The 72,089-nt window shown below is 46.5% G+C and overlaps 2 protein-coding genes across 5 annotated transcripts in view; both read left to right on the top strand.

Moving 5' to 3' along the window:
• LOC307088896 (serine/threonine-protein kinase OSR1-like) overlaps positions 1-10,355 on the top strand; it is a 64,362-nt gene extending 54,007 nt beyond the window's left edge. For 2 of the 3 annotated variants that reach the window (XM_079754952.1, XM_079754953.1), the window contains 5 exons: positions 4,262-4,317; positions 6,017-6,069; positions 6,178-6,246; positions 6,425-6,489; positions 8,001-10,355. In XM_079754952.1, the coding sequence (XP_079611078.1) occupies positions 4,262-4,317; positions 6,017-6,069; positions 6,178-6,246; positions 6,425-6,489; positions 8,001-8,075 (318 nt within the window). In that variant the 3' untranslated portion in view covers positions 8,076-10,355. The remainder of the gene's footprint in view (positions 1-4,261; positions 4,318-6,016; positions 6,070-6,177; positions 6,247-6,424; positions 6,490-8,000) is intronic. The other variant, XR_013812590.1, reaches the window with a different exon arrangement.
• A 31,151-nt stretch (positions 10,356-41,506) lies between these two features.
• LOC307088605 (uncharacterized protein) lies at positions 41,507-65,790 on the top strand. Of its 2 annotated transcripts, XM_079754545.1 has the most exons (19): positions 41,507-41,643; positions 47,883-47,948; positions 48,070-48,135; positions 48,463-48,528; positions 48,757-48,884; positions 52,633-52,729; positions 52,899-53,021; positions 53,099-53,212; positions 53,412-53,478; positions 53,630-53,855; positions 58,181-58,330; positions 59,361-59,510; positions 59,704-59,775; positions 61,030-61,080; positions 61,314-61,456; positions 61,688-61,788; positions 61,871-62,028; positions 62,614-62,916; positions 64,187-65,790. In XM_079754545.1, the coding sequence occupies exons 6-19, from the start codon at positions 52,647-52,649 to the stop codon at positions 64,762-64,764; spliced, it is 2,319 nt and encodes a 772-aa protein (XP_079610671.1). In that variant the 5' UTR covers positions 41,507-41,643; positions 47,883-47,948; positions 48,070-48,135; positions 48,463-48,528; positions 48,757-48,884; positions 52,633-52,646; the 3' UTR covers positions 64,765-65,790. The 2 variants fall into 2 exon arrangements, with proteins under 2 accessions (XP_079610671.1, XP_079610672.1); XM_079754546.1 differs by lacking the exons at positions 47,883-47,948; positions 48,070-48,135; positions 48,463-48,528; positions 48,757-48,884.
• Positions 65,791-72,089: the final 6,299 nt, after the last annotated feature.

Here is a 72,089-nt window from a genome sequence, read left to right as displayed (position 1 = left end):
AACCCTACCCCTACCCCTTACCCCTCCCCCTCAACCCTACCCCTACCCCTTACCCCTACCCCTCAACCCTACCCCTACCCCTTACCCCTACCCCTCAACCCTACCCCTACCCCTTACCCCTACCCCTCAACCCTACCCCTACCCCTTACCCCTACCCCTCAACCCTACCCCTACCCCTTACCCCTCCCCCTCAACCCTACCCCTACCCCTTACCCCTCCCCCTCAACCCTACCCCTACCCCTTACCCCTACCCCTCAACCCTACCCCTACCCCTTACCCCTACCCCTCAACCCTACCCCTACCCCTTACCCCTCCCCCTCAACCCTACCCCTACCCCTTACCCCTACCCCTCAACCCTACCCCTACCCCTTACCCCTCCCCCTCAACCCTACCCCTACCCCTTACCCCTACCCCTCAACCCTACCCCTACCCCTACCCCTACCCCTCAACCCTACCCCTACCCCTTACCCCTACCCCTCAACCCTACCCCTACCCCTTACCCCTACCCCTCAACCCTACCCCTACCCCTTACCCCTACCCCTTACCCCTACCCCTCCACCCTACCCCTACGAAATGGGACGACAACCCTTCAAGACCCAGTTACAGTGCGTCATTAGTAGTTATTGACGGGGTTTTGATCTTTATTTTAATTTTATTTTTTTTAGCTTTTGATACATTATCTGTTTCTTGAATTTTACTGTATAGTTTGAATGTCTTAGGATTGCAACCTTACCCACTTGAAAAAGCACAGTATGATTAGATAAGAATATCATTCATGCTCACAATCTGTTACAAACTGCAGACACTTTATTTTGGATCAAACATTATACAAGATCAACATAATGGGCCCTATCTTGCATCCGGCGCAATTGACTTTCTACGCTGACGCATGTGTCGTTGCTAGTTTGCAACTGGCGCAGAGCGTTCTTTTCCCTCCACCGCCACGCGTCGGTAAATTAGGGAATGATCTTGCGCCCCAAGGGGCGGTTCGGTGAAAGGAGGAGGCGTGTTCTGGCGCAAACGTTCCCTGGTGCTATTTTGCAGTTTCAGGAACCACTTGCGCCACAAACCAGGAAATACCTGGTTTAAAGTGAGTGGCGCGTTGTTCAGATGCTATTTTAAGGGCGCATGCATAATGTTGCTTGTGCACCTCGCACATACACTTTGCTTCTCTCATCTACCTAGCCACACATTCTTGGTAAATTATTTGGGAAAGAACAGCTTATACAGCGGTAATAAGTTGTACTTTTAAATCAATGCATCTGCTAACACATATTTCACATACTCATTTCATTCCATTTCCATACGAATTCGGAAAATGAAACTGAAGGAAGCGAGTGGATCCATGTGTGTGTTTGTGTATGTTTGCGCGTGCGTCCTTGGCACGCCCTGCGACTCGCGAGCAGGGAACAACCAGAGTTGTGAGTGCGCGAATAGCAGCTATATGTGCGAAAAAGTTGAAACGATTTTATGTGCAGTGAATCTGAAATCAAATGTGTGGAAGTCCTTTGGGTCTTGCCTCTGACAAAAGCTTCGCAATTTTTTTAACTGTGTAGGACAGCGATCAAGTCATTTACATTTACATTTAGGGCATTTAGCAGACGCTTTTATCCAAAGCGACTTACAATAAGTAGATTTGTCATAGGAAGTGAAACAACATGTGGCTGTCGGTACAGTAAAGATGTTCATAGAGCCAAGTGCAAGTACTAACAATCGCTAGGCTAACCCATTCCCCGTGTACAGCAATGCTAGCAGCTACTGCAGATGTTACACAATTAAGTACTATGAATAAGTGCAATGTAGATTAAGTGTGTACAATAAGTGCATACATTAAGTGCCAGGACGTACAACATACAATGGTGGCCGGAAGGGGCTGAGTAGCTATGCAGAGTCGAGGTGAACTCTGAACAGGTGAGTTTTGAGTCTTTTGCGGAAGCTGGTGAGCGACTCTGCGGTCCTGACATCGGCAGGGAGCTCGTTCCACCACTGAGGTCCCAAAACAGAGAAAAGTTGTGACTTTGTTGATCGACCTTTGCTTGCTCTTAGCGATGGCGGTACCAGACGTCCAGTTGAGGTAGTTGAGCGGAGGGATTGAGCTGGGGTGTGTGGCTTTACCAATACTTGGAGGTAGGCAGGTGCAGTTCCATCGACTGCCTTGTATGCCAGAACCATCATCTTGAATCTGAGGCGAGCTATTACAGGGAGCCAGTGGAGGTCTCGGAAGAGGGGGGTCACATGGGAGAACTTCGGTAGGTTGCACACGAGGCGCACTGCCGCATTCTGGATGCGCTGCAAAGGTTTAATCGCAGAGGCAGGGAGTCCAGCCAGGAGCGAGTTGCAGTAGTCGAGGCGGGAGATGACCAGTGATTGGACTAGAAGCTGAGCTGCTTCCCTTGTGAGGAAAGGCTGGATCCTGCAGATGTTGTAAAGTGCAAATCTGCAGGATCGGGCCACCGCAGTGATGTTTGCGGTGCAGCATAAATGATTGTCCAGTACCACACCGAGGTTTCTTGCAGTTGGAGAGCCCAGGGATCTGGTATATAGGGAGAACAGACGAGGCCCCATTACCGAGCCTTGAGGGACACCAGTTTCAAGCATGCAAGGTTTGGACAAGGAGCCATTCCATGTTACCTGATAAGTGCGATTCGTCAGGTAGGATGTAAACCAGGAAAGGGCAGATTCAGCAATGCCAAGTTCAGCGAGAGTGGCAAGGAGGATCTGGTGGTTCACCATGTCAAATGCTGCGGACAGGTAGAGGAGAATGAGAACCGATGAGAGGTCTATAAATAAACAAATAAATAGACATGTAGTTCTAAATTTATAATTTTTTTCCCCATGCCATACAGAAATAAATATAAAAACCTAAGATTCCATGGGCCCTATACCATATATATATATATTTGAAAGTAGCCAATGTCTTTTATAGAAGGCTTATTTTAATTAATAGAAAATGTATGTATATTAACTATCTATCAGATTGATTCATATCTCATCAAATCGCACCGGATCGTTAGAACATTGAATCGAATCGCATTGAATCGTTCAATATTAAAATGTATCGTCCCTGAATCATATCGTAGCACATGTATCTAGATACGTATCAGATCGTCCTATAAAGGAGAGATGCGCAACCCTAATAAATATCATACAAACAAGAACGAGTGATATAATGGAACTAATATTACACATTACAAAAAGGCATCAACCATCACATTTTAAGAATAACTTGGTCGGTTTTAAACCATCATTGGATGGTTAATCTTTCTGTTTCCTGGGGGTTTGGGGGCTTAGGGCTACCAATGCAGAGGAGGGGCTTGAGGTGGTGGAGGGATGGGCTCTGTGATGGCAGCGGCCTCAATGATCTCCTGAAAGAAAACATAACAAATAAGAAGGAATTGTATGGCATAACTGGGTTATATGGCCACATGTTATGTACAATATATAATAACTGATAGATATTTCTTGCAAAATAAATGAAAAAATACACTGGTTTATAAAAAGAAACAACATCACATTCATCAACCATTCTCCAGGCTAATAAGCATTTTTAAAACAAATGATTGCATTACTTGGCAGGGGATTAAAGCTTATCTTCAACCTGGGGTCCCTAAAACATGGAACATATGGATATCATACGACATGAGCCCGGCAGCTGCCCGACCGCGGGCTGCCTGACCGGGCAAGGCCGGCCTGCCGCGGAGCCCCCGGCGTGATTATTAACATAGAAAACACTGACATTTGTGCTTTTCAATCCTGTCGCATCTTTTCGCCCGCCATCTTTTTCTTTCAAGGTATTGTGGGAGAAAGTCACAACTGGAGCATTCTCAGTTTCCTTGAGTGTGCCCATCGAAAATCTCAATTTTCGAAGGGGGGACGTAAGCCCTCCCCCTTACCCCTTACCCCTTACCCTTCCTTTAAATGGGTTTCGGACACGGCTCCACGGCGCGTGAACACGCCACAGCGAGGGGTAGGGCTGAGATTTTGCTATGAGCAATGAAATCAGATTCAGCCTTAGTCTATTGATTTAGAGACAATATGAAGACGTTTTTGTGACATTAAGCTAAAGTGCTAAAGAGTGCAGCTCTTTAGAGCATAACTTGAACTCAGAGTTCAGAGTTTGGGCATGTCAGTTCAACACAAAATAATGAAGCTGATAAAGTTGTTATATAATGAAGTTATACATTGAAGTTGATAGCTTTGTATTTAAAATGAGGTCTTACTGATGCATAGTTCCATTGATGTTGTGTTTGTGTGTTGGCAGATCCTAACATCAACAAGTGATCCTAAGGCCCCCATCAGCCTGGTGTTACGGTTAAGGTGGGGAAACCAACGGTTCATGTCCCTTAATAAAGAAGCACTAAGAAAGATTTGGAGGGCGTTCTTCTAACAAACATGAGTTTGAAAATAAATCCCCCAGCAGCAAGTGGGCAGAGAAAGGCACCCAAGAACTCCACTTTATAGAGAATTCTCCTGATTGGTAGCTACAAAACAAAAACTGATTGGTCGTTCTTTGGCCTGCTACACAGGCTACTACACATTCTTAGTTTTGAATTCAAGAGGTTTTGTTGCAGAAGATTGTGTTTACAGATAGCTGTCAGAATGTTATTCTTTGATCATTTTGACACAAATATTACTTACTGTTCCTTTAAAGTATTGTTTGTTCAGACTAAGAGCCGAGGAATTATGTCTTGCATTAGGTTTATCAGGGCTCCAGATTGTGACCAAATGGTCACATTTTGCGACAAATTTTGAGAGTGTGCGACTGAATTTTACATCTGGTCGCTCATGTGCGACCAGTAATTTTATTTATTTTTTTACACGTTAATCGTGGAAGCGGTGCGTCAATGAATCCTGAATCTGTAGCAGACCAATGAGTGAGAAGGAGAGGGAATGGCCGCTGTTAGTGGCTAATGTGTGAAGGGGGAGGGTCCTAGATGTGCGTGCGTAAACATCTGTGAGGAGGAGAAAGATTTCACAACCTGCTACGTGCGTTTGAACAATGACCTAGCGAACTATTGACTCGTTCTTCAGACATGCGGCTAGTGTGCCAGTGCCAGAGTCCTGCACGGGTATTATTTTGCAAACCCATACCCGCCCTTACCCGCAATACTAAAAACCACATCTGACCCGTGTTCCGACTGTAGCGCGAATTACATTACGCAACCGACCAGACTCGCTATAAATTGATATCGACGCCCGACCCGCACCCGAAGGAAAATTAGACACATTAGATGGAACGCGGGGTATTGCACTATCTGGTGTTTGGCGTGGTACTTTAGATTGCTTTGCAAACAAAGCCCATCATCCACTGTTGATGGTTTTAGTTAGAATCCTCCATCCTGAATAACATATCCAGCACCGGAGAGGTCTAAAAGAGCACTGTTCAGGCGTCCGACCCGCACCCGACGCAGAACATTATTTTTCACCCGTTTCATCCAAAGTAACCGCTGGTATCCGGACCTGGTCAGGACTCTGCTTCAGGTGCCATAAAGGGCTTTTCACACAGGAGACGTTTGTCGCGCCTCCTGCGTTCTCAATGGAGATGCCAGCGGGCAGAGAGGAGGTGCAGCGTCCTGTCAAGCGGCACGACAAGCGGGCGCACTCCCGCGAAACTGTCGCTTCCGTGCTCGTCGAACGCATGCATGCACACGTGGAAACAGTTGGTATAGATGAGACTCACAATAAAATGTTACGCTGAATTTGAAACCGCACATTGTAATTTATGCATCTATTATCAAAATATGTATTAGTAATACAGTGAAAATTTGGAGAAATGTGAATATTTGGTTTGCATGTTGATTCACGCTGCCCCTACAATGTTCAGTTAGGGGCCACAGTACTCCAAGTGTAAATAGTTAATCTAGCTAATAAAAGAGAGTTGTGTTTGTCTTCCATTTACAGTAATTTGTGAGGTGTTTAATATTTCAAAATTTTTGCTGCAAATAATTGGATACTAGAGTGAGCGATCAGATCACTCTATATCAAGGTTCTTATTTTTCCATTTCCTTCATTGCAGAAATTTAAAGAAGGAACTAAATGACATCCGCTTTGAATTCATGCCAGGACGAGGTCAGTAAGATGAAGTGATTCCTAAAAGCCAAACCCTGATTCAGACTCCTGGCAGCAGCACATGGGCCCCTCTCCATTGAGTTCTCTCCCTCTCTTCCCTGTCCTCAGACACGGCTGATGGCGTCTCTCAGGAGTTGGTCTCCGCAGGCCTTGTTGACGGCAGGGATTTAGTTATAGGTTAGTAGCCCTGCTCTACGGACAGAGGACATGCTTGTTGACCCCTGCTGTGTCTGACCACCTAATATGGGGAATTAGACCCTTTTGTTGAATGCCTTCCCAGAGATCTGCACTGGCTTCATTTCTATAGTGAGCTGAGAAGGACAAGTCAGTCAATATGTGTTCTTTGTCTTTTCAGTTGCTGCTAATTTGCAGAAAATAGTGGATGAGCCTCAGTCGAACCGAAATGTGACCTTCAAACTGGTAAGTGGCTGTGGTCCCTTGCTCTAGGGCATCACCCCATAACAAAGTAGTGGTCAACAGTGTTGGGAATGGTGTCGTTACAAGGTTACTGGAACCAGTCGTGTGTGTGTGTGTGTGTGTGTGCGGGTGTGTGTGATTTGTATTTTACCAAACAAAAATACAGTTGGTTATGGTAACGCCTGGCAAAAAAAACAATTAATTATCAGATCTTAAAACGGTACCTTAGTTATTTAAATAATTTCAGCCAACCCTGGTGTTGAGAGTAGAGGATGAGTTAAAGGACGTGGAGTTTAAGGGAGGATTAGTTTAAAGGAGGATGAGTCTCTTCCGTCCTCCAGAATGGTCCGGACCACACTAAGCAGTCCAAGGCTGCGTGTGTCCGTGGTTAATGCCTGTGTTCTGTCTCTCCTCTCCACCTTCCAGGCCTCTGGGTGGAGGCCAGTGTGTCCTTGGTTAATGCCTGTGTTCTGTCTCTCCTCTCCACCTTCCAGGCCTCTGGGTGGAGGCCAGTGTGTCAATGGTTAATGCCTGTGTTCTGTCTCTCCTCTTCACCTTCCAGGCCTCTGGGTGGAGGCCAGTGTGTCCTTGGTTAATGCCTGTGTTCTGTCTCTCCTCTCCACCTTCCAGGCCTCTGGGTGGAGGCCAGTGTGTCCGTGGTTAATGCCTGTGTTCTGTCTCTCCTCTCCACCTTCCAGGCCTCTGGGTGGAGGCCAGTGTGTCCGTGGTTAATGCCTGTGTTCTGTCTCTCCTCTCCACCTTCCAGGCCTCTGGGTGGAGGCCAGTGTGTCCTTGGTTAATGCCTGTGTTCTGTCTCTCCTCTCCACCTTCCAGGCCTCTCGGTGGAGGCCAGTGTGTCCGTGGTTAATGCCTGTGTTCTGTCTCTCCCCTCCACCTTCCAGGCCTCTGGGTGGAGGCCAGTGTGTCCTTGGTTAATGCCTGTGTTCTGTCTCTCCTCTCCACCTTCCAGGCCTCTGGGTGGAGGCCAGTGTGTCCGTGGTTAATGCCTGTGTTCTGTCTCTCCTCTCCACCTTCCAGGCCTCTGGGTGGAGGCCAGTGTGTCCTTGGTTAATGCCTGTGTTCTGTCTCTCCTCTCCACCTTCCATGCCTCTGTGTGGAGGCCAGTGTGTCCGTGGTTAATGCCTGTGTTCTGTCTCTCCTCTCCACCTTCCAGGCCTCTCAGTGGAGGCCAGTGTGTCCTTGGTTAATGCCTGTGTTCTGTCTCTCCTCTCCACCTTCCAGGCCTCTGGGTGGAGGCCAGTGTGTCCGTGGTTAATGCCTGTGTTCTGTCTCTCCTCTCCACCTTCCAGGCCTCTGGTTGGAGGCCAGTGTGTCCTTGGTTAATGCCTGTGTTCTGTCTCTCCTCTCCACCTTCCAGGCCTCTGGGTGGAGGCCAGTGTGTCCGTGGTTAATGCCTGTGCTCTGTCTCTCCTCTCCACCTTCCAGGCCTCTGGGTGGAGGCCAGTGTGTCCGTGGTTAATGCCTGTGTTCTGTCTCTCCTCTCCACCTTCCAGGCCTCTGGGGTTGATGCCAGTGAAATACCAGACGACGTCAAGCTGATGGGCTTCGCTCAGCTCAGTATTAGTTAAACAAATAGGAAAATGGGACTTGCCTAAAAGAAATGTTAAAATGATACAAAAAAATAAATCATATGCATTTTTGTTTAATTCTTTGGCCGTAAAGAAACCACTACTGCCAAAGAAGAGAGGCAGCATGCCTGCCAGCAGGGGGCAGGACACCGCAGCGGACTGTAACAGTAACACGGTTTACAGTATATATGTAGGATGAAGGATCTGACGTCTTTAACGTCCATGCTCTCTGCTCTCCCGCTCTTACTCTGTGTCATGTGCTGCATCTTCCCCATCTGAAGCCCTTAAACCTGGTCCCTGTAACAAGGCCTTATCTTCATCACATCTGAAGCCCTTAAACCTGCTCCCTGTAACAAGGCCTTATCTTCATCTCAGCTGCTGAACGGGTCCCTCGCCTCCCCACAAAACCACATGAAAGTGGTTTATATTGCTGATGTTTTAGTTTATTTGTTCTTTTTTCTATTTTCTTTTGGTTGGAGGGGGACTCAATCAGAAGCCAGCCTGATGTGGAACCGTTACAGGCATCGTCACGTCACGCAACAGTCAACTGATAAATAAAGACTCACTAAAACCTTCACATAAGCCAAAACAACTTCACTACAGCATTGCTTTACCCCTTAACCCGTCATGGCTGTATTGGCATGTCACCTGCTGCCAGAGCTGCTGAAGTGGAGCCAAGGAGCGCTAGTCCGGCTGGATCCAGTCAATGTGGGTTTAAACGTTGTAGTTTTATCCGCGCCAAGTGGACGAGTGATTGTTCAGTTCCAAAAGTGAAACCGTCAGGGATGATGTAATGTAAGAATAATATTTACTTTTATTTTGGTTTTCTTTTCCGATTGGTGGTATCCTTGTGGTGCATATAAAACCTATAACTAATTGATCTAATGTCATCTCTGAAGGCCTACATCAGAACTCTTTTTCCTTCCTTTGTGTTCTGTTTTAATGGAGGGTAGCACTCCGGCCTTGTGTACCAAATCACTGTTAGGACTTTCCATAAAAGTGAATATATTAAAGTTTGTAAATTAATGTTTTTCACCAACATCACTGGAAGCCACAAGTGTTGTATGAGCAAATATGTGTACTGTATGTCTGTTGGTGTATAACGCGATTTCTCTGTTTGGAATCAGATTCTCAAAGACTTTAAAGTGCATATTTGCTTATTTGGAAGAACAATTCGTACTTAACTTAACTTCTAGTACGTAAATAAGACCATATGGCTTTGATTCTTTTTTATATGGGTGGTTTCATTTCTTGATATTTCATTTTTTCTTCTCTTCTGTCCTATGAGGAGATTTGGGATTGTAGCGGGGGAAAGGAGAACGACAGGAAAGGAAATGTAATGTTTACTTATTCTGTTTTTGCAATCCACACCGTTGGTATGATTCAAATGTGGCTTATTCACGCAGGTTTGAAGTCCTATGCTTGAACACGTTACGGTGGGATTCAGCCATTGTCGGGCAACAATACAAGCCCTGTCCAGGTCACTTTCTTTAGTCCTGAGCTAAGTCAATAAAGAGTTCTCACACTCGTTTAAGATTTCAAAATGGCTGCTTATTATAACACATGCCCTGTGTCACGAGTTTGTGGGTCACTTCATCTTAAAGATGTCTTTTAGTACACAGAACCATGTCACCAAGATGTGCGTTAATATAACCCACTGGCATTGACCTCCATAGGAAATATGTATTACCTATTGGTAATATTATAGTTAAAAGTATGACCTATTGATCTGTGTCTTAAGACCAACTGAAATTTGTGAGGACTGAAAGAAGATGCTGAGTATCTCAGACCCCAGCCTTCTGCCATGTTTCATTTCTTGGTGTTGAGACCTCCCTCTCCAGGTGATTTTTGTCTCTTTAAGAGGTGGGGTCAAATGGCAGGTTTTCTCCTAACGTACAGCAAGGAGCAGAGTATCTAGCTAATATTAAAGGTTCAAACGCGCAGCATTGATGCCATTGCCTGTAGAACGGGCTGTTAAGGTATGGATTTGTCAAACCAGTGTTGGCCAGACTAACCCTGAGGAATCCTTGACACTTCACCCCCCTCTCAAACATAACCTGCTGGGTCTTTATCTCATGCTGCTCAAACTGAGGACACTCAAACACGGGTTTCTTCTTTTTTTTTTTCTTGTGTTCAACTCAGTAGTATCACCACACTGATGTATTTACATTATCCACTCATTTTCAGTTTTCCATGCTTGGTTCTTATAGATTATTTGAGAGTTGACTGCATGTTTGATTCATTATTTCAATCAATAAAGAATGAACATATCCAAACAGATTTCTTTGACTGGTTGTCATTGACTCAAACACTCAATATTTGTTACGGTTACAATGTTGTTGGGGTGTGTCAAAATGCAAGCTTGTTAAAAGGAGTTCAGTAAAATATGTTTTTCTCTAATTGTAATAAATTATTGACCAAACATTTATTCTATTAAAGCCACAATGTTTACGATTAAACTAAAGCAGACATGTCGCTGCATGTGGATTTTCTGCGTGGGGTTGCCCTAACTCGTGTGGGCAGTGTACTTTGAGCATGGCAACAAGCTAATGCCCCCCGCCGCCGAAGAGGTCCTTTCCTTTTCGAAGATCTGCTTATGCGTGGTTTCTATATGTGAACCAACTTTGACGCCCTGAGTTGTTCGTCTTCGGATTGGTTGAAGTCAGTGTTTTTTCACCATTGACTTCCATTATAAAAAATAGGTCGGTGAGCAACTTCAACATTGTTCATTTCAAATTGACACGGATGTAATTTTGTTAGCTATCAAAACAAAACTTTCCATAATATCTAAGGTGGAGGTCCTTCATGGGAACACAAAAGTAACAATGGTGTCTCATTTGGATAATCGTACTTTCTCATAAATCAACCATAACTCAGCCATTCTTAACATGATCACAACCAAAATTAAAGCTGCAAGCAGCAAACTTTCAGACCTTTTTTGTTTGCATAAGGTTGACAACACTGGAATAGCCTCAACTTGGATCTGGCGATGGGAGAACAAACTTCCCTGACTGTACGTCAAAAGGCTGAGGAGTTATGAGTCTTTAAAGTTTTCAATTGATCGCTTTAGCGCCCCATATGGTCCTATTTTAATAAACTTTAGCCTGGTTAACCTTGACCTATGCTTCTTTAAGTTTCAAGTTTCGAATTTAGTTTGTATTCATACATTGCCAAAATGGTAAACATATACAATTGAGACCATTTAGACATCCGCAATGATCCTCTGGCATGTATGAATGGGTCCCCCAAAGTAAGCTGTTGAAAGCTTTTGAGAGGGGGCCCTCCCACCCACCAAGTTTGTTGATGATTGTCTCAAGTTAACCCTGCCTTTAGTCACCTATCATTGATTGGGCTAATTTGGATGTTCAGCCGCCATTTTTTTTACAGGTTCTGGGTTTCCTAGGAACATTTTCTCAACATGAGGAGAGACAAATGTCTACAGGATTTCCTGACTGTAGGAAAGGGTCGGAAAATATGGCCGTCCAAAGTCTGTATTTTCAGTAAATTGTTAAAGCTCCCCCAATTGCTTGATCTGGATACAATTTGGAGGGGTTGCATTTTTACTTAATTGTTAAAGCGCTCCCTATTGTCTGATCTGGATACAATTTGGAGAGGTTCATCTTGACCCATGTGCCTTTGATAAGACCAAATTTGATAAATATTGGATGAAGTAAACCTCAGCTTTTAGCGTTAAGTGAAATTTGGAAAATGTTTTTATCTTAATTGGGCTGTTACAACGTTGGTCCCAAACAGCCACTAAATTGGTCCCGCTCAAATCAAACATCCCGTCTATGAACTTTGGTGATTTTAGTTACAGGCAACGCCCATTTCGATGCCACACCCTAAACAAAAATATGTTGCCTTCATCTTGTTCAGAATTATATCCTGAACTGAATTATATCCTCGAGATCATAGAAGTCCATTTTGATGTTGATGCAAGCATTCAAGCCTTTGGGCACTATCTTGCATCCGGCGCAATTGACTTTCTCACTGGCGCATGTGTCTTTGCTAGTCTGGAACTGGCACAGAGCGTTCTTTTCCCTCCTTAAAAAGAATGAATGAATGCGGGCGCGTGTGTGTATGTGTAAAATAATTAATGAATGCGGGCGCGCGTGTGTGCGTCCATCTGTTTAAACACACGCAAACTAAACACGTAACGCATAATACAGTCCATGGCAATTTATATTAACGGGGGGACACATGCATATTAGGAACACAAGTCAATAACGATAATGCATACAATACTGATAAGATAATGTATTGCGTATATCATTAAATAGAACCACAGTTACCACATATCATACGTGTGTTAAGTTGTCTTTGCCGAAATTTATTTGAGGACTATTTGAGTTTTTCTGAAGTTGTGGAAGAAAACCTTATTCCATGTGTGAATTAGGCCATATTATTTGGCCATAAACTGAGCCATTTGAAGTTTGAAATTCATGTGCATCTGTCTCATCGGAGACTGCAGACGCGCTGTCAAAATATCAACTCGTCAGATCAAATGCGCTCATGGCTCTTAAAGGGGATGGGAGATGGCACTCTCATTGGTTTATTGCACGTTACGCCCAAACCACACCTACGGGTAATTAGGCTACTTTAGATCAACCCTTTTCAGATTTGCACCGGGCGCAAGGGTCATTTTTGCGCCGGTAAAATAGCGACACCGCCATAGAACCGCCGAGTTCCAGAGTTAACCTTACTTATACTTATACTTATTATCTAAGTGAACTGCGAAATAGACTAATGTCATTGACTACAGAGGGATGTCTTCATGTCTTGAGTGTTTGTCGGTCAACTCCGGACCCTTTTAGGTGTTAAATAACAATGGAACAAGGTCTGGAGCCTGACCCTCCCCCCTGCTGGTACATTTCTCTCCACTTATATTACGGTAGAAAATAATGAAGGTTTAAAAGGATATTTTCCAACATTTGGCAAATATCCTTTTAAACCTTCATTATTTTCTACCGTAATGGCAATCCTCCTGCTGGCTAGTGATATCTAGCTAAGCCCAGGGCCTCTCCTTATCGCAGTGGCGATCTACTGCCCTCTTCGGGTGCATTGGATTTACGCCCTGCTCTGACGGTGCCTCTGTTGACTTGTGGAAGTGCCCACAGGGGACACCTGTTGTGGCGGGGGAACAGTGGTGGCGAATGGAGTTCTCTGGCTGCTCCCTCCTGGCTAGGGAGCGGCGTTCTAGATGAGGCGCGTTCCCCTGATGCCGAGGAGCAGTGCGCTCTCCCTGTTCTGATACTACAACGACCGCAGCTGTCAAGGATTCGCCTCCAGTGCAGTATGGACGCTCCTATCCACCAACACCTGGTAGCTGTGAGTTCCAAACTTTGACTGCTCCACCCTCACCAGAGAATAAGCCCAATCGAACTGTGAATCCCGTCACACAGACCCCTCTCAACCAGCAACATAAACCTGGCGATCAGAGAACATCGAAGAACAAACTTCTTTAAAACTCTCAATCACGCAAAATTGATCTGGGATCCACGATCCAAACCCAAAGGATTACTCGGCGGCAAGGGCGTAGGAACCCGGGGGGACGGAGGGGACGTGTCCCCTCCAATATTGGAGACAGGCGCATTTGTCCCACCTAAAAATTATACCGGGGGGAGAAAAATATTTTATTTTATTTTGAAAGCGCAACACAGCGTCTTGTCACCGCTTCTCATTCTAAAAAACTGGATGCAATTAAAGAATTGATTTGATATTTATCAGTTCATTACTGCCATTCAAAATGTGTTTTCCTTTACATTTACAAATGTATCTTTTTAGTAGAATAAAATATATTTGTGAAGTTTTTCAGTGTAGTTAATTTATGACATATTTCTGTTCAAACCATTAACGGATCTGTCAGGTTTCCGATATGTGTCCCCCCCGATGTTAAACTCATTCCTACGCCCCTGCTCGGCGGACATTTAAATATATGAGGCATTGTCTCTAAAAGCAATCAGCTAGAACACTTAGGGCCCTATCTTGCACCCAGCGCAATTTAATTTCTACACCGATGCATGTATCGTTGCTAGTTTGCACCCGCCGCAAACTCGCACCACTACACTTGTCGGAGAAAAGCAGAGGCGTGTTCCGGCACAAATTATACATGGTGCTATCTTACTGATAGATTTTGCAATTGCGCCACTGACCAAAAAAGTGCACTAGTGGATAGCGCAGTTGGTGTTGCAATTTTGATGTGCCTAGGCAGGTCGGAAATGTTACGTAAGCTTACACACGTAGGCTATACACAGCACAAACATGCAAACAATTAGCCTAATTTATATATTATGATGTCAAAGGTTGTTCATATGTGTAAAACTGCATAGAAATAGCATGTGGATTATGGAAACTTTTTTTTCCATAGGGGCTGCAGGAAGGAACACTGTAGTTGGCTATGCCATGCGTTAAAATAATGATAATAACAGTAATTAACTTGAGCAAAGTATGTCCCAGCCTTCCAAAACAAAATCTTTTTTTAGGGTAAATGATAATGTTGGTTGAATTGTTTGGGAAAGAACAGCTGATACAGAGGTAATAAATTGTACTTTTAAATCAATGCATTTGAAAAAAAAGTACAGCAAACACAGATTTTCTTGACACAAACATTGTGTACAAGCCCATAACTTTAAGGGTTGATGAGTATAAAATCGTGAGAAAACATAGTTTTACCACGAATGAGTGTTTAAAAGAATGAATGGGTGATACGGGTGATGCTTGGTGCTGGTTTGTGCGGCCATGTGTTTAATCACACGCAAACTAAACACGTAACGCATAATACTTATACAACTCTTTTGTAAGACTAGTAACACATTTGCAGTGAAAAGAACAGGAATACGAACTCTTCTAGTTTGTATGTGTGCAAAATGCTTGCCAGAGCGAGAGAATCACTTTTTGACCAACAATGTGATTCTGACCTTAATAGTTGATTGTGCTCAAAACGAATGTACTTCACTTCCAAATGTTGGTTGCTGAAACGAATGGGTTTTACTTCCAAATGGTGGTATATGGCTTCAATAACCCTTTTGTATGCCTGGTAACACGTTTGCATTGAAAGGAACAGATATATCAACTTTCCTATTTTTTATATGTTCAAAATGCTTTTCACAGAGAGAGAATCACTTTTTGACCAACAATGTGATTCTGACCATAAAATCATTGATTGTGCTCAAAACTAATGGACTTCACTTCCAAATGGTGGTTGCTGAAACTAATGGACTACACTTCCAAATGGTGGTGTATGGCTTAAATAACCCTTTTCTAAGCCTGGTAACAAGTTTTCATTAAAAGGAACAGATATATTAACTTTCCTAATTTGTATATGTGCAAAATGCTTTTCACAGAGAGAGAATCACTTTTTGACCTACAATGTGATTCTGACCTTAAAATGTCGATTTTGCTCAAAACGGATATATTTCACTTCCAAATGTTGTTTGTTCAAAACTAATGGACTTCACTTCCAAATGGTGGTATATGGCTTATACAACCCTTTTGTAAGCCCAGTAACACGTTTGCAGTGAAAGGAACAGAAATATAAACTCTTCTAGTTTTTATGTGTGCAAAATGCCTTTCAGAGGGAGTGAATCACTTATTGACCAACGATGTGATTCTGAGCTTAAAATGTTGATCGTGCTCAAAATTAATGGACTTCACTTCCAAATGGTGGTTGCTGAAACTAATGGACTTCACTTCCAAATGGTGGTTGCTGAAACTAATGGACTACACTTCCAAATGGTGGTGTATGGCTTAAATAACCCTTTTCTAAGCCTGGTAACAAGTTTTCATTAAAAGGAACAGATATATTAACTTTCCTAATTTGTATATGTGCAAAATGCTTTTCACAGAGAGAGAATCACTTTTTGACCTACAATGTGATTCTGACCTTAAAATGTCGATTTTGCTCAAAACGGATATATTTCACTTCCAAATGTTGTTTGTTCAAAACTAATGGACTTCACTTCCAAATGGTGGTATATGGCTTATACAACCCTTTTGTAAGCCCAGTAACACGTTTGCAGTGAAAGGAACAGAAATATAAACTCTTCTAGTTTTTATGTGTGCAAAATGCCTTTCAGAGGGAGTGAATCACTTATTGACCAACGATGTGATTCTGAGCTTAAAATGTTGATCGTGCTCAAAATTAATGGACTTCACTTCCAAATGGTGGTTGCTGAAACTAATGGACTTCACTTCCAAATGGAGGTGTATGGCTTAAATAACCCTTTTGTAAGCCTAGTAACATGTTTGCATTGAAAGGAAAATATATTAAACTTTTCTAGTTGCTATGCGTGCAAAATGCATTTCAGAGCGAGAGAATCACTTATTGACCAACAATGTGATTCTGACCTTAACATGTTGATTGTGCTCAAAACAAATGGACTTTACTTCCAAACTAAAGGCTTAAATAACCCTTTTGTAAGCCTGGTAACAAGTTTTCATTCAAAGGAACAGATATATTAACTTTCCTAATTTGTATATGTGCAAAATGCTTTTCACAGAGAGAGAATCACTTTTTGACCAACAATGTGATTCTGACCTTAAAATGTTGATTTTGCTCAAAACTAATATATTTGACTTCCAAATGGTGGTTGCTGAAAACTAATGGACTTCAATTCCAAATGGTGCTGCAGCACCATTTGGAATTGAAGTCCATTAGTGTTACTAGGCTTACAAAAGGTTTGAATAAGCCATACATGTATGGCTTATTCAAACCTTTTGTAAGCCTAGTAACACGTTTGCAGTAAAAGGAACAGACATATAAACTCTTCTAGTTTTTATGTGTGCAAAATGCTTTCAAGAGCGAGAGAATCACTTTTTGACCAACAATGTGATTGTGACCTTAAAAGTTGATTGTGCTCAACGCAAATGCACTTCACTTCCAAATGGTGGTTGCTGAAACTAATGGACTTCACTTCCAAATGGTGGTGTATGGCTTAAATAACTCTTTTGTAAGTCTTGTAACTAGTTTTCATTCAAAGGAACAGATATATCAACTTTCCTAATTTGTATATGTGCAAAATGCTTTTCAGAGGGAGGGAATCACTTTTTGACCAATAATGTGATTCTGACCTTAAAATGTTGATTTTGCTCAAAACTAATATATTTGACTTCCAAATGGTGGTTGCTGAAAACTAATGGACTTCAATTCCAAATGGTGCTGTATGGCTTATGCAAACCTTTGTAAGCCTAGTAACAAGTTTGCATTGAAAGGAAAAAATATTAAACTGTTCTGATTTTTATGTGTGCAAAATGCTTTTCAGAGGGAGACAATCACTTATTGAACAACAATGTGATTCTGACCTTAAAATGTTGATTGTGTTCAAAAGTAATGGACTTCACTTCCAAATGGTGGTTAATGAAACTAATGGACTTCACTTCCAAATGGTGGTATATGGCTTACACAACCCTTTTCTAAGCCTAGGAACACGTTTTCATTAAAAGGAACAGATATATCAACTTTTCTCATTTTTATGCATGCAAAATGCTTTTCAGTGCGAGAGAATCACTTTTTGACCCACAATGGGATTCTGACCTTAAAAGTTTGATAGTTCTCAAAACTAATATATTTCACTTTCCGAATGGTGGTTGCTAAAAACTAATGGACTTTACTTCCAAATGATGGTATATGGCTTATACAACCCTTTTGTAAGCTTAGTAACACGTTTGCATTGAAAGGAATAGATATATCAACTTTTCTCATTTTTATGTGTGCAAAATGCTTTTCAGTGCGAGAGAATCACTTTTTGACCAACAATGTGATTCTGACCTGAAAAGTTTGATTGTTCTCGAAACAAATATATTTCACTTCCAAATGGTGGTTGCTGAAAACTAATGGACTTCACTTCCAAATGGTGGTATATGGCTTATACAACCCTTTTGTAAGCCTAGTAACACGTTTGCATTTAAAGGAACAGATATATCAACTTTCCTAATTTGTATATGTGCAAAATGCTTTTCACAGAGAGAGAATCACTTTTTGACCAACAATGTGATTCTGACCTTACAATGTTGATATTGTTAAAAACTAATGGACTTCACTTCCAAATGGTGGTTGCTGAAACTAATGGACTTCACTTCCAAATGGTGGTATATGGCTTATACAACCCTTTTGTAAGCCTAGTAACACGTTTGCATTGAAAGGAACAGATATATCAACTTTTTAATTTTTATGTGTGCAACATGCTTTTCAGAGCGAGAGAATAACTTTTTGACCAACAATGTGATTCTGACCTTAAAAGTTTGATTGTTCTCAAAACTAATATATTTCACTTCTAAATGGTGGTTGCTGAAAACTAGAGAGAGAGAGAATCACTTTTTTGACCAACAATGTGATTCTGACCTTAAAATGTTGATATTGCTCAAAAGTAATGGACTTCACTTCCAAATGGTGGTTAATGAAACTAATGGACTTCACTTCCAAATGGTGGTATATGGCTTACACAACCCTTTTCTAAGCCTAGGAACACGTTTTCATTAAAAGGAACAGATATATCAACTTTTCTCATTTTTATGCATGCAAAATGCTTTTCAGTGCGAGAGAATCACTTTTTGACCCACAATGGGATTCTGACCTTAAAAGTTTGATAGTTCTCAAAACTAATATATTTCACTTTCCGAATGGTGGTTGCTAAAAACTAATGGACTTTACTTCCAAATGATGGTATATGGCTTATACAACCCTTTTGTAAGCTTAGTAACACGTTTGCATTGAAAGGAATAGATATATCAACTTTTCTCATTTTTATGTGTGCAAAATGCTTTTCAGTGCGAGAGAATCACTTTTTGACCAACAATGTGATTCTGACCTGAAAAGTTTGATTGTTCTCGAAACAAATATATTTCACTTCCAAATGGTGGTTGCTGAAAACTAATGGACTTCACTTCCAAATGGTGGTATATGGCTTATACAACCCTTTTGTAAGCCTAGTAACACGTTTGCATTTAAAGGAACAGATATATCAACTTTCCTAATTTGTATATGTGCAAAATGCTTTTCACAGAGAGAGAATCACTTTTTGACCAACAATGTGATTCTGACCTTACAATGTTGATATTGTTAAAAACTAATGGACTTCACTTCCAAATGGTGGTTGCTGAAACTAATGGACTTCACTTCCAAATGGTGGTATATGGCTTATACAACCCTTTTGTAAGCCTAGTAACACGTTTGCATTGAAAGGAACAGATATATCAACTTTTTAATTTTTATGTGTGCAACATGCTTTTCAGAGCGAGAGAATAACTTTTTGACCAACAATGTGATTCTGACCTTAAAAGTTTGATTGTTCTCAAAACTAATATATTTCACTTCTAAATGGTGGTTGCTGAAAACTAGAGAGAGAGAGAATCACTTTTTTGACCAACAATGTGATTCTGACCTTAAAATGTTGATATTGCTCAAAACGAATGGACTTCACTTCCAAATGGTGGTACATGGCTTATGTTACGTATTTTAAGCACATAAGCTGCCCCCACATAGCCACAAGGAAGCAGGATCGAACACACAAACTGCATTACCTCCACATAGCCCCAAGGAACGGGATCAAACACATAAACTGTAATTACTATACGTAGCCACAAGGGGAGCAGGACCAACATATAAGCTGCAATAAATACTCCAGCCACAGATGGCAGCACCTTTAGACAGGTGAGGAAGCCGGAGCCAATACGTCACATAGGCCACGCCTACTTCACATATGCCACGCCTACTTGATACAAACGGGGAGTGGGAGTCAGATGAGGTCAGAGACATATGGCAGATAGAGATGGATTTATTGATTCGTTTCCGCGAACCAGTTTGCGTGATTGAGTTCGCCAAGGGGAGTCGTTCGCGAATCGTTCGTTCGTTCGTTCGTTCAGTCGAGTTTCCGGTAGCGGTGAATCGAATCATACACGGTTCTCTGAGTCAGTCAGACTCAGCCCCTCGTTCGTTAGTTCGTTCGTTCGTTCAGTCGAGTTTCCGGTTCAGTCGAGTTTCCGGTAGAATCATGGAATGAACGGCTCAGACTCAGCGCCTCCCTCGTTCTCATTCTCATACGTCAACATTACAACTTTAACCAAACGCAGCGGGATGGGGGGTGTAGTTGATTATTGGATGTTTGACATATCAGCAAAATAATAGACTTGATTTAGCAATGATGGTGGGTGTCCCGGGTGTTTTAGGCTCCCATAAACAGAACCCCGTGCAGCCAAAGACTAAATCTAGCTGCCAAAATTAACACTGCCTTCAAAACGAGAGCTGGTTAATTGTGAAAAATGCATTAAACTGTCATCAGACAACGCAGTTATACGCTATTGTAATGACCTCGCCGGTGACAAACCAGGTCACTGAAAACCCGTAACCAACGGCAAAAAGCCACACTAACAACAACCGGTTACCCGGGCAACCCCCCAACCCGGTCCCTTCAACGTGCAAGCCCCCACCCTCCTGTTCTCCCAAGGCCCTCCCCCAGCTGACCTGATGATTCGCCCCCCACACTGATTGACAAGAACAACATCCAATGCATGCACAGAGAACAACTGGCATAACGGACAACGAAATACAATGCAACACATAACACACAAACTCTTTGAATGTCCCAGGGTCGCTACACTATAGACTCTAGAGTTTCTGGTATAAAGGCTGGGACGAATTTCAAATGATAAATATGTACACTTTATGTTGAAAGTATACTGTCGCGATTTCCATTGAAACGAATTGCGCGGTGAGTAGTCTTCACAACAAGAGCTGGTAGGTTGTGAAAAATGTGGTATAAAGGCTGGGACGAATTTCGAATTATAACTATGTACAATGCATCCTTTAAATACGTCCATGCATCAGATGGCCAATGTGAATAATAGATAGCTCGCTCACTAAGCCCATTTGTTTTTTCCCCATTAAACCTGTTGATTTTTGTCTCTCATTGACTAAAATTCAACGAGCATCCTACACTCAGTCCTAAAACAGCATACGATTGGCTGGCTCTCCTGAGTCGTGACGTCTCTCAGTCAGTCCCTCCTCACCATTCACACAGTGAGTGAACGAACTGTCAGCGAGTCAGCGACTAGTGGGTCTGGGAGGAGTCGAGTCTGAGAACGAACGAACGAGAGAGAGGAACTAGTTCGGTTCGTTCGTCTTAAAGATTCGTTCATTCGAACTGATTCGTTCGCGACCGAGCCAACTCTAACGGCAGACCCGTTGAGAGCCCCGGGGAAAGCCCCCAGGGGCTGGAAGATAGCTCTGCGGTATTTCTCTCCACGCCTGTTAAATACAATTCTCTCCTTTTGCTTCATAGTAACCATACCGAAATACTTTAACAAATAAAGTGAGTTAAAAGCGACCCGGATTGAACTACTTTCTTCAAGAACACGACATCCCCACCAGATTTCGTCAAGATTCATTTTGTACCCACCACTTAATTATTATCGAGTTGAATTTTTATGGATTATCGCACGGGTCTTCTCAATGCCGTGGAGCGCTCCGTTCACTTTCATGGGCTCTTCACAACTTCCGGTGGTGAATTATATTTGATAATTCACCGTTGCTAAGTATAATTGACCGATTTCAAGGAAACTAAAGGAATTTTTGCCTATAATGATGTCTTTGGTATTACTCCTCAAATAGTCCAGTAACTTTTCAACCCCAGCGTCTTCGGTTGCTAAGCGACGTCAACGTCTTTGGCGGACTATTTCTCTGCTGATCAACGCTACGAATGCTGGTAACAATTAAATTGTAAAAAGACACAACATGTGAAGTCATTTTTTTTTTCGTTTTGGCATGTAGCCGTGTAATAAGCGGGATAATGTATAGAACATCGTCGGTCATTATCGAAATTAAGCCCCTTGATCGAAGAATGAACCCGTGATCGAAATTAAGGCATCAGGCAATCAAGTCATTTTAGCCTGAATACATAGGTAAAAAGCACCAGAGCAGGTTGCTAGTACCATGGACAGTATCAGAATGTTGATGTAAGGTTGTTAATTAGACAGGCCACCATGTGGCGCTGTTTACCGCGATTTTAATATTGTGTCCCTTGTGGGCCAACGTAGTTCACGTGTGTGCGCCAACGTAGTTCGTGTGGGTGCCATCTTGTTTCGTGTTTGACCCTCATGGATACAAGGTGAGCAAGTTATCTTGCACAATCTATATTTTTAAAATAAGTTTAAACCACCCATCCGTTCAGTTTGTTTGGTCAATATGTTGCATTTATTACAATATGTTTGTTTACCTGTTGAGTGTTACATGTGATGTGTGTGTGTTTGCGTCTTATATGATCTTGTACGATATGATTTTGTCTACTGTTTAATTTAATGTTTTTGTCTTTTAAGAAAGAGAATGTTTCTTAAATTATATAGTTTATAGTTATATGTATTTATTTTTACATTTTGTTGGGTCAAAGAGTTTTTTTTCTAATTCTTGTTTCGTGTTTGACCCTCATGGATACAAGGGATACAAGATACAAGGCCATATTGAAGACTTTTCACTGTTGGGGAATAAATTGCCAAGCGTCTCCCACAATCCCGAACAACTGTGTCCCGTGGTCCTTCTCTACCCATCACACCAAACAATCAAACACAACGCAGAGTCCAGGGTCATAGAGAGACAGCGGGACATTTGGGTTACAATAACCTGTTGAACTAAATGGATGTGGTAGGCTACACCATGTCGTATATTCTATTTGAGGAATGTTAATTCAGCGCGGACAATTGTGTCTTGACTTTACAGGCACTTTATTAAAACTGCCATGAAGACGTACGAACCCAGCATCATGTGACTACACACACATAATCCTATTGGTCTACTGTAACGTAACCTGCGTAATACATTAACCCTTAATGTACTGTATTCAGATACACCACACACCACGGGATGCATCTGCAGACCACTGCCACATAAATAAAGGTAAGGCGATATTTATTGCTTAAGATTTGCTGGTGCTGTGGCAAGGTCTTTTGTGTTTTTTGCACTCAAGTGGTCGGCTGTTTTAACTTGCAATTGATAGTCGGTGGAGTCAGTCTCTTGTTGACACAAAGTGACTTTTGGTCATTCTTGCTTTGCTTGAATTTTGGAATAATTGTGGGGGGGAGTGCATGAGTTTTGGTCAGAATGCCTGATGTAGGTTTTGATGGAATGCGTGTTGTGAATTGAGAACAGCCAGCTCATGATGTGATACAGCATTCAGCTGTGCAACAAATATGTTTTTCTTTTTCAATCTTGACGACTTTTGCAGTACTGTGTGTAGCCACACGTTCTCCCCTTCTGATCTTCAACACGCAGTTAATTTCCTTTCCTAGCTCCTCTTGTTTATGTTGTTAGCTTAGCCATATCATGTCACGTTGTCAACATTGGATACATGGAGCAGAACATAGTGGGTCATATGTCCGATGCTTTTTGGAAACGTTTCCTTCATAAAACGTGCCAGACAGATTTTGTATACATTTTATTCCTTAGTAATTAGCTACATGGGTATGCCGTCTTTCAGAACCTTTCATTACGGCACTAAAGAGAGAAAAAAGAGTGCATCCTCATTGTTCCCAGCACTTCTGAAAATGCACTTCTGAATGCGTCTCTGTCCCCAGCACATTTCAAACCAAACTGACGCCCATGTTAAGGTGGATAGGTCAGGTGAGCCTAGTGCCAATCCCGGTGGGATAGAGTCTTTGGTGGGAACGTCTAAGAGAGAGATCGGAGGAGGTGAGTGAGGGCAAGGGGGAATTTGGGCACTAAAGGTAAATAGTTTAGATTGCTTATATCCATCCTTACTAATGTTACTCTGCTTGCTGTTTTTCAGATCGTTCTCCACCACCAGAGCAGTGGCGGAGAGGTTGAGGCCGCTAGCACCACCGCTGGGCCACGGGGTGCCTGGGCCCTAGCACCACCGCTGGCCGACGGGGGGCCTGGGCCCTAGCACCACCGCTGGGCCACGGGGTGCCTGGGCCCTAGCACCACCGCTGGGCCACGGGGTGCCTGGGCCCTAGCACCACCGCTGGGCGACGGGGGGCCTGGGCCCTAGCACCACCGCTGGGCGACGGGGGGCCTGGGCCCTAGCACCACCGCTGGGCGACGGGGGGCCTGGGCCCTAGCACCACCGCTGGGCGACGGGGGGCCTGGGCCCTAGCACCACCGCTGGGCCACGGGGTGCCTGGGCCCTAGCACCACCGCTGGGCCACGGGGTGCCTGGGCCCTAGCACCACCGCTGGGCCACGGGGTGCCTGGGCTGCTAGCGGGTAGCTTAAGAGTCACCACCGAGGCACAGGTGGGCTGGGGAGGACATGGGTCCTCTATGGGGGTGGTCCGTACTGGGATGACAGGAGGCGGGCGTGGCCTAGTTACTGGGAGGCGTTGTGGTAGGGGAGGGCGGTCAGGTCGAGGTGGTTGAAGGTCAGGTAGGACTGTGGAGGGAGGAGGGAAGTAACGGGTCGGATTAAGGGAAAGGGATGGGAGGGAACAGAGAGGGGATGGTGGAAGGCCTGGACGGTAACGTTAGTGTGTTATGGTTCTTAAAAGGAGCCAGGGTGACCTGCGGTCGTATAGGGAGCGGTGGGAAAGCCATGCTACCCGATGAGTAGCGGGGGAGCAGGCGGTGGCGAGGTGCTCAATAGAGAGCGTAGTGGGGGGATAGAAGACGCAGTGAGGCGTCTGCCGTACCACTGGTGGGCCCCCCTGAGGGCTCTGTCTGAAGCCTCACTGTTAGAAGGCCCTAAGACAATGCTGAGGTCCCTTTGGATCTCAGCGCTCCCCTGGAAGGTGGAGGTTGTTGTTCATCCAGCTAATGGTGTTATCCTTGATCTGAGACAGTACAGTGTCATTAGGAGCCGCTGGCTTTATGAAAGCTGTTCAGTAGGCGACCTTCTTTGCCGTCCCTAGTGGAGGGGCCCCTTTGAAGAGGGCTTCCTCCAACATCTCTGTATGGTGGATGGCACCATACAGGAGACAAGGAGGCAAAAAGAACAAAACACAACAGAAGAGAGATGTAAAATAGACTATAATTAGGTTAAACTGTAACTTGCATTGAAAACAGATACTGTCAATAATTAATAAACAAAAATGGGGTCATAGGCTGTATAGGTTAAATCCTACAATAAGATAAAATAAACAAAAATACACTACAACAGAGCCTGTCGATAATAAATAATAACAGATGAATGATCAAATGGAGACTCCTTGAGTGTGTGGTGGAGAGGTGGGACGCTGCTGGTCCGACCGGTAGGTTGGTGGAGGGTCTCTTAGAATGTCTTTAGCTGGTGTGTAGAGAGAGGGGGGCTGGAGCTGGACCGGGGGGGGGAGTCGGCCGTAGCAAGGGTCAGGTCTCTCAGGTCACTCTTTCCTTTGCTGTGAACCTTAGGTGTTGGAGTGTTCCCCGCTCTGGGAGGGTTGAAGCTGGGGCTGCCAGAGAAGGCCGGAGCAGCTTGCTGCCGCTCCAGGAGCCTCGATGGAGAGGGGTCATTTAGCTGGAGGGTGTCTCTCTCTCTCTTTGTGTGTTTGTAGTCTTCAGTGTTTACACACTTAAATGCTGAACACGCAGATGTTGGGGTACTCACCAACCGGTCGAAGCAACCGGGAGAAGCTGGATCAGGGTAGAGGGCTAGACAAACCCTTATTACACCAAAAACCAGGTTGAATAAAGGTAAGCTAACTGATATTTCAAGAGTAGTTAGAAAAAGCATTTAATAGGGTTAAAACAATAGGCAAAAAGGCCCAAGCCATGCAGGCGAAAATAAAAATAAGCTAAAAACAAATTGGATAGCAGCTCCGTCTGTTTGATTAACCAATGGGTAAACTCCAAATCGCTCTCCAGGGTATGAGCCAATCGGGAGAGGAGGATGGGCAGGAGGAATGGAAAGTTACCAGGAGTGGGAGTGGCTCAACAGGTAACCAATCAAAACCAGAAATCATGGGGACGGGCGGAGGGGATGCATTTATGATGAAGCATAAAGTCATAGGTAATAGCTAGGCCCTGGCAAGGTTAGGTTAGAGGAGGTGCTCAAACCTATATACCAACTAGTGGCACAAGGAGAGAGAGAATGGCACGGGCACAAGCAGGTATAATACAAAAGTAACTTTAGCTAAAATAAACACAAAAAAACAAAATAAATGTATAAGAGCGGTGGGGGGCCGAGGTGGTTAACAGGGAGTGTAGAGTGGTGATGGAGGATGAAGTCAGTCGCCTGCCATAGCCTGGTGGGCCCGCCTGAAGGCTCTGTCATAAGCATCATTGTTGAAAGGCCCTAAACCAGTGCTGAGATCCAGCAGTATCCCAGCATAGTGTTCTTCCTCACAAAATATGTAACCAGCCCAGAACCGTGAATGTCGAATCATGGATCAAATGTCCGAAAAGGACCGAACGGGATCTTTTCCAGCGGGGAACAGAAGCTGCTTGTGGAGGTCTATGAGAAGTACAAGCATATAATAGCTCAAAAAGGGACCACCGTGACCATTCATAAATACAGGGAGGATATCTTGCAAAAAATCGCCGATCGGTTGACTGCATATTTTAATTGAATATTGACCATGGATGCATAAATAGGGAGCTAGTCTCGAGGTACCGGGTTGGACTTGCACCCGGTCGTCTGGGGTTCAATCCCCACGCAATTAGTAGTTTAGGAAGGATTACTGGAGAAATCAAAGAACTTTTCATGCCATTTTTTTTCCATTTCTTTGAGTATTCTAAATTGACTGACCCAGTGCTTGATTTGTAAAATGGGAGGTCCCGGACTGCAGAGGGGGGATGGATCCGGTGACTTAGTACGTGGGTTAGATGTAATGGAGCAAAAACAAATACACTGCCTATGGACGATTGTGTTGTGCCGATGGATGATGTCATCTTCCGTCGTGATGGCTGACTGGCATCAGGATGGAGGGCCACCATCATGATGGCACGACCTCTGTCAGACACAAACTAAACCTAGTCTCTTATATAGTTAACCTAAATACTTTATAGGGAATGCTCAGTAAATTTAATTGAGAATATAACATGCATATGCATGCTATTTTATATACGGCAGCCTTTGCCAGAGACGTGACGTAGTCTTCCGTGATCTGAACGCATTTCTCGAGGCGGATTACACAGTGCCATGTCGCCCAACTATGACTTTGCGGCTGGAGAAAATGTACAGCGAAGCAGCAGCCTCCCTCCGTGAGATCCTGTCCTTAGCGGAGAAAGTCGCCATCACCACGGATGCTTGGAAAGCGTTGATTACGGAGTTGTGCGTGACCGTGACTTTTTTACCAACTTGGTTGTGCAGAGTGTGATCCTGCTTCCTGCAGACCCGCTCAATAAAGAGACGCACACCTCGGGAAACATGAATTTTCGTTTCTAAATAAAAACAAAAATATCTGTTTTAGTGTGTGTATGTTCAATTAAATGGTTTTATATCTTAAACAAATTCCGTTGCAAAGAGGAGGCGCGCAGGATTAATATCATAATTAAAAAGAGTTAGTCAGCCAACGCTGACATTGTAAATTGACATGAGCTATTGTAAACGTTCACAATCCTGCTCTGGGATATATAATTTATCATAATTTCTATTAACTTGTGCGTGGCGCACACACATGTGGTCGTGCATGGTAACCGTTTTTTCCTCTCTGCTTGCTCATCAGGTGCAGCGAATTTGTGAAAGTGTCGGGCGTGGTTTGTTGGCCCGCAGCTTTTCAGTCCGTCAACAGATCTCTGACACTTTCAAATGACGTTAAATCTTAATAAACAACATGAAATTCTTGGGATTTGTTCTGTAAATGATTTTTTTTCTTTATTTATGAGAGGTACCGGATCTGCCCAAATAAGTACTGGAACACAGGGAGGGCAAACTTAAGAGGTGCCGATCTTGTACTGGCAGGATCCGGCTCAAATTAACCACTGGACTGACCATAGTATTTATCTCAACAGAGGTGGTCTTGGCAGCCTGCCGAGAAACTCACATGAATAGAATTTATGTGGCTGACAATTTCCCATGCAGCAGTGTCTTTGTCATTGTGACAAAGTCTTCACAATCAGTAACATTAATATTAACATTACTATGGGTTTTTGCAAGTTATATTTTGGTCCTAGGGATATTGTAAGACATATTTATTATTTAAAAAGTCAATTGCTAGGCCTTATTCATCTGATATAAAAGGAAATTACAAAAGTAAGTCAACACCAAGAATTCAACGACATACTCAGGACTTGAACTCGAAACACCCGCTCTACAGGGCAAATGCTAGACCACTCACTGTTAAGTACCCCCCCCTCTACGGACGCCTCTCGGCGGACGCCCAACACCAGACGGATGGTCTCGATGGAAGTCCCGGACGAGCGAGGCATCCAGGATACTTCTCCGGGGAACCCAGGAGCGCTCCTCAGGACCGTAACCTTCCCAGTCAACGAGGTACTGGTGACCCCGGCCGCGGCGTCGTACCTCAAGGAGGCGACGGACTGTCCACGCCGGGTGGTTGTCGATGACCCTGGGTGGAGGTGGGGGCGGAGCGGGGGGAGACAACGGGCTGGTGGAGACGGGCTTGACCTGGGAGACGTGGAAGGTTGGATGGAGACGTGGAGGGATGGGGGAAGTCGGAGACGAAGGGCACAGGGGTTAATAACCGTCTCAATCTCAAAAGGTCCAATGAAACGGGGGGAGCTCTTGGGCGAAGTACCCTTCAAGGGAAGGTCCTTAGCCCGAAGCCACACCCTCTGTCAGGGAGCATACTGGGGGGCGGGTAGCCGGCGCCTATTGGCCTGCAGTTGGGAGCGGGAGGATGCACGGAGCAACGCAGCGCGTGTGCGCTTCCAAGTGCGCCGGCACCTGCGCATGTGGGCCTGAACTGACGGGACTGAGATCTCCTCCTCCAACTCGGGGAACAGGGGTGGTTGGTAGCCCAGTGAGGCCATGAACGGAGATAAGCCGGAGGAGGCGTTGACCAGCGTGTTGTGGGCATACTCGACCCAGGGAAGCTGAGAGCTCCAGGAGGAGGGACTGGCGTGGGAGATACACGCTGCCTCTACAAGTGCTGCCTCCATCTCCTGATTGACCCGCTCCGATTGTCCATTGGACTGGGGGTGGAACCCGGAGGAGAGGCTGGGTGTGGCCCCTAGGACCGTGCAGAATGCGCGCCACACCTGCGAGGTGAACTGAGGGCCCCTGTCAGAGACGATGTCTGCAGGGATGCCATGAAGGCGGAACACGTGCCTGACCATGAGGTCCGCGGTCTCCCCTGAGGACGGGAGCTTGGGAAGCGCGATGAAGTGTGCGGCCTTGGAGAAACGGTCAATCACGGTGAGGATGGTGGTGTTACCCTCGGACGTGGGCAGACCGTCGACGAAGTCCAGGGCGATGTGAGAGCAAGGTTGGCTAGGAATGGGGAGGGGTGGAAGCAGACCGGAACCGGGGTCTGGCTGCTGCTTCTGTGCCAGGCGTATCACGGCCTCAATCTCCCAGGTAAGTGTGGCGATCAGACAAGTGGGAGGCAGGATGTTATCGGGCTCAGTACAAGGGTCCTCAGGGGAGTGCAGACGGGACAGGGCATCGGGCTTACCGTTCTGGGAACCGGGTCAGTAGGTGAGGGAGAAATTAAATCTACCAAAGAATAAGGCCCACCTGGCCTGTCGAGAATTCAATCTCTTAGCTGACTGAATGTAAGCCAGGTTACGGTGGTCGGTCCAGACTATGAAAGGATGGTCCGCGCCCTCCAGCCATTGTCGCCACTCCTCCAAGGCGAGCTTGACGGCCAAGAGATCGCGGTTGCCGACGTCGTAGTTCCTCTCCGGTGGGGACAGCCGGCGGGAGAAGAAGGCACAGGGGTGGAGCTTGTGGTCGGAGGGAGAACGCTGAGAGCGGACCGCGCCCACTCCGGTGTCAGAAGCGTAAAAATTGGCGAATCCCAAGAACTGCTGCAATCTCTTGCGGGTTGAGGGGGAGGGCCACTCGGCCACCGCAGAGACCTTGGAGGGATCCATCCTTATATTACATTACAGATTTAACATTACATTTTGTCTTTAAGAAGGTCGTCTCATATCTAGCTGGGGTGAGTGTTGAAAGTAAGAATTATAGTGTTTGGCATTTCAATTGGTTGTACTAACTTTAACCCTAGTACCTGCAGTGTTGGTTTTTGCTGTGTTGTTGTTGATAGTAAGGTCGTTGAGTGTAGTTTTGGTCACAAGGTGTGAACAATAGGCTTGATTGACTGGGCAGAGCTAATTGCATTTCAATTGGTTGTACTAACTTTAACCCTAGTACCTGCAGTGTTGGTTTTTGCTGTGTTGTTGTTGATAGTAAGGTCGTTGAGTGTAGTTTCGGTCACAAGGTGTGAACAATAGGCTTGATTGACTGGGCGGAGCTAAGGCTGCCTGAGCTACCATGTGCATTTAAAGGCTAAGTGTTAGCAGCGTCAGCTTTAGGGTCAGGACCCAGCAAACGAAGACCCGGGAAACAAAGACCAAGGGAGTCTCTCTGTGGGAGTCAAGACCCGGGAAACAAAGACCAAGGGAGTCTCTCTGTGGGAGTCAAGACCCGGGAAACAAAGACCAAGGGAGTCTCTCTGTGGGAGTCCCTCAAGGAAGACCTTAGAGGCCACGGTATAGTAGCTATGTGTCGTAATTCAATTATCGTTAGAATCTCTACTCATAGACGACGCCGCAATAGATCCTCTGCTCGGCGTCGCAACCCATCCAATCTATGCCATTTACCCACCCTCGCCATCACTGACCTTGAAGTGATGGGAGGACTCTGGAATTGCCAGTCAGCGGTCAAAAAGGCAGACTCTATTTCGGCCTACGCGTCCCTCAATACCCTCCATTTCCTGGCCCTGACAGAGACTTGGATCACTCCAGAGAACTCTGTCACTCCTGCTGCCCTTTCCACTGTTTACTCTTTCTCACACACCCCTAGACCTTCGGGGCGAGGAGGAGGGACTGGACTCCTCATCTCTCCGTTGTGGACCTATCAGGTCCTTCCACTAGAACACTTGGCCAGATCTGCATTTGAACTCCACGCTGTCACTGTCACCCTTCCTATTAATCTCTTCTTTTTGGTAATCTACCGTCCCCCTGGTCCCCTTCGTGACTTCTATGACAAAATGGATGCCCTTCTCAGCTGCTTTCTTGAAAATGGCACACCACTCGTTATACTTGGCGACTTTAACATCCTGCCAGAGAAGTTGTACTCACCTGAATTAACCAACTTTTTTGCCACCTTTGACTTAACACTATCCCCTTCTCCTCCCACACACAGGGCAGGGAACCAGCTTGACCTGATATTCACAAGGTCCTGTGGCACCTCTGCTCTCTCTGTTACCCCACTCCCCGTGTCTGACCATCATTTTGTTGCTTTTTCACTCCCCTTAAAGTCAACTCCCCCCCTCCTTTCTAGTCCCCACATTGTCACCACCCGCCGCAACCTCAAAACTCTCTCTCCCTCTACGTTTGCCTCAACTGTTCTGTCTTCACTACCTTCTATTGAACAATTCTCTCAACTATCCAGAGGATTCCTCTGACACCCTGCTATCCTCCCTCTCCTCCTCTTTGGACTCCCTCTGTCCCTTCCACTCCAGACCGGCACGATCTTCACCCCCCCCCTCCTTGGCTGTCTGAATCTCTGCGGACCCATAGAGCAGAGTTGCGGGCAGCTGAGAGGAAATGCAAGAAATCAGACTGTCCTAATGATCTATCTCACTATCTCCTTCTTCTCTCAGGTTTCACCTCCACTGTGTCAACAGCCAAATCTGCCTTCTACCGGACCAAAATTACCTCCTCCGCCTCAAACCCCAGGAAACTGTTTTCCTTGTTCTCTTCCCTCCTCAACCCTCCCTCCCCTCCTCCTCCTTCCTGCCTCACTGCTGATGACTTTGTTACCTACTTTACCCAGAAAGTAAAGGACATTAGCTCCTCTTTTATCACTGCTACCATCCTCCCTACCCCGACCCCCACCTCTGTCTTTACCCAATTCATCCCTCTCACCTCAGACGAGGTCAACAGAATTATAACATCTAACCATGCCACCACCTGCCCCCTTGACACTATCCCTTCCTCCCTCCTCCAGGCTGTGTCAAACGACATCCTGCCATTTTTAACCGCACTTATTAACTCTTTCCTCACTTCTGGCATTGTTCCGACGTCTTTCAAGACTGCCAGAAAAAAGCCTCTCCTTAAAAAACCAACGCTTGATACCACTGACATCCAGAATTACAGACCGGTATCTCTTCTTTCATTCCTCTCTAAAACATTGGAACGTGCCGTCGCTAACCAACTGTCCTCCTATCTCTCATCTAGCAACCTGCTTGACCCTCACCAGTCAGGCTTCAAAAAAGCACACTCCACTGAGACGGCTCTCCTCGCGGTGACTGAGTCCCTCCGGGCGGCCAGAGCCTCGTCCCTCTCATCGGTTCTCATTCTCATTGACTTGTCTGCAGCATTTGACACTGTGAACCACCAGATCCTCCTCGCCACTCTCGCCGAGCTTGGCAGAGCTGAATCTGCCCTTTCCTGGTTCACGTCCTACCTGATGAGTCGCACTTATCAGGTAACATGGAATGGCTCCTTGTCCAAAGCTTACACGCTTGATACAGGTGTCCCTCAAGGCTCGGTGCTGGGGCCTCTTCTGTTCTCCCTCTACACCAGATTGCTGGGCTCTGTAATTACATCCCACAGCTTTTCCTATCACTGCTATGCTGACGACACGCTATTTCTCTCCTTTCCCTCATCTGACAAAGCCCTGATTGCAACACGCATATCTGAATGTCTGGCAGAAGTCAGCACCTGGACAACTGCCCATCACCTGAGGCTTAACCTCAAAAAGACTGAGCTCTTCCTAATACCAGGGAAAGATTGCCCACACATGGACTTACTGGTCACTGTTGAGAACATCACTGTATCTCCTTCTCCAACTGCCAAAAACCTTGGTGTAGTGTTGGACAATCAGTTGTGCTGCACCGCAAACATCACTGTGGTGGCCCGGTCCTGCAGATTTGCTCTTTACAACATCCGCAGGATCCGGCCCTTCCTCACAAGGGAAGCAGCTCAGCTTCTAGTCCAATCACTGGTCATCTCCCGTCTCGACTACTGCAACTCGCTCCTGGCTGGACTCCCTGCCTCTGCGATTAAACCCTTGCAGCGCATCCAGAATGCAGCAGCGCGCCTCGTGTTCAACCTACCAAAGTTCTCACATGTAACCCCCCTCTTCTGAGACCTCCACTGGCTCCCTGTAATAGCTCGCATCAGATTCAAGATGATGGTACTGGCATACAAGGCAGTCGATGGAACTGCCCCTGCCTACCTCCAAGCATTAGTAAAGCCACACACCCCAGCTCGATCCCTCCGCTCAACTACCTCAGCCGGACGTCTGGTACCGCCATCGCTAAGAGCAAGCAAAGGTCGATCAGCAATGTCACAACTTTTCTCTGTTTTGGGACCTCAGTGGTGGAACGAGCTCCCTACCGATGTCAGGACTGCAGAGTCGCTCACAAGCTTCCGCAAAAGACTCAAAACTCACCTGTTCAGAGATCATCTCGACTCTGCATAGAAACCAATGCACAGCCACCATTGAATCTTGTACGTCCTGGCACTTGTACATTGCACTTATTCAAGGTGCTTCATTGTGTAGCATCTACAGTAGCTGCTATCGCTGCTTTACACGGGGAATGGGTTAGCCTAGCGATTGTAATACTTGCACTTGTTTCTATGAACGTCTTTACTGTACCGACAGCGATATGTTGTTTCACTTCTTATGACAAATGTACTTATTGTAACAAATGCACTTATTGTAAGTCGCTTTGGATAAAAGCGTCTGCTAAATGCCCTAAATGTAAATGTAAATATAAATCTGGCCCTGACCGATTATGTAGCCCAGGAAGGAGACGGATGGCACGTAGAACTCGCACTTCTCCGCCTTAACATAAAGTCGGTTCTCCAGTAATCGCTGAAGAACCTGCCGAACATGAACCCCGTGCTCCTCCACGGATCTCGAGAAGATCAGGATGTCGTCAATGTATACGAACACGGAGCGATTCAACATGTCCCGGAGGACATCATTGACCAGGGACTGGAAGACAGCGGGGGCGTTGGTGAGACCGAAGGGCATGACCAGGTACTCAAAGTGGCCCAAAGGGGTGTTGAATGCCTTGTCTTCCACTCGTCTCCCTCCCGGATACAGACCAAGTGGTATGCGTTACGCAGGTCAAGCTTGGTGAAGACCGTGGCTCCGTGGAGGGGGACGAAGGCGGAACTAATGAGGGGCAAGGGGTACTTGTTCTTCACCTTGATGTTGTTCAAACCACGGTAGTCGATGCAGGGACGGAACGAGCCATCCTTCTTCCCCACAAAGAAGAACCCCGCTCCTACCGGTGAAGAGGATGGCCGGATGATCCCAGGTCGTTACACAGCCTGTACCCCAATCGATCTGGGGGTTGTGTGTTTTAAGCCAGGGGTAACCCAGAACGACCGGGGAGAAGGGGCTGGAAATTACCAGAAGCGAGATGTACTCGTGGTGATTACCTGAGACGAGTAGGTTGACCGGAACGGTACGGTGCTCCACCCGCGTGAGTGTCCTCCCGTCTAGCGCCAGGGTCTCGATTGGGGGGTCAAGTGGAACAGTGTTGATGTTCAAACGAAGAACCAACTCCTGATCAATAAAACTCTCATCAGCTCAGGTTTCCAGGAGGATAGAGATCGGGAGGGTTTGATCCTGCCACAGGAGGACAGCTTCCAGGAGGGGATGGGAGACCGAGGGGTTACGGGAGCGGCTCTCCAGGATCCCTCGGGTAACTGGCAAGCCCGTTCTTTTCCCGAAAGCGAGGGAAAGGTTGCCCGGAGATGGCCCGGAAGACCGCAGTAGAGGCAGGAACCGGAGCGCATACGGCGTTCCCTCTCCTCGGGGGAGAGATGCATGCGACCAATTTGCATGGGTTCGGGGGAGAGTCCCTGCTCGTGAAGGGGTGGAGCGATTGTCCAAGCGAATGGAGAGAGCGATCAACTGATCTAGGTTTGTGGATTCCTCCCGAGAAGTCAGCTGGTCCTTGACGTCATCGGCGAGGGCATTTAGGAAAACCCCCTGCAGAGCTTCCTTGTTCCAGCCGCTCTCGGCCGCAAGGGTGCGGAACTCAATCGCGAAGGAGGCGACGCCGCGGGATCCCTGGCGAAGACGCAGAAGACACTGAGAGGCCTCTTTGCCCCGGACTGGGTGATTGAACACCTTGCGCATCTCCTCGGTGAAGGCGAAATAGTCTGAGCACACCGCGGAACCACGTTCCCACACGGCTGTCGCCCAGGCGAGGGCCTCACCTCGCAAGGAGCCGATCAGATTGGCGATCCGTGACTTCTCGTGGGGTAGGTCTGGGGCTGTAGCTCGAAAACCAGAGAGCACTGAAGAAGGAAGGACCGACAGGAACCCAGGTCCCCTTCGTAGCGTTCGGGGGCTGGGATAAACGGCTCCCGGGAGGAAGCCGATGGACCAGTGGCATGGAATGGGGGTTCCGGAAAGAAGGGGCGCTGGGAGTGTACCGAGACGGTCAACTCACGGAGGTTGGAGGTGATCTCCTGCAGGATCTGCTCATGCTGCCCCAGGAGTGTCCCCTGATGGGAGAGCACCTGGCGGAATGCCTCTGTGTCCGCTGGGTCCATGATGGCCAGTTCGTACTGTTAAGGGGAACAGGACGTGGGGACCCAAATGCTGGACACAGGGAGGCAGAGACGGGGTAAGTGGAACGGGATTTATTGACAGGCAGGCAAGTAGTCAAGCAGGCAGGGGTCCGGTAACGGGCAGACAGTCAGGCAGAAGAGGGTTTGACGACAGGCGGGTAGTCAGGCAGGCAGGGGTCCGGTAACGGGCAGGCAGTCAGGCAGAGAGGGGTTCGACGACAGGCAGGTAGTCAGGCAGGCAGGGGTCCGATAGCGGGTAGGCAGTCAGGCAGGCGAGGACGAGACGGTAAGCGGGTAGTCAGGCAGGCAGGGGTCCGGTGTCAGGTGGGGAGCTACGAGAGAGGAGAGGTGGTTACCACAGGGGCAGGCTACGAAGCAGGGATTCAATAATGCTGGTAGGACCGATACTGACTGTGTAGACGTAACGACGAACTGGCGCCGGCTGAGGGGAAATCCCTGGCTGAAGTAGGGAATGGTGATTACAGATTGCAGCCTGGTGTGCCGGGAGAAGGGCCACTAGCGTCAAGTAATCGCTAGGTGGCGGTGTTGGACCGCGTAGCAGGACGCGGCGTGACACTCACACTACTGCTGGTTGATAATTTCGATAGAATACATAGAATTCTATAAAAATGTGTTGAGAAAATATCCACGATAACAATAGATAGCAATTCATTAAATTATTTTATTTGCATCATTTAATCTTAGACCCTTAGTGAAAATATACGCTGTTTGCACTTCATACATGTACATTTATGACAAAATCGTGAGGACAAGGCTTGGCGGAACCTTCTGATGATGCACTTGTTTCCGACAGATGGACTTCTCTGAAACGCCGCTCAAGAAAGTCTGACAGTTGGCCTGGTACCGAGCAGGTTAGTTTGGTTTGATAAATTGCCATGGTTGCTTAGCGGAGATTCACTTAAGTCAGGTTCATGGAACGCAACTCTAGCTGGAAGTAGCAAGGCTAAGCGAAATAAGACCGGCTTTGCCTTTAGCTTGGTTGATGAAAAACCCCTCTGGATCGGTCCAGGACATGTGGCGCACTTCCAGCCTAAAGAACCCTGAGTGTCAACATCCGAACGGTTTATATCGTGTTCTGGGGACATCTGGTGGTCACTGGGGGTCACTGCAGTGGAAACTAATTACAGTAGTACTCAACGTTTAACTGGATCGGATGTGAATGGAAGTCACAATGTCGCATTTCAACTTGCTTGTGGCTCAAAATGGCTGGGATATATCTATATTCAATCACAATCTATAACTGACTCACCAGAAATGCAGAATATACTAGTTCACTGACCCTGCTGCTGTCTGTGTTCTCCCTATCCCCCTCCTTCTCTACTTCTGCTGTTCTCTCTCTCTCTCTCTCTCTCTCTCTCTCTCTCTCTCTCTCTCTCTCTCTCTCTCTCTCTCTCTCTCTCTCTTGCTTCCTCAAGTACTTCCCCTTTCAACAGTTCGGTGTATGTGTATGTGTGTGTGTGTGTGTGTCTCTTTATTTAGAGGTGGTTAGGTAGTTGAAGGTCTTCTTCTGAGTGTCTCTGTTGGTTGCGTCCTAAGATGGCGTCCTCAGCTGTCTGGTGAAGACGAGGTGTTGCTTGCGTGCAGGCGCTCACACGGCCGTGGTAGGTATCACATCCTCACACAGGATGTGGTGTGGGTGGAACAGGAAACCACACACAAAAGTAGTATGTACAGTATTGTAACATCCACCTCACGTGGTGCAGCGTCGAATAAACAGTCGATGTCCGGCTTGCAATCCTGCTCTTTATTTAGTAAATCCAAAGTTTGTCTCCGATCACTGTTGGCCGTGACCACTCGTACATCCAAACGTAACACAGGTCTCACTACCACAACCCGCCGCTTCCGGACCCTCCCTCACGTTGTCCCCCCCCCCCCCTTCTCGCGAGACAATCCCTTATTAACCCCCACTAATAACATTAGTGCATAACCCAACACATGAGAACATTTGTATTGCTGCTGAACGCATAATAACCGAACCAAATTAACCCAGCTCGCTACAAAGCTCCCCCCAACAAAGTCCCTCATCCCGAGGGACTACACAAAGTCTCTGAAACGGGCCGGCCGACGTCCCTGTCTCCGTGGCCGCGTGGGGGCCTCAGTCAGTGCCTTCTGGAGGGAGTTGAAGGCTTGTTGGCACTGTGGCGTCCAGGTGAAGTCCCTGTCCTTCTGCAGCAGGTGGTGCAGGGGGGCAGCTATGCAGGAGAAACCTCGTACAAACTTTCTGTAATATGAGGCCAGGCCGAGGAAGCTGTCGTTGGTCAGTTGGTGTCGGCCAGTCTCTCACTGCATGCACTTTCTCCTCCAGTGTGCTGATGCCTTCTCCCCCCAGTCTGTGACCCAAAAACTCCACCTCCTTCCTCATGAAGCGGCACTTATTCGGGTGTAATTTTAGGCCTGCCGCCGCCACTCTCTGCAGCACCAGCCTCAGCGATTCCAGGGCCGTTTGGAAGGAGCTCCCATGGGCCAGGATGTCGTCCAAATACACCAGACATCTCTGACGGGGGATGCCAGCCAGCACCCTGTCCATGAGTCTCTCGAAGGTGGCTGGGGCGTTGCACAGGCCAAAACTGAGGACCCGGAACTGCCACAACCCCCTGTCCGTACAGAAGTCAGTCTTTGGTCTTGCTTCAGGGCTGAGGGGCACCTGCCAGTATCCACTTCGCAGGTCTAGTGAAGAGAACCAGGAAGAGCCAGACACCAAGTCCAATGACTCATTGATCCTGGGTAATGGATGCTCCTCTTTTTCGACACCATCACCACTCCCGAGGCCCAGGGGCTGTCCGACGGTTCAATAATGCCATCTCTTTGCATCTCTTCAACCGCTCTGTCTGCAGCCTCACGGTGACCCATGGGGAGACGCCGGGGACGCGTCTTGATCGGCCATGCATCCCCAGTGTCTATTTCGTGCTGAACCAGGTGTGTCAGGCCCACTTCATTGTCTGTTAGTGCAAAAATGTCCATAAAGTCAGATAACACCTTCCACAGCTCCTCCTGCTGCCATTGCTCCAATTGGCCACAGTTCTGTCTCCATATCCCTCTCACCGCCGACAACCTGTCCGTTTCCCCCACCGTAGTTGACTGGGCTGGGGAAGATGATTCGGCATGTGCAGAGGGGGGCTGACCGTTGCTGGGGGCATGGGGCACTAGTGGCAGGAAGCTGCTTACAGGGGGGGTATTTCTCTCTACTGGGGTTTTTGTGTCATGGCAGTGTGTCTCCATGGCTGTCCTGACCAGGGGGTGTGGCTTTGGGGACTGGGTGGGTGGTATCAACTTAACACTGGGGCCCCCGGGAAATGTCAATGTGTTCTTCCCCAGGTCCAGCAGACAGCGCGCAGCCCTCAAAAAGTCCAGCCCCAGTATGCAGGGGTCCTGCACCTGCGCCACCCATACAGTGAAATCCACTGACAGACCTCCCACATTTAACGTCACCCTCCCCTTACCAAGCATAGGGGCCAACTTACCAGTTGCTTTCCTCAGCTGCACTGTAGTCTGCTCCAACTGTGTCCCCGCCGGAACTACATCTGGCCTCATCAGTGTTGCTGTGGAGCCCGTGTCCACAAGGGCTGTATGTGGGGCCCCGTGTATGGTGACGGGAACATGGCAGAAATTCCCAGAATGAGTCCAACCCACCACCATCGTGGATTCTGTGTTATCGTCTGCTTCAGGGGGGAGTGGAGCCCCTCTCCCCCATCTGTGCTGTTGGGCCCCTCAATCCTTTGCGGCAACAGCACAGGACACGGTGCCCGGGGTCCATACTGTCCCATCTATACGGGCCCCGGGCCGTTTCCCTGGTCTTTGGAATGCTTGGAGCACTGTCTGAGGAGATGGTCAGGTTGTCCGCATCCCCAGCAGACCAGGGGGCAATGGCGAGGTTGTGTGGCACTTTGCGGCGAATGCATGGAGACAGCCCGAATTAATTTGGTAATTTCAGCCACCCATGCAGGCTTTACTTCGGCTGCATCAGTGCATGCAGCGGTTCTCACTGTAGGACCACTCTCCTCAGGGCTGCCTCCCATGGTCCCGCCCCCCACAATCTCCCTCTCCAGAGCCAGTTCCAGAGCCTCTTGTATGGAGCGGGGATGGGTGAGCTGGGTCTGAATGTGCAGCTCCCTGGGGGTTATGGCTTGGACAAACTGGTCCCTGGCAAGCTCCGTCTGTATTTCCGGGGGCATGTGGGCATAAGCCCTCCTGGCTAGAGTTTCAATGTCATTAGCTAGCACACGGAGGGGCTCCCCAGGCCGCCGGCGCCTGATGGAACAGTATACTCGTTACAGTATGTATGCTTAATGAATAACAATGAACACTAATGGTGTCTATTGTGAATTTCATGGCTGCACCATTTCACAGATTCATACATTAAATGATCATTACAAAGCAACCGCAAAGGCAATGCACGGCAGAGGAGTAACGGCATGAAACTGAAACACTGAACTGAAACAAGTGAACTGAAACGATTGAACTGAAATTAATTTAACAGAACTGGATTAATCAACACAAAATTAAACAGAAAGAATTAAACAGAATCAAATTCAACCAAAATAATTACACAAAGTGAATTAAACTGAACAGAATTAATATGAATGGATTAAACGTGACAGAAATCAACTGGACAGAATTCAGATGATAGAATGAGCCTGAACGTGATTCCACTCAAAGAATGAAACCGAGCAGAACCAGCAGAGAGCAGAACCAGCTGAGAGCAGAACCAGCGGAGAGCAGAACCAGCAGAGAGCAGAACCAGCAGAGAGCAGAACCAGCACAGAGCAGAACCAGCTGAGAGCAGAACCAGCAGAGAGCAGAACCAGCTGAGAGCAGAACCAGCAGAGAGCAGAACCAGCAGAGAGCAGAACCAGCAGAGAGGAGAACCAGCAGAGAGCAGAACCAGCACAGAGCAGAACCAGCTGAGAGCAGAACCAGCAGAGAGCAGAACCAGCAGAGAGCAGAACCAGCAGAGAGCAGAACCAGCACAGAGCAGAACCAGCAGAGAGCAGAACCAGCAGAGAGCAGAACCAGTGTGGAGGGTCAACCTACCGCTGGTTGAAGAGCTGAGAAGGAGCAGGGGGAGGAGCCATGTGCTGGACCTCATGGTGGCTCCTGAGACAGACCCCCCAGACCAGACCCCCCAGACCAGACCCCCCAGACCAGACCCCCCAGACCAGACCCTCTCCTCAGACCAGACCCCCCGGACCAGACCCCCCAGACCAGAACCCCCAGACCCTCTCCTCTCCTCAGACCAGACCCCCCAGACCAGACCCTCTCCTCAGACCAGACCCTCTCCTCAGACCAGACCCCCCAGACCAGACCCTCTCCTCAGACCAGACCCTCTCCTCAGACCAGACCCCCCAGACCAGACCCCCTCCTCAGACCAGACCCCCCAGACCAGACCCCCTCCTCAGACCAGACCCCCCAGACCAGACCCCCTCCTCAGACCAGACCCCCCAGACCAGACCCCCTCCTCAGACCAGACCCCCCAGACCAGACCCCCTCCTCAGACCAGACCCTCACAGCTTGTTCCTCACAGAGAGAAAACTAGATCTCTTCTGCTTCCTCCTACTCACTCACTGTCTCACTCTCTTGCTGTCTCACTCTCTTGCTGTCTCACTCTCTCGCTGTTTCACTGTCTCTCTCTCTCTGTCTCTTTCTGCGTCTTTGTGTCTCTCAATTTGTATAGCTCTTAATGTCTCTCTCTCTCTCTCTCTCTCTCTTTCTCTCTCTCTCTCTCTCTCTAAACCCGTGACCAGCGCTGAGAGGGGAGGCTCCTCTGGGTTTTTTCCACTGCGAGTCAAACCGTTCAGATCACTTCCTCAGAACAGCCTGCTGCAGCGAGGAGCCTTACTTTCACTCTCTTTCACCTGATTAACTTGTTTTATGAGCACTTTAACCTCCGTTTCTTCCCATACATTTATACTTTTACAACTTTATACCGTATGGACGCAATATAATCCCGGAGTAGATACGATAAGGTAAGGTAGGCTGACAGTTTACAAGCGTTTATATTGTCTTTAGGTTACTGGTATATAATAATCAACCATTTTACTAGCGTTTATATTGTCTTTAGGTTACTGGTGTATAATAATCAACCAGTTTACTAGCATTTATATTGTCTTTAGGTTACTGATATATAATAATCAACCAGTTTACTAGCGTTTATATTGTCTTTAGGTTACTGGTATATAATAATCAACCAGTTTACTAGCGTTTATATTGTCTTTAGGTTATGTATATGATAATGAACAACCAGCTTACTACCGTTAATATTGTCTTTACGTGACTGGTATATAATATTGATCTCATATTTGTATATGTCCATTGGCGTCAGTTTGGTTTGAAATGTGGTGGGGACAGAGACGCAATCTGGAGTGCTTTTTCAGAAGTGCTGGGTACATTGAGGATGCACCTTATTTTTCTTTAGCTCAGGTCATGAAAGGTTCTGAAAGACGGGATACCCATGTAGCTTACTAATATAAAATTTATACAAAAAAATGTCTGACACGTTTTATGAAGAAAGTGTTTTCAAAAAGCATTGGACATGATGACCCACTATGTTCTGCTCCATGATGCACTCAATGTTGACGTGACATGGCATGAGCTATACCAACATAAACAAAGAGGAGCTTATTACCTACGTGTTTAAGTTCAGAAGGGGCAAACGTAGCTACACATAGCACTACAAATAGATTGAAAAAGCTAAAAATAATAATAGCTGAACGCAGGCCCGCCGACAGGGGGGGACAAACGGGTACGTTGTCCCGGGCCCTGGACTGGCCCTGGAATGGGGGGTGCCCATAACTGGACCCCCATGAAGTTGGGATTAATTATTGTATGTATACTTCAAAATGTGTTGATTTAGAGAAGAAAAGTGCTTTATTTGCATTCAATTAATGACTCCTAGATTGTTTGCCTTCATTGCCCTTGAAAAAACGGCCAATAACCCCCTATCACCCCTATGCCAAAATGGTTTGGTCTTTGGAGAAGAAAAAAGACGACATCATTCCATTAGTGGTCAGTGCGCGAGTTGATTCAACATGCACAAGTCAGGAGCCCTGAAAAAAAAAGAAAGGCGAAAAAGAGGGGAAGAAGCCGAAAGCCTGAGGGGATCTCTTTATAAATATTTCAGAAAAGACTCAGGTGATGCTGCAGGTACCAGTAAAGGCAGCTGTGCAGCACAGCCAGGTAAGACACGGCCAACTTTTTCCAGCCCCGTCGTCAAGTAACACAGGCACAGGCGGCGTGTCAAACATATCAGCGCAGCACCACATGAGCAAGTCACACGGAGATCAATATCAGACAGACAGGGGGCATTGAATAATTTGATAACCACAAAGGCTTTATTACACTGTGTTTCATACGCCTATATCTAATTGAATCTTAGAATATGCACATTACCCCGCAAATAGGCCCATGTCCAAATCAAATGTTTCAGGCAGGCACGCGCTGCGCACTCCAATCAGGCTGAATTGATTTGAGAATCATTCCCAGTCAGCTGAATTACAGCCAGTGTAACGCGGCTCATGGTTTAAAATAAGCCAGTGGCATGGCAACATGTGAAATTGCCATTTAGATAGAGTTGGATGTAACAAATGGGTTATAAACGTGACGTTTTGGGGTAGCCTGTAACTTAGTTTCTGATTGCCGTTAACTTGAAACTCGCCAGATGAATGGCTCCGCCTTGTTCCCCAAACATTCTCTGGATGTTCAGCGGACATAAACGCGGGTCTGGCGATAAATAAAAGTACCCTTGACATGATTCCCCTTGGTCAAGTGAAAAATGGTCGATGAAATGTGCAGTTAATGAGCTCTAAGTGAATACAATAGCGTGAGTTTTATTGTGGTATGATTCTGAAAGCCATAACTTCACTCAGTCCATATCCATAGCCTATCCAATTAAAGTTGTAAATAATCCTTTTGGTTTATCCGTAATAAATGGGCTTGTCATCCCGACGTCATGTGTTTGGGAGCTGCACAAGGGAATTCTGTGGTTGTGTTTCGGCGTTTGACAATTTTGGGAACAAAAAAAAAAACCTTAGCTACCTTAGCTGAAAAACCTTAGCTAAAAAACCTTACCTATTTTTTTCTGTGTTTAAATCGTCAAATTAAGGGGTTTTCAATTTGTTCTTTTTTAAATGGTTCATTCTGACCCGTGTTAATTTAGATATAGCCCTTTTTATCGAAATATGTTCACCTTTATAGGAGAGGCTAGAGAGGATGAGAGAGAAGAAGAACAGGCTACCAAACAGGATGAGAGAGAGGAAGAACAGGCTACCAGTGAGATAGAGGAAGAACAGGCTACCAGTGAGAGAGAAGGGGAGGAGAGTGAAGGGAGAGAGAGAGAAAGACACAGTGATTCAGGAGGAGTGGATCCATCCCCCAGAGTAGAGGAAGAGTCAGAGGTTACCAGTGAGAGACAAAGTCACAGCGAAGGAGGAGGGGCTCATTCCCCTGATTACCATGACCCTGCATTATGGCCAGCAAAAATGGAAGATGCTGACAGAGTAACCGTTGTGCGTGCAATGGCGAAAAGAATCCCATTTTCAGAGATGGCAAATGAGTTGCCAGCAGATGCAGAAGGCAGGGCATTTCCCCACTATTTAACATATTCTTCCTCTCACAATAGACGGGAAAAAAACGATAGGGACTGGATTCTCTATAGCAGGACGAAGAAAGCCTTATTTTGCCTTCCATGTTTACTTTTCTCTCATGAAGTAGAGAAAAGGTCAACAAGTGCACTAAATTCTACAAATGGGATACAGATTTCCAAAGTCCAATACAAAAAATTATATGAAAGATTCCCAGAACATGAAAGAAATGTGGCACACAAACATTGCTATTGGAAATGGAAAAACCTGCAACATTCTGTCTTACATACAGCTGGAATTGATAGTGAACAACAGAAATTGCTGGACACAGAAATTGAAAAAAACAAAGCACTACTGAAGCGACTGCTGGATGTGACCCTGTACTTGGCCTGCAGAAATATGCCATTCAGGGGCAGCTCAAACAAAATTGATGAACCAGATAATGGTAATTTCATGGGCTTAATTGAGCTATTATCGAGGTATGACGCTGTCCTAAAGGGTCATGTGGAAAACATCAGACAGCAGCGGCTACAGGGCAAAAGGCTGCAAGCACATTACCTCTCACCTGACAGCCAAAACGAGTTCATTGAACTTTGTGCACAACGTGTCCTGAAGGCTATTTTGAAGGAAAGGCAAGAGACCTCATTTTGTTCAATTATGTGTGATGCAACCCCAGACATCTCTAATGTGGAGCAAAATGTATTGTTACTGAGGTATGTCAGTCAAACCTCCACTGAAAATGCATGGGAAATTAAGGAGCGTTTCCTTCAGTTCAAAGATTTTTCCAAAAAAACAGGAGAGGAAATAGCCAACATGATGGAGGAAGCACTTGACCAGCATGGAATAGACCTAGCTGATTGTAGGGGTCAGTGCTATGACAATGGTGCAAACATGGCTGGAAAGGTGAAAGGGGTGCAAGCGCGCATACTAGATAAGAACCCCTTGGCCAGATTCTCCCCATGTGCATCTCACACCTTAAACTTGGTTGGTGTCCATGCTGCCAGAGCTTGCCCAGAAGTTGATATTTTCTTTGGCTTTGTAAATCAGCTGTACAAACTGTTCAGTGGAAGTCCTCAACGGTGGGGAATCCTCAAAAAAGTTTTGGGATGTTGTCTTCACCTCTTATCAGACACGCGATGGAGTGCTCGGATTGAAGCTGTGCGCCCAGTGGCAAAACATTTGCCAAGCGTGATACAGGCACTTGACACACTCATTTCAACAGGAAACCTGAGCAATGACACAAAAGCTGAGGCACATGGGCTGAAAACCTACTTTCAATCCTTTAATGCTGTCTTGCTCCTCACATTTTGGACAAAGGTGCTACAATGTATCGAGGACAGGAACATTATAAGTCAGTCCTCAACAATCTCATTGGATGTCCAAGCAGCTAATATTAAAGAGTTGGAGGGGGAGATTGCATTATTGCGTTCCTCTTGGAACAATTTTTTGAAAGAGGCAACTGCTGTTGCCACTGACATGGGCATCAGTGCCAAGATTGAAGTGAAGACTCGAAAGAGGAAACACTTTTTTGATGAGCAACAGACAGAGACAGAGGTGCAAAGCCCAGAGGACCTCTTTCGGGACAGTATAATGTCCCACTTAGAAACAAGATTTCAGTCCATGCAGCAGATCTGCAGTGAGTTCTGTGTCCTCTGGAAGTTCAGGGAGATGCCGGAGGACAGCATCAAGGAAGCCTGCAAAAATCTCACTGAAAAGTACAAGAGTGACCTGACGGAGTCCATTCAAGACCAAATCCTGCACATTAAAAAAATATACAGTGCAACATTCAAAGAAAATCTTGGATCCCTGGATCTTTTGAATGCCATATACGAAATGGGGCTTCAGAGCATTTATGGGGAACTCTGCATTTTGCTCAGGATCTTCCTGTCCATGCCAGTGACTGTGGCTGGAGGTGAGCGAGCCTTCAGCAAATTGAGGCTAATAAAAAACTACTTGCGCTCAAAGATGTCACAGGAGAGGCTCAACGGGCTGGCAATGCTTTCCATAGAGCACAAGCTTGCAAAGAAGCTGGACTTCAATGACCTCATTGATGACTTTAACACCACAAAAGTCCGGCGCATGGCATTTCGCACCTAAATAGTTGCACACAAAGTTAATGTTAAAATGTTCAAATAAATTGTTTGTTGAGTAAAGAGTATTTTTTTGAATTTCCGTCATTTAAGGGTAAGGTAGGGACTGAGAAAGTAGAGGTGTGTGTGTTTTTTTTTTTTTGAGAGAATTTTGTCCCGGGCCCAGCCAAACCTGTCAGCGGCCCTGGCTGAACGCTATATATCACATCATGAGCTGGCTGTTCTCAATTCACAACACACATCCATCCAATCTACAGGGCATTCTGACCGAAACCCATGCACTCCCCCCCCCCCCCCCCAACCACACAGACACAATTATTCCAGAATTCAAGCAAAGCGAATGACCAAAAGTCACTTTGAGTCAACAAGAGACTGACTCCACCGACTCCACTATCGTAATATCCACTATTCTATACCCAACATCGTAAGAACGCAAACACTGGATAATTTAAGTTAAGCTACTTGGAGGCTATGGCTAGTAGTACTATTTCAAGTTAAAACAGCTGACCACATGAGGGCAAAAAATGATCTTGCCAAAGTACCAGCAAATCTTAAGCAATAAATATCGCATCTTACCTTTATTAATGTGCCAGTGGTCTGCAGATGTATCCCGCGGGGTTGCCTGCATGCCTGCTGCCTAACCACATCCATTTAGTTCAACAGGTTTTCGCTCTGATACTGTCCATCCGTGGTACTAACGGTCTGGTGTTTTTTTCCTATGTATTCAGGCTAAAATTAATTGACGGTCTGATGCCTCATCATTGCATACCAGCCATAGAGTATTGGTATTAATATCTCATTCATTGTCCAAGCCAGGCTGGCGCCTCATACAAAAAGAATCCACAACTACGGTGCTGCAGAGGGGGCATCTAGTCACGACTGAAAAAAGACGAGATAGCGATACAACCAGAGCCCGACATTCTCTCATCCTACATAGTTAATTATACAGCATAATGTCAAAAAGGAGTGGACAGGACATCAGAGCTTTTTTTTTAAAGCTAAGCAGTTGAAGCTGACATGCACAGTTAGTGTGCTAGTGTCTTATGAGCTCAGCTAAATTAATATTATTCTAGAAATGTCATTCTTGAGTTTTTTTAGCTAGCTAGCCTCTACCAGCGCGACACACTGTTGGCTAGCATGCCTAGTGCTACCGGAGTGTTTTGCCCTTTGTGCTTTAACGTTTAGCTTTCCTATTTAAATTAATTTTGAATTTATAACAGTACGGATGATTTATTTTATTTTCACTTCGATGACGTTTTGTTAGCAGTTTGCAGACTCCCCACTAGATGGTCGTAAATCATCCATATTATTTGTACCAAGTAACAACCATGGTACCAGGCAACCGCACACTTCAAACCAATATTTTGTCAAAAACCAATTACAATACTGATAACATATATACCACAACCAACATACCGTCATAGTAGTCGTATCATTACAATAAAGGTTACAAGACTTTTGTTTGCACACCACATAAATCACATAAAATAGAGGGCATAATCAATTGAGTTAACAATCTTTTTTTTTATTCATAAGGAACAGGAACAAAGTGCATCAGAGCTTAATGAAAGGCAGGAACTGGTAGATCATGGCAATGAAGAGGTGAGTTGGCAGAAACAAGTTCCTAAAAGGAGGAAACACTGCATTTTAAAATAAATAAATAAGACAGAGCTAAATCAATGAAGTTATCAACAATCTTCTGTCTTTGTTAACATTTTATCAGGGAGAGGATCTAAGTCAATCAGTACTTAGTGAATGCCAGGAAATTGTGGATGATGACAATGGAGAGGTGAGGTCAACATGTAACTGAAGAAAAAAATAATATTTTTTAGAGCAGTGCTTGTAATGACATTTTGAGCATGTTAACAGGCCAAGAGCATGGCTTAAAATATAAATTAGCATTGTGACTTGCCTGGATGGACTCGTCACAAGGACATTTTCCCGTTATTGGCTGCTCACAGTACTCAGTCACCCTAGAAAAACAAACCTGTGTGTTAATTGACAGATTTCCATTAAAACAACACTACATGAACGACAATATTTCACCCTGTGACATTAAAGTATGATTCAATACATTGAAACAAGTAACATTCAATTTTTACATGGTCTGTGTCAGGAACAGGACCCCGGCCCATCTGAGACAAACCAATAATTGCAGGAACAGGCAGATGAGCATGACGAGGTGAGGCCCTCAAATGTCTTGAAAAAGACCTGATCGTATTCAAATAAACATACAGACAGGCAGCAACAATGATCTTAAAACAATTCAATACTGAAATATGCATTCTGTTTGCCAAATATGCAGTCCTCAATCCTACTGGACTACTCCACAAAAATACAACTATTAACAACTATTTACACACTGAACGATTTACACTTACTCACATCCAATAAATTAATTACATTTCAGGAGCAGCCAGCTACTCAAACTGAGGGGATCTGCCTTGAACACCCATTGGATGGCCCGTACCAGCCCAGTGCAAGAGAAATTGAGCCACAAACTCTGCTGAATAGGACTCCTACATTCCAAGATATTTGGTATAAATCATTCCTTGGCTGCACTACAGCCAGCAAGTTAAGGGTGTTTTGTGTTTCCCCTGTATGACTGCTTTTGCAAACCAGAAGTCGACATTGGCCAAAATCGCAGAAAAAACATTCATCTCTGTAGGGTTCCGAAACTGGAAAAAAAGTAGGGAATCATTCAGCACACACCAAAACAGCAAGGCACATTTAATTGCCCTCAACACACAGGCGCACACAAAGGATTCCATAAGAATTAAACTGTGCCGCCCTTCAGCAAGGGCTCAAGAGGCAGCCAGGTTAGCTCTTTTACAAATTGTAGGTGCGGTAAGGTACCTCTCCAAACAGGGCTTGGCTCTTAGAGGCCATGCCAATATGGATGGAAACTTCCAAAATTATCTCCGAGATAAGGCGGAGGATGACCCCAACCTTGCAAGCTGGCTGAAGAGAGAGCATCCCTACACAAGCCCTGAAATACAAAATGAGTTACTGAGCATTATAGGTCATTTTATAATTAGGGGGATAGCCGCAGAGATTTTTTCCTTACCTGTGCTGCAGTATTCCCTCATAATGGACGGCACACAGGACGTCAGTGGAACAGAGCAGATCTCCATCTGCCTCCACTATGTGGACCAAGATCTGGAACCAAGGGAGGAGTTTGTAGGGTTGTACGAGGCCTCTTCCACAACTGGCGAGCATCTTTGGAAAATTGCCTCCGATGTGCTGCTCCGTCTCAATCTTCCACTCTCGGGTCTTCGTGGCCAAACCTATGATGGAGCAGCAAACATGTCAGGGCACCTATCTGGGATGCAAGCTTTGGTCCGCAGAGAACAGCCGCTTGCCACTTTTGTCCACTGTGGTCCTCACTGTGTGAATCTGGTCACGCAAGCAGCCTGCTCATCCACACCAGTTGTGCGAGATGACCTCCAGTGGATCCATGACCTGGGATGTTTGTTTGGCCAGTCTGGGAAATTCAAAACAATCTTTAAACAGATAGCCATATCTGAAAATGGTTCATTCACCACAATTAAGCCATTGTGTGCTACCAGATGGACTGTGCGAACGCCAGCGATCAAGTCGGTCCTCACCCAATACGAGGTGATCTTGGCTGCATTGGAGGAGTTGGCTTCCTCGAAAGGGGTCACAGCTCCTCGAGCAAGTGGCCATCTTGACCATCTGCATAAAGGCAACACGGTACTTGGCCTTATCCTTGGGCAGGATATTCTCCTGCAGCTTGAAGGTCTTAATAAGAGCTTGCAAGGGAGGGCAGTAACAATTGGCGGGATGTTAGAGGCTGTTGATTGCACAAGAAAAGCGTTTGTGGCACAGAGAACAAGCGAGAAATTTATGAGGCTTTACTCAAGAGCTGTAGAACTCACCACATCTCTTGATCTGCAGCCAATAAATCTTCCACAAGTACGGAAACCACCTAACCGATATGGTGGGCCTGCAAACAGCCACACCCCATCTTCGGCAGAGGACTCTTTCAGGGTGCAATTTTTCTCTGCCATCGATACAGCAAGCATGCAGCTGGATGAGAGGTTCAACCAAGAGGGCCTTGGTCGTTTGGCCATGTTGGAGCAACACCTAGTGTCGGGGAAAATTAGCGAGGTAGTAGAGCTTTACCCAGAATTGGATGCACAGCTGCTGCAAGTGCAACTAACTATGCTGAAGGCAAATGACAAGTTCAATTCTAGTCAAGAAGTCACTAATGTCTTGAAGACCATGGTACCAGAAGTTAGGCGGCTGTTTACCCAAGTGGAGGCTCTTCTTGCGAAGCGGAGCGAAGCTTCAGTGCCCTGCTTCGTTTGAAGAATTGGCTCCGCTCCACGATGTTGCAGTCACAACTCAACAGTGTGTCTGTCTGCCATGTCCACAAGGAGAAGCTAGAGAAAATAACAAGACAGAAAATAGCCACTGCCTTCATTGCCACATCGGAGAGGCGTGCACATTTGTTTGGGGCATTTTAAAACACAGAATATACAATAGGCTTACGTTTGTTTGTATTTAGTAGTTGTCCAGCGTGGCATAATTTGCACACACACCCCAGTTTTGTGTTCTTCAAGAATTTGCACAAAGAAAAACAGTTTTTCAGGGTTCTTCTTGCAATAAATTGTATTTAGTAGTTGCCCAGCAGTTTTTCTGGGTTATTATTGTATATATTGTGTAACACACACACACACACACACACACACACACACACACACACACACACACACACACACACACACACTTTATGTTCTGCTAGAATTTCTGTGCAATCAAAAAGCTTTTCTGTTTATTTTGCCAATCAATTAAAAAAAAAAATGCTGAACCCACATCCATGTCTGGTCACAGTTCTTACTTCGGTATTTTCACAACGTAATGCATATGCAACCACCTTTTTTCAGTCCTTGCAAAGGCACTTGCAGCAGGTCTGGTCTGGAGAAGGATAATAAAATGGATTGCATCAGTGTCAGAAACATAACCACTAGGCCTACATACTTGGAATTGTGTTACACTAGCTCATCAATAACAAGCTTAGATAAGCTTAACTTTGGTAAAATAAAATGTTACCACATGGGAAGACTGGCTGAGGGTAGTGTAGCATTAATGTTACCTTATCTAAACTCTAACTGCATCTAAGATGATACAATTATCTAATGCTATCGCTAACAGCCGGCAGATCCAACTTGACTGTGGCAGCTAGGCCTACTTGGCTTCTAGAAGCTAGTAGTCAAACTACGTCAAAGGAGTTGTACAGATTGTCATCATGAATAAATCTAAATACGTTACGTTACCTCCTCCGGACCTCCTCTCCTCAAATGCAGGCTGCAACCGCAGCAGATTGTCCATGGAAATGCGAAGCAAGCAGTCAGGTTCAGATTGCAGAGAGAAGGAGCCGCCCACCGTACCACCCACCCCTCCCCCATTCTAGAACTACTCATCCAAATGTTAGTTGTTGCAAATTGTTGACGGCTGTGTGCCGTATCCGGATACTTTTTGTGGATTGGTTGGCATCTGTCTCGCCGCGCTATTAACTTAATTTTTAATTTTTAATTTTTTTTTATTTTATTTATTTATTTTATTATTTTTTATTATTTATTTATTTATTTATTTTCTGGGGGGGACAAAATGAATCTTACCGAAAACTGGTGGGGACGCGTCCCCGGCGTCCCCGGAGTAATCGACGCCTATGTATATGTCTCCGTGTATCGCTTATCAATTAAAGACAGAGTTTACTGTAGAGAATACAACGTTAGTTCATGTTTCACTGCTTCAATATTAAAGTGATTCGTTTGTCTTGATGCTACTCCGAATTAAAAGAAGGACCTGACAGAAGTCCTTTCAATGTGCTGATGTTTAAAAAAGTTCAATATTTGTGCGGATTGACTATTGATGTGTTGAGCTTCACCAGTTGATTTATATGGGATCTGTGGTTCAGTAAAGTGACAGAATTCAGACTTTGTTCCAGTGGAGAAATTATTCTAACGTTCTTTACTTTTAATTGTACCGCAATGCATCCTTTTAAGTCTATTGCATATCTTTTTTGTGTTGTAAGTTAAGCACAGTTACAGTCTCCAAGGTGTTTAATTCTTCACCTGTCATCTGCTGTACACATCTGTATTGTAGTGAGGGCAGTGTGGTTATGTTGTGGGGTTCATATTGATGGTCTATGACGTCCATAACGCTTTAGTGTGACGCAGTCACAATGATCTTCTCTCTCAATAAACAGCTAAAGTTCAGAAGGCAAATGAAGTGATGGATGAGTTGTGTTTGTGTCCAGGTCTCCAGTCTTCTATGGGTGAGGAGAGAGAGGAGGGGGGTTCTACCTCTAAAACCACTCTGTCTGGGGAACATGGCCGCCGGAGCAAAGCTAAGAGGTAAGAAGAGGATCTCTCTGTCTGCGACTGTTGTCCATCTCAGAGATCAGCAGTGATGCATCATGACTCCATCATTAGTCTGAGTAAAAGCTGTGTGTGTGTGTGTGTGTGTGTGTGTGTGTGTGTGTGTGTGTGTGTGTGTGTGTGTGTGTGTGTGTGTGTGTTGAAGCCCAGAGCAGCAGCAGAGAGCAGACTCCCCTGGATCCAGCTCCAGCTGTGACTCCTTTGAGAGTGCCCCCGCTATGGAACATCCTGATAACTCTAAAGATCGAAACCAGTCTATTGAGAGGAGGTAAGGATTTATCAGAGATCATAAAGACACAACTTCTACCAAAAGTCCATAAATCCTGTTTTTTGTTTTTCTAAAAGAGCCAAGAAGGAGAGAGCAGACTCCCCTGGACCCAGCTGTGTCTCCATGAAGAGTGACCACTCTATGCGTTTACCATTGAACTTTACAGATGGACGCCCCTCCAGAAAGAAGAGGTAGGACTTTCAAACAGACGAGGAAAACGGACCAGTTGGTTGTTATCAGACTCTACTGATACTGATGTCTACAAGTCTGGGGAAATATAATTGTGTGTGTGTGTGTGTGTGTGTGTTTGTGTGTGTGTGTGTGTGTGTGTTTGTGTGTGTGTATGTGTGTGTGTGTGTGTGTGTGTGTGTGTGTGCGTGTTCCCCACAGACACCAGAAGAGGTCAAAGGTTACCAGCTCTCAGTCTCTACAGCAGCATCAAACAGAGCTGATCAAGGTGTGTAAATGTCCACCAAGACGTTTGACTTCAGCTCTCCATGGACATTAGAAAGCATCTCTTGTCCAGCGGGACGTGGATCCAGGACAGATGCTTCTGATGTCTCAGTTAGTTCAGAGTAAAGTTCTCCTTGATGTTTGTTCTGTTCCAGAGGGCTGAGGAGAACGCACACGCTTTTCTAGACAAGGAGCTGAAGAAGCTCTGGAGGGATCTCTTCTCAGATTACCCACAATGCTCAGAGGGTCAGAGGGAGGAGGAGGAGGTGGATGGTAAGAAGGAGGAGCAGAGGAGGCGCGCCATAGAGGGAGTGGTGGACATCACAAAGCTCTGCCTGATGGAGATGAACCAGGAGGAACTGGCCGACACACTGTGGGGCGGTAAGAGGCTCTTATCTTGAAAACAGAGAAGAAATACACATTTTGATGAGCAGTAGGAGATTATTATTTGTTCTCTTCAGACTAAATTACATAGTGTGAGACTTATACATTTCACACTTCCATGTGGAGACAATATTTCCTCTTTGGGGTTAAATGGTTTGATCCAGTATGTGGGGTTGTTGTGGGGCATCAGGTTAAATGGTTTGATCCGGATATGTAGGGTAATGGTGGGGGTCTCAGGTTAAAGAATGTTAAATGTCATCATTACCAGCACCAAATCACCCAACCACGCCACCCCCATTCTCGTCCAACTACACTGGCTCAGTGTCCAACACCGGATTGACCTTAAAACCCTTCTGCTCACCGACAAAGCCCTCCACAACGTGGCCCCCACTTATCTCCCCGACCTCCTCCAGGAGGACAGGCCCTGCCGCTCCCTTCGTCATCCTCAGCTGGTCTTCACCGTCCCAACCTCCTGCCTCAGCACCGTGGGTGCTAGGGCTCTCAGCACCATGGGTGCTAGGGCTCTCAGCACCATGGGTGCTAGGGCTCTCAGCACCGTGGGTGCTAGGAGCACGAGTTCTCCTGCTGTTTTTGACCCTAGATTGTTTTCATGAATTGCAAGGGGACCTTGGGTGTCATGAAAGGTGCCTTGACACCCAAAGGTGTCTGGTCATTTTGAATATCGTCTTGTTCGGTTGAGGCTTCGGGTCGGTGGTTACACTCGGCCGTCGGCGCTCGGGAGTGATGGTGAGGGGACTTAACGTGGCCGAATTAAGGGCGTGGTGGAGTCTAAGCTGCACAGTGCGCTGTGAGGGTGTGCTCGTGGACTGGACGGACAGCGGAGGAGACTTGGTGTCATTAGAGGTGGCTTCAGATTGGGATTGCTTTGTGGGACATTTCCCTTTGCTTTGACCCATCATCATGGTGTTCTGTTCAGCCACCTCGTTGAGTCTCTCCGCTGTACCTGTACCAGTCCGGGTCTGTGGTGGGGGCCGCTGCTTGGTGGAATCTACAGGAGGGGGAGGAACAGAGTGAGTGGGGGGTGGACTGAGATCTAATTCTATTGAGGGGGAGACCAGGGTAACTATGTGGCTGAGCCGATGTGTGTTAATGAGTGTGAGTGGAGGTGTTTATATTAATTAATATATTGTGGCTGAGCCGATGTGTGTTAATGTGTGTGTGGAGGTGTATATATTAATTAATATATTGCGGCTGAGCCGATGTGTGTTAATGAGTGTGTGTGGAGGTGTATATACAGTGGGGCAAAAAAGTATTTAGTCAGCCACCAATTGTGCAAGTTCTCCCACTTAAAAAGACGAGAGAGGCCTGTAATTTTCATCATAGGTAAACCTCAGCTATGAGAGACAAAATGAAAAAAAAAATCCAGAAAATCACATTGTCTGATTTTTTAAGAATTTATTTGCAAATTATGGTGGAAAATAAGTATTTGGTCAATAACAAAAGGTCATCTCAATACTTTGTTACATGCCCTTTGTTGGCAATGACAGAGGTCAAACGTTTTCTGTAAGTCTTTACAAGGTTTTCACACACTGCTGCTGGTATTTTGGCCCATTCCTCCATGCAGATCTCCTCTAGAGCAGTGATGTTTTTGGGCCTTCGCTGGGCAACACGGACTTTCAACTCCCTCCAAAGATTTTCTATGGGGTTGAGATCTGGAGACTGGCTAGGCCACTCCAGGACCTTGAAATGCTGGTTGTCTGTGTGTGTGTGTGTGAATCTCTCTCTCTCTCTCTCTCTCTGTGCTTAAAAAAAAAGAAAGTACATATAAACAAAATGATGAAATAACTAAAGCAACCGCTTTTAAGTGTTGGACTATAAAGACAAGAGATAGCGATGGATAGAGGATATCTGTCAGATAGCAGTTGTAATGCTACCATTCCGTCTACACATTATTCTGGCTCCTATTGCACTCCTACCATCCCTGGAGAGGGATCCCTCTTCAGGGTTCCTTCTCCAGGGTCCCTGATATTAGGGGGGCTTTCCCTGCCCTTTGGGGGGCTAGGGTCAGTGGGCGTCCTTTAAGAAGCGGCCTGCGAAGCCCTTCAGATCTCTGGTCCAGGGCGTTCTAAACTGTTTGACCTGATGGGGATGTGGTGTTTCAAGGCTGCTCGGACGGCCGGGGAGTTTCCCCCACAGAGCCATCCCGCCAAATACAGACATGTTGCCCCGGCTGAGAATATAAATACACTCAATAATCATTATGATGACATGGAAAAAAACACACAGACACACACACACACACACACACACACACACACACACACACACACACACACACACACACACACACACACACACACAGACCACAGATAACAAGACTCAGGGTGTAGCGTCCTGTATCTCTACGTATCTGGAGACGCAGCGGTGCAAGGAGGAAATGAAGATCGCTGTGATCTATTCCAGTTTCCCCCAACAGAGCCATACAGCCACAAACATGTTGCCCTGGCTTGTAAATATTTTACTTTAGATAAAATTTGTATGGATTGAATTGAGAATAGTGTTAGTCTGCAAGTGTCCATCACAGCTTGCAGAACAGCAAAGGTGTGTGTGTGTGTGTGTGTGTGTGTGTGTGTGTGTGTGTGTGTGTGTGTGTGTGTGTGTGTGTGTGTGTGTGTGTGTGTCAACATAAACTTTTTTCATGAGGCATTGTTCCTGGGATAGGTACATTTACGTTTCACTCGTCCAGGCACTAAAGTCACTTTTCCGAGTAAAAAGTCGTCATTTTACAATAGTAATAATTGTTCATGTTGTTTGCGGACGGAGAATGCAGAATTCAGACGAACAAACAGTTGCAATAATTCACACCATGTTAACCACATCAATAAAACAGCCATATCCCTTCTCTCAATCACACCACCTCTGAGCAATAACTGTTTAAATCCACTCACTCACTCACTCACTCACACGCTCACTCACACACACAGTCTCTCTCTCTCTCTCTCTCTCTCTCTCTCTCTCTCTCTCTCAATTCAATTCAATTCAATTCAAAAAAGCTTTATTAGCATGAGAAATATACATTTGCATTGCCAAAGCAGGTGAACAATAAAATAAACAGCGTTATAAAATAAAAAGTATAAAGGTAAGATGTACATTATGATAACATAATAAGTATAAACCGTTCAATACAAAATATCTCTACATATCAAATGTTATACTATAAAAGTACTTTAAAAAGTAAAATGTGCGATATTATAAAATTAATAAAATTACAGTATCTCGTATAAACAGATAAATTAAAGATACACTCTAAATACACAGTATTTACATTATGGAGGATTAGTGCAATAATTTTGTTCAGAGTGAGTCCAGGGGGATGAGTCTATGGGGAGTTTGAGGTCCTTCTCTCATCACAACAGGTGACGAATCTTGCTGCTGCGTTCGTACATTGTTGTATTTCTCCCAACAGGTATGGCAGTTTGTGAGCATCTGGAGTGTCTTTGAAGTCCTTGCATGCCTTTGTAATCCGTGGGAAGTGTGCATTCCTGAGGAAGTGCAGTTCTGTCTCTAGTTGGTTGTGTGTGCAGTGGGAGCACAGTCTGTCTTCTCTTGGGAGTCAGGTCTGGCTGTGGCATCCCTTCTCGATGGCAAGGCTGTGTTCGCTGAGTCTGTATCTGGTCAAGGATTTCCTCAGTTTTGGGTCGGTCACGGTGGTCAGGTATTCTGCTACGGTGTAGTCTCTGCTAAGGGACAAATAGCATGCCAATTTACTTACTCACTCACTCACTCACTCAATCACACACACAATGTCTGTCTCTCTCTCTCTCTCTCTCTCTATCTCACACTTACTCACTCACTCACTCATTCACTCACTCACTCACTCACTCACTCACTCACTCACTCACACAATATCTCTCTCGCTCTCTCTCTCCCTCACTCACTCACTCACTTAATCACACGCACAATATGTCTCTCAACACACACACACACACACACACACACACACACACACACACACACACACACACACACACACACACAGACAACGTCAGCGAAACACAGATATTCTGCTGTTCCCATAATGTGGTGAGTTAAGTTGTATTAAAATATGAATACAAATCGGTAGTGGACTCCAAGACATGTCCACTACGCTATCTGCTATATTATACCTATGTATGTTGTGTCTTTATATTCAATAAAAAATAATCTTGTGTGTGTGTGTTTGTGTTTGCATGCGTCCGTGAGTCTGTGTGTCAACTGAAGACATCTGATAAGAGTAGAAGAAAAACACTGTCACTTCCTGACACTGATGATTGCAGGCTGATGATTGGTCAGAATTAAAACATGTGACGTGGTTTTTCCAGCTGATATAGCAGAGCTGACTCCTGAGAGCAGACGTATTGGAAGCTGTCAGGGAGGAACCATGGTTACCATCTCTGAACCGGACCCTGGAATCTCTGAGGAACCTGAGGACACACCTTTGGACCGGGAGGAGAGCAGGAAGAGAAGATTTGGTAGGTGCCCTTTTGAGAGGATTTAAAATAGATAATCCAGTTAAAAAAACGCGTTTTTTTCGTGTTGCATACATTTAAAATGTACTTTTAGAAAATGTTTTTAGCCAAATGGGCCGACCTGATGAACCAGCAACTGTATAGACAGATTTATTCTCCTAAATAACGACATGTGTGTGATCGAGACAAAAAGCTCACATTAGCCTTACTTGACTTGTGGTTACGCCCATGAGTTACAAACTATTGATAGGCATCTTAAGTAGTTGTGTGTTTCATGATATATGTTCGTTATATACGTGGAACAGAGTGCAGAGGAACTTTAGGGAGCAGAACACAAGTTTAGTTTTTTTCATTACTTAGTATTGATGGTAGTGCAGCGTGACATTAGAGTGACAATGGTTTATTTAATCAACAATTTTGTGTTTTAATAAAGGCTGCTCATTTAACTGAAGTGATATCAGGTGTACTTATGAATTTAACATAATTCTATAAAGTTTGTCATTAATATAAACATATCTCAAATTATCCCACAATACATGTCCTCATATTTTCTGCGTGGGCCGATGTGAAAGACCGTGGTGACACGCAGGCCACATGTTGTCCCCCCTCGATTACTGTGTGTATACGTATGTATTTCTGTGTGTATTACTGTAAACGATGTGTGCGTGTATGTCAATAATGAGGGAATAATAACATGTATGCTAGAGACCTGTACTTGCTCTGCTTAAGTGTGTTCTAAACACGAGAGCCACAGTACCCGTCATCACTTACTGAGGTGTTCTCAGTAGAGGTCTTCAGGTGTTTCTTCAAGACGGGGAGGGATTCTGCAGACCGTAGGGAGTCTGGACTGTGAATGACAGCCACGCAGTATGAATTTATCTGTGTGTACATTACTCTGTGTGTCCGTGTGTGTGTGCTTGAGTGAGTCTGTGAGTCTGTGTTTAGTAGAAGAAAAACATTTCCTTACACTGATGGTATCAGATTGCAAGCTGATAATTGGTCAGAATGAAAACAAGTGACGTTGTTTTTCCAGCTGATAGAGCAAAGAAGAAGGGTAAGTTCAGAAGCCGTGGAAGACGTCAGGGAGCAACAATGGTCACCATCTCTGAACCGGACCCTGGACTCTCTGAGGAACCTGAGGACACGTCTTTGGACCGGGAGGAGACCAGGAAGAGAAGATTTGGTAGGTGGTCCTTTAGAGAGAACTTAAAATAAATAATCCAGTCCAAAACAATGATCCAAAAAAGTATGTTTTCCTCCAAATACATTTAAGATTTATCTTTAGAAAACTTTTTTAGCCAAAGTGACCGTGTGTGTGTGTGTGTGTGTGTGTGTGTGTGTGTGTGTGTGTGTGTGTGTGTCCTACTCCTGAACAGCTCTATGGTTTCACATCATTGTCATTGTGAGCATCGGACTGCTGAGTATTCTCCTCATCTCCCTGCGCTTCAGTGAGTCTAAATCATATCATCCTGAATAGAATTACAATACAGTATAATCATATTAATGACTGTAATAACAGCAATGATAATGATACATATTGTTTTTGTTAGATTCAGTGATAATAATAGGGTTAGCACACATACACCGCACGCACACATATAAACACCGCATACACACACGCACACACAATCCACACACACGTGCACGAACACACACGCACAGGGACACACACTGCACACACGGGCGCGCTGATGCAGACGTTTCAAGACAACGGCAAGATTGAGATAACCGCCCCGCCGTCGACACACTCTCCCACCTGAGCCTTATGTCTATCATAGACACTTTTTTGCAAAACGTTATTTTTCTTTAAACATTATCCACCTCCTTGAGCCTCCCGAAATGTCTTGCGATATAGAAATCCCCCCTGCCCCCTGCCGACTGTTTCAGTTGTTTTGTTGTTCTCATGTTTCATGTGTAGGCTATGTGTGACTGTAGGCTACTGCTGCCTGTCTTGGCCAGATCACTTGAAGAGATGTTTAATCTCAATGACGCATTCTTCTGTTAACAAAAAAAAACATCTCCCACGTCAGGTAGCCAATGTACAATCTGCAATCTTGCCCTCACACCCCCCCCCCCCACACAAGCCCGTGCTTTAGTTCACTATAGTTAGGCAGGTTGCTGCCTTAGCTGTTGTTACTTGAACACAATTTTCAGCTGTTTGTTCTTATTATTTTCAACTAACCAATAGTAGTTGCCGTGCATTTAGTAGTATTTAAGTATCAATGCACTTTGAGCCCTGAATAACAGTAAAAGCTATTGAGTGATTGATTTGCATGCATAGTATACTACACTTTCCATTAAACAATTACCCCTGTAACCCAACAGTTAGCTGAACATTATATGGTCCCGTCCTTCCACTCCCTGTTTTCTCACCCTGTTTAAACAAGCAATCAACTGCATTTGTCATTTGTCACATTCGGGTGATGACAGCCAATCAGCATTCAATAGCGTGGCCACTGAGTGACGTAACGTAACAGCCAATCAGCGTTCAACAGCGTGGCCACTGAGGGACGAAACGTAACAGCCAATCAGCGTTCAATAGCGTGGCGACTGAGGGACGTAACGTAACAGCCAATCAGCGTTCAACCTGGTGGTTATCGGCCGTGGGTGACAATGAATTGGCATGAAGCTCCGTTGGCGGCAAAGGATGCTTGCTTCTGTTTTAGAGCTCAATTCTTCTGTATTCCTCTGTCCTGTCCTAGACTCACCGTCACCCTGGAGGGAGGGGAGAGAGCACTTACTGGGTGAACTCGGTGAGGGTTTTATCCAAGTTATTAAATCAATCGCGTCATTAACATTAATTTCAACACCCTCTGCTTTTGTGATTCATATTGTGGTCTACTAAGGTCAGGTTTCTATTGTCGTCTATTAAGGTCATGCTTCTATGTGGTCTGTTAAGGTCAGGTCTCAGGGTTGTGTGTCCGTAACGAAGATCGTAAGATAAGCAGTTCTCTGTTTGTTCAGGATTTTCTTTTACATTCAACAGATGAATTTACACTTCAGGGCTGGATGCTTTACGACAAGAGTTTCTACCTTATTTCTACTACTAAGAAGGGCTGGAGGGCCAGTAGAGAAGACTGTCTGCAAAGGAAGGCAGACCTGGTGGTCATCAACAGCAGAGAAGAACTGGTGTGTGTGTGTGTGTGTGTGTGTGTGTGTGTGTGTGTGTGTGTGTGTGTGTGTGTGTGTGTGTGTGTGTGTGTGTGGAGAGACATATTATTTGTGTGAGTGAATAAGTAAGAGAGAGAGAGAGAGAGAGAGAGAGAGAGAGATTGTGTGTGTGTGTGTGTGTGTGTCTGGTGTGTGTGTGTGTGTGTACTTTGTAGTCATGACAACAGATGCTATTTCCTTTGGAAACAGGTGTTTGTCAGCAGATTGATGGGTCCTTCCTGGATTGGACTGAGTGATGGAGAGACAGAGGGGACCTTCAAGTGGGTGGATGGTACCCCCATGACCTCAATGTAAGGCTGAAAACTATTCAGCAGCATCTCTTCTCTGAGAGTGACAGAGTGACCTCCTCTGTCTCCTCCTCGTGGTTCTCAGTTGGAGACACGGTAAACCACGCGATGACGGCGGAGCAAGAGACTGTGTCGTGGCAGGGGAGGACGGCTGGTCTGAAGAACCGTGTTACACACTGCACCATTGGATCTGTGAGAAGAGCGTAGACCTGGATCATCTGGAGGCTGAGCTGAACAAAAAGGGTCCGCAGACTTTGTTTGTGTTCATGAGTGGAGAACGGTTCCTCCTTTCTGTTCTCTGTGCCATAGATACAGTAAATACACTCTTTAAGAGTTGAAAGGTTGTTGGGTGTGTTTAGGTCTACTAAGGTAAGTTTTCTATTGTGGTCTATTGAGGTCAGGTTTCTATTGTGGTCTACTAAGGTCAGGTTTCTATTGTGGTCTACTAAGGTCAGGTTTCTATTGTGGTCTCCTCAGGTCATGTTTCTATTGCGGTCTCCTCAGGTCAGGTCACAAGGGTCAACCCTTTCTGGGTTCACTTGCACTAGTTTCTCTTTGAGCTGCTGAACGGTTTTGCGTTCTTCTCTGCAAGCTCCGCCCCCGCCTCGTTAATCTCTGCGCTGGAGTGACTTCCCCTCCCTGGGAGATCTTTGTAGACACTGCTGTGATATTCAATCATGTATGAGGAGGCAGGCGAGAATACTGGGGGTGAATCCCCTGGGTCACCCTCTAGTGGACAGGTGTTAGGACAGAGTGAAGGGAGTGTCTGACGCTGCATCTCTAGATCCGTGTTGTAAACGTTCACTCCTCTCCTCCTGCTTTCTTCAGGCTCAGTGATGCCCACGAAGGAGGAGGCTCCCAGCATCACAGAGTTCCACTCCTCTACCCACGTGTTGCCCGTGGGCCAAACGGCCCGCTATACCTGCCACGCCGGCGGCACGCCGGAGCCCACAGTAGAGTGGCTCCACAACGGCAGGCCCCTGGAGAGGGACGGCACAGACCAATCAGATGCCTGGGTGGAGAGGGGCTTCCTCTTCGTCAGAGGGGTGGGGTATGGCGTGAACACGGTCTGCTGCATGGCGAGCAACAGCGCTGGCACGGCCAATCACAGCGCTCAACTGCTTGTCTTTGGTAAGTCCTGCATCCAAGGAGAGATGTTTGTTGATGATGTATTCATAACACTGTTGTTGATATATTCATAACACTGTTGTTGATGTATTCATAACACTGTTGTTGATATATTCATAACACTGTTGTTGATATATTCATAACACTGTTGTTGATATATTCATAACACTGTTGTTGATGTATTCATAACGTTGTTGTTGATGTTTTCATAACACTGTTGTTGATGTATTCATAACACTGTTGTTGATGTATTCATAACACTGTTGTTGATGTATTCATAACACTGTTGTTGATGTATTCATAACACTGTTGTTGATGTATTCATAGCACGCACCCACGCACGCACCCACACACGCACGGACGCACGCATGCACACACACACACACACAGACACACACACACAAACACACACATATACACACAGTCAGACAAACACAAACACACACACACACACAGATACAAACTATACTGTATATATATAGTGTGTATTTATACTATGTGTACTTATGCACACATGAATAAATACATGCCTGATGTATGAAGCAGTTCTATGGTTCATCAGTCCATCTCCAGCCTGTCTGTGTGTGTATGATGATATAGATATGAATCCTAGCCAAGTGCCCCCAGTGATGTGTATATGTATGTGTAGGTGAGCAGGTGTATGTCTGAGTACATGTCTATAATAAATGAACCAGTTCTGTGGTTCATCAGTCCATCTCCAGGCTGTATGTGAGCTCAGCTCTTTCAGTCTGTTCTTTACACAGGTGTCCCTTTGAAGGTTGAGGGCCATGTATGTGTATTGGGAAATCCAAAAGTGGAATATCTTGGAAGATGTTACAAATATTGTTTAGATATTTCATGGGTGTAATCAACTCATCATACTGAACATTTTGATGTATGATATGTTAATGTGAAGTAAATACTGAGGGAGTAAATGCACTTTATACATTTGTCCTCGTTTCAATGTTTTGATTGGGACAGCCACTCACACACACATGGGATTTCCAATCAACTTTAACTTTAATTATCTTAAACATAATGTGTCCTATTGCTTAGAAAATATACAGCACATGATTCCAATATAGTACCTATCATATATTTTTTTTGTCTTTCTATGTTAATGTTTGAAGAAGAGAGAGCGATCACAAAAAGAGTCTGTAAGAGAATAAAGAGAAGAAGAGCGCAGGAGAACAGTACTAGTGATGATGATGATGATGATGATGATGAGGATGAAGAGCGGTTCAGCAGCTCATCATGTCTGGTTCTCCCTCAGATGCCTGTGAACTCACACTGGACCCCAACACGGCCCACAGACGACTCTCTCTGTCTGAGGACAACAGGAAGGTGACGGGGGTTGGAGAGGACCAGTCGTATCCGGATCACCCAGAGAGATTTGACTACTGGTCCCAGGTGTTGGGTAGAGAGGCTCTGACTGGCCGCTGTTACTGGGAGGTAGAGTGGGAAGGAGATGTTGATATAGGAGTGACATACAGAGGAATCACAAGGAGAGGAGCGGGTCGTGACAGCGGGCTTGGAGGGAACAACAAGTCCTGGAGTCTTGATTGTTCTGATCGTGGTTACTCTGCCCGGTACAACGGTAGGAGAACAGTCCTCCCTCTCCCCCCCGCTGGCTCCACCAGAGTAGGAGTGTATCTGGACCGGCCTGCTGGCTCTCTGTCCTTCTACAGAGTGTCCCCAGGTGGAGGAGGGTCCTCAGACACACTGACACACCTCCACACCTTCTGGTCCTCCTTCACCCAGGAGGACCTCCTCCCTGGGGTCTGGGTATGGCAGGGGGGGACCCCAGTGGGAGAGGAGAGGGGGAGCTCAGCGACTCTGTGTCGGTTGTAGAAAAAAAAAAAGCGGGCGCGGGGGAGGAGGACCGTCGGCTGCAGTGCTGCAACACACACACACACACAACACACACACACACACACACACACACACACACACACACACACACACACACACTGAGAGGACTGATGACTCAGTGTCTCTGTGGCAGTTATAGTCTCTCTCTCCCTCTCTCTCTCTCTCTCTCTCTCCCTGTCTCTATTTCTCTCTGTCTCTCTCTCTATTTTTTTCTCTCTCTCTCTCTCTATTTTTTTCTCTCTCTCTATCTATTTTTCTTTCCCTCTCTCTCTCTCCCTCTCTCTCTCTCTCCCTCTCTCTCTCCCTCTCTCTCTTTTTCTTTCTCTCTCTCTCTCTCTCTCCCTCCCTCTCTCTCTCTTTCTTTCCCTCTCTCTCTCTCTCTCTCTCTCTCTCTCTCCCTCTCTCTCCCTCTCTTTTTCTTTCCCTCTCTCTCCCTCTCTCTCTCTTTTTCTTTCCCCCTCTCTCTCTCTCTCTCTCTCTCTCTCTCTCTTTTTCTTTCCCTCTCTCTCCCTCTTCTAGACAGTATAGTATGATAAACCATGAAAAGACTTTTAAGATCTCCCATAGTTAGAGAAGCACATTTATTATTTGAAATGTATATAAAATACCTATTGATGGTAAATGTTTGTATATTTTCAGACGTCACCAGTTTTGGTCTTAAGGGCTCTGATATCATTTTTGTTATAACCCTGATTAACAACCTGATTTAAAGCAGATTTTATATTTTATTAATAATAACCAAGAGGTCTATGGGATAATGTTGCATGTTGTAAATTACTTTAAACTGAATCTTGATTTTTTGTGTTCTGATGTGAACCAAGCGTCCGCAGAACATGCTCAGTTATTAAAGATATGTGCACACCTGTTGATGATTTGTAAAGTCTGCTGCTTCTATTGTTTTAGTCCTCCTGTTTATTGTGTACAAGTAAAGGGACTATTTTTCTGTTGTATTTGTTAATGAAGCATAATTGCAATAAACAACTTGGTGGATCCAACTGAATGTTCTCCTGTGTTCAGCCGATGATTTCTTGTTTTTTTAGTGAATAATGCTTCAATAAGTGCCTTAAGAAAAATAATATATAAATTATGGCTGTCAAATTAACGCGTTAATTCCGATTAATTAATCACAGAAAATGACGCGTTAAAAAAAATTAACGCAGATTAATCGCACTTCTATAGTGCCCTTTGACCCGGTGCGTCATATGGGTTGAAACAAAATGGAGGCAGACGAGAAAACGCTGCTCGGCCCCGTGCACGGAAAGTTAAAGTTTAAACTCCCAGACGGAACTGTCGATAGGAACACCGTTATCTGCAATCTCTGTAGTAAGGAATTTTCCTATCACCGGAGTTCTTCAACCCTTAAATATCACCTCAACGCAAAACGTTTGGTAGCAAGCTGGCAGGTACGAGCTGCCACCGCCCCTGAAGCTGGCGCTAGCAGCCAGCCTCGTCAAGCCACACTCGACTGAGATGCATTGAATCCTGGGTGAGATGGAAATGTTATTCATTTGATCTTAACATGCACCGTATGTTAATGAAAGACACTCATCTGCCGTAATTTACTTGAATTAAATTATTTTTGAAATACCGTCTCGGAAAAATGGAAGTATGAGATTAATTTAGATTAATGAATCACAGAGCCTGTAATTAATTAGATTATGTTTTTTAATCGCTTGACAGACCTAATATTAATCAGAAATTATAAATAAAACCACAAATGTTTTTCCTCCCTGGGTTTTGGTTGGGGGGGTTCTCAGTGTCTCTGTGTCGGTTGTGGAAAGAAACCACAGACAGACGGACGGACACTCTGTCTCTCTTTCTCTCTCCCCGTCTCCCTCTCCCCCCCGTCTCCCTCTCCCCCCCGTCTCCCTCCCCCCCGTCTCCCTCTCCCCCCCGTCTCCCTCTCCCTCTCCCCCCCCTCTCCCTCTCCCCCCCGTCTCCCTCTCCCTCCCCCCGTCTCCCTCTCCCCCCCGTCTCCCTCCCCCCCGTCTCCCTCTCCCCCCCGTCTCCCTCTCCCTCTCCCCCCCGTCTCCCTCTCCCTCCCCCCGTCTCCCTCTCCCCCCGTCTCCTTCTCCCTCTCCCCCCCGTCTCCCTCTACCCCCCCGTCTCCCTCCCCCCGTCTCCCTCTCCCCCCGTCTCCCTCTCCCCCCGTCTCCCTCTCCCCCCCGTCTCCCTCTCCCCCCCGTCTCCCTCTCCCCCCCGTCTCCCTCTCCCTCTCCCCCCGTCTCCCTCTCCCCCCCGTCTCCCTCTCCCCCCCGTCTCCCTCCCCCCGTCTCCCTCCCCCCCGTCTCCCTCTCTCCCCCCGTCTCCCTCTCCCCCCCCTGTCTCCCTCTCCCCCCGTCTCCCTCTCCCCCCCCGTCTCCCTCTCCCCCCCGTCTCCCTCTCCCCCCCCGTCTCCCTCTCCCCCCGTCTCCCTCCCCCCCGTCTCCCTCCCCCCCCGTCTCCCTCCCCCCGTCTCCCTCTCCTCCCCGTCTCCCTCTCCCCCCCCTGTCTCCCTCTCCCCCCCGTCTCCCTCTCCCCCCCCGTCTCCCTCCCCCCCGTCTCCCTCTCCCCCCCGTCTCCCTCTCCCTCTCCCTGTCTCCCTCACCCCCGTCTCCCTTTCCCCCCGTCTCCCTCTCCCCCCCGTCTCCCTCTCCCCCCGTCTGCCTCCCCCCGTCTCCCTCTCCCCCCCCCGTCTCCCTCTCCCCCCCGTCTCCCTCTCCCTCCCCCCGTCTCCCTCTCCCCCCGTCTCCCTCTCCCCCCCGTCTCCCTCTCCCCCCCTCTCCCTCCCCCCCGTCTCCCTCTCCCCCCCGTCTCCCTCTCCCCCCCGTCTCCCTCTCCCCCCCGTCTCCCTCTCCTCCCCCCCCTCTCCCTCTCCCCCCCGTCTCCCTCCCCCCCGTCTCCCTCTCCCCCCCGTCTCCCTCTCCCCCCCATCTCCCTCTCCCCCCCGTCTCCCTCTCCCCCCCCGTCTCCCTCCCCCCCGTCTCCCTCTCCCCCCGTCTCCCTCTCCCCCCCGTCTCCCCCCCCCGTCTCCCTCAATCTGTCAATCTGGAGCTTCACTAATCGACCTATTGATCCTACACTAACAACACAAGCTTGGCTATAATGTGTGATTCAAACACATTGAAATTGTGTGTATAAACTTTTCGGATGCACATTTAACAGGCTTCACTGAATCTTCTCTTCACTTTATCCAAGACTTCATGTTTTATCTGACGCCACCACTGGAAGTCTGTCTTAGAGGGCTTGGAAGGTCAGGAAAAACAAAGGAAAAGTCACTAATCACTCATCACCTTTTCAGGGGAGTTCCAATGTACCAGAGCGACGCTGTTTAGGGGTTTTAACTGAAGCTTGTAGATGAAAACGTCCTGAAACTAAAGGCGTTGGGTATGTTTGGTGTAATGAGCTCACAGGAGTCCCAGCGTTCTTCTCTCAGCGCTTTATTAAAACATTCCTGGACACGACGCTCGGTGATCATGAGTGATGTGATGATGAGAGTTGATCAGGAGCCCGTCCTCTGGCCGGGTCACATGGGGCTACAGGGGGGAGGTCAGAGGTCAGAGCCCGTCCTCTGGCCGGGTCACATGGAGCTCCAGGTCGGAGGTCAGAGGTCAGAGCCCGTCCTCTGGCCGGGTCACATGGGGCTCTAGGTCGGAGGTCAGAGGTCAGAGCCTGTCCTCTGGCCGGGTCACATGGGGCTCCAGGTGGGATGTCAGAGGTCAGAGCCCGTCCTCTGGCCGGGTCAAATGGGGCTCCAGGTGGGAGGTCAGAGGTCAGGGCCCGTCCACTGGCCTGGTCACATGGGGCTCCAGGTGAGAGGTCAGGGCCCGTCCTCTGGCCGGGTCACATGGGGCTACAGGTGGGAGGTCAGAGGTCAGGGCCGTCCTCTGGCCGGGTCACATGGGGCTCCAGGGGGGAGGTCAGAGGTCAGAGCCCGTCCTCTGGCCGGGTCACATTGGGCTCCAGGTGGGAGGTCAGAGGTCAGAGCCCGTCCTCTGGCCGGGTCACATGGGGCTCCAGGTGGGAGGTCAGAGGTCAGAGCCCGTCCTCTGGCCGGGTCACACGGGGCTCCAGGTGGGAGGTCAGAGGTCAGAACATGTCCTTCCTGTATCTGTGGATCAGCTCTGAGACGTCCTCCTTATACACCTTCACCCAGCCGTCCGCCTTCATGTGGTACAGTACACACACACACACACACACACACACACACACACATACACACACACACACATACACAAAAATATATATATATATATATTTATATACACATATATAAACATATGTGTAGAGAGAGAGACACACACAAACACATTTATCCACGCATACAGACTCATCCATACACATTCTCTCATAAATAGTAAATCTTGCACATGAATACAAAATATAGGAATAAAAAGGAGCACACTGTCATGATCCGCCCCTGGTTTTCCCATTCACCTGCCTGCCACCCTGATCACTCCCAATTAACCCAGCCACCTTCACCTGTGTTTCCCCTATATCAGTCCTTTCCTCCCAAACATTCCCTGTCAGATTGTCTCTTGTGTTTCACAGTGCCTTCCCGCGATTCGAATCCTGACCTACCACCTATCCTGCCTGCTCTCTGATCCTCGCCTGTCTGACTATCCTGCCTGCTCTCTGATCCTCGCCTGTCCGACTACCCTGCCTGCTCCTGATCCTCGCCTGTCTGACTATCCAGCCTGCTCCGGATCCCCGCCTGTCTGACTATCCTGCCTGCTCCTGATCCCCGCCTGTCCGACTACCCTGCCTGCTCCTGATCCCCGCCTGTCTGACTATCCTGCCTGCCGATCCTGAATCCGAATAAACGATTGACACTGTTCCACGCTCTTCGCCCGTCTGTGCACTTGGGTTCAGCCAAACGCTCACGTTACACACACTGCAATCTGAGGAATTCATGGGTGAAAAATACAGGAACCCCTTTAATGTAACAATTTACAAATATACATATCTATAAAAACATGGTAAAAGCATGCAAGAAGTATTAAAAACACACAGGGAAAAATAAGTGCTCATTCACACATTCAAAAACCATTCACACATTCATACCATCCTTTCACATAAAAGAAGCCTCCATTGTAATAAATGGGGGAGTGAAAGAGGTGGAAGGCCTCAGTTAAATAATGATGCAGAGGAAGCACACAGTAAAGATAAAAACATGCAACATATTAAAACACACAGTGGACCTGACGCCATGCAGGGAACCCCCAAGGAGGAGTCCCAGGACCCCCCAGCGCCCCCAGCAGCGTCCCAGCGCGGCCCCTACTCCCTGATGTTCAGGCCCAAGGGGGGAAGGGTCCTAAGCTTGGCTATCCACCTATGCTCCGCCGCCTTCCTCTGTCTGTCCCACCAGCACGCCTTCATCTCCAGCCCGGTGATGAATAGTGAGGTGATGGGGTGTGTTTGGAAGTGTTGGACCGTTTGAGTGTTGAGTGTGCCTATGTGTATAGTATATAAGTGCTGTTTAAGTCTGGTGAGTATCCTGGGCTTTGTTTCGCCGACATATATGATGTGGCATTCGGAGCATGTGATGGCGTAGATTATGTTTTTGTCCTGCATGGTGAGTTTTTGCGGAACAGGGCTGGAGGTGGAGGCGTGCTGGTTCCTGAAGACCGCCAGCTGCTGAAAGTGGCTTTGGTGTGGAGAGGGGGGCTTCTATTATCTGTGGAGAAGCGGCCCGCACCAGGACATCCTGGAGGTCCCAGGACTTTCCTGTAAGCTGATATTATTTTATGATTCTGGAGTGTGGGATTGTTGTGTTGTGTGCGTGTGAATGCGTGTTTCAGTTTGGAGTGTGAGTAATGTTTGGTGTCAATGTGCTGATGAGGGGTATGATGTGTGTGTGTGGCTGACCCCCCTGATCGTCTCCGCTCCTGATGTCAGGGGTCCCCTCAGGGAACCTGTTGGGGAAGACCACCTGACTCAGGGATCCAGGCCCTCCTAGTGGGGGCCCCCCTCAGCCGGCCTGTGGACGGAGGCGGACCCTAAGTCGGCCCCTCCAGTGTGGGAGGGGAGCCGGTTAAGGTGAGGCGTAGAGGAGGCCCCAGGCGGGTTAAGGTGAGACGGAGTGGGTGACGAGGGGTTAAGGTGAGACGGAGTGGGTGACGAGGGGTTAAGGTGAGACGGAGTGGCTGACGAGGGGTTAAGGTGAGACGGAGTGGGTGACGAGGGGTTAAGGTGAGACGGAGTGGGTGACCAGGGGTTAAGGTGAGACGGAGTGGGTGACCAGGGGTTAAGGTGAGACGGAGTGGGTGACCAGGGGTTAAGGTGAGACGGAGTGGGTGACGAGGGGTTAAGGTGAGACGGAGTGGGTGACGAGGGGTTAAGGTGAGACGGAGTGGGTGACGAGGGGTTAAGGTGACACGGAGTGGGTGACGAGGGGTTAAGGTGAGACGGAGTGGGTGACGAGGGGTTAAGGTGAGACGGAGTGGGTGACGAGGGGTTAAGGTGAGACGGAGTGGGTGACCAGGGGTTAAGGTGAGACGGAGTGGGTGACGAGGGGTTAAGGTGACACGGAGTGGGTGACGAGGGGTTAAGGTGAGACGGAGTGGGTGACCAGGGGTTAAGGTGAGACGGAGTGGGTGACGAGGGGTTAAGGTGACACGGAGTGGGTGACGAGGGGTTAAGGTGAGACGGAGTGGGTGACCAGGGGTTAAGGTGACACGTGTGGAGGGTGAGCTGGCTAGGACGGAACGCTGTGGAGATAGAATGGTTAGGGTGAGACGGGGAGGGGGGTGAGGGGTGAGGAGGAGACACACGGAGGGACGGTTGGTTAGGGTTAGGGCAGGGGGAGGCGGGGTTAAGGAGACAAAAAGAACAAAACACAACAGAAGAGAGATGTAAAGTAGACTCTAATGAGGTTAAACTGTAAAACAGATACTGTAAATAATTAATAAACATAAATGGGGTCATTGGCTGTATAGGTTAAATCATAAAATGAGATAAAATAAACAAAAATGCACTACAACAGAGCCTGTCGATAATAAATAATAACAGATGAATGATCAAATGGAGACTCCTTGAGTGTGTGGTGGAGAGGTGGGACGCTGCTGGTCCGACCGGTAGGTTGGTGGAGGGTCTCTTAGAATGTCTTTAGCTGGTGTGTAGAGAGAGGGGGGCTGGAGCTGGACCGGGGGGTGTAGCATTCCCAGCTGGACTTTATTCAGACTTTAATTAGCGATGCACTCCATAAAGATGACTGATGGCCCATGGTGCGGTATCAACCATTTATTTTCACACATCCATACCACAGATACACCGTAAGAGCTGAAAGCAAATAAAAAGTCACAATCATGCACTCGTAATATGAC

Source organism: Pollachius pollachius (genome assembly GCF_949987615.1).
Source record: "Pollachius pollachius genome assembly, chromosome: 17".
NCBI lineage: Eukaryota > Metazoa > Chordata > Actinopteri > Gadiformes > Gadidae > Pollachius > Pollachius pollachius.
This window is presented reverse-complemented; position numbering and strand designations above follow the sequence as displayed.

Coding starts and splice junctions, on each gene's coding strand:
- LOC307088605 (XM_079754546.1), top strand. CDS start 52,647: ATGGGTGAGGAGAGAGAGGAGGGGGGTTCTACCTCTAAAACCACTCTG. Junction 53,022..53,098: donor AACCAGTCTATTGAGAGGAG/GTAAGGATTTAT, acceptor TTTTTCTAAAAG/AGCCAAGAAGGAGAGAGCAG. Junction 62,917..64,186: donor CGCTCAACTGCTTGTCTTTG/GTAAGTCCTGCA, acceptor GTTCTCCCTCAG/ATGCCTGTGAACTCACACTG.